General features: G+C 33.2%; 3 protein-coding genes and 1 long non-coding RNA gene across 4 annotated transcripts; 1 reads left to right on the forward strand and 3 right to left on the reverse strand.

Moving 5' to 3' along the window:
- Window positions 1-14,286: 14,286 nt before the first annotated feature.
- LOC128281938 (uncharacterized) lies at window positions 14,287-15,199 on the forward strand. The gene is made up of 2 exons (XR_008272229.1): window positions 14,287-14,867; window positions 14,987-15,199. It is a non-coding gene; the product is annotated as an uncharacterized LOC128281938 (long non-coding RNA).
- A 2,299-nt stretch (window positions 15,200-17,498) lies between these two features.
- On the reverse strand, window positions 17,499-18,518 carry LOC108487916 (uncharacterized). Its single transcript, XM_017792251.1, has 2 exons — window positions 18,390-18,518; window positions 17,499-18,185 (listed from the first exon to the last, which is right to left on the reverse strand). Exons 1-2 carry the CDS (start codon window positions 18,516-18,518, stop codon window positions 17,499-17,501), a joined length of 816 nt encoding a protein of 271 aa, XP_017647740.1.
- Window positions 18,519-30,188: 11,670 nt separating this feature from the next.
- Window positions 30,189-32,338, reverse strand: LOC108488830 (transcription factor SCREAM2-like). Its single transcript, XM_017793113.2, has 4 exons — window positions 31,935-32,338; window positions 31,559-31,684; window positions 31,206-31,379; window positions 30,189-30,426 (listed from the first exon to the last, which is right to left on the reverse strand). The coding sequence occupies exons 1-4, from the start codon at window positions 32,010-32,012 to the stop codon at window positions 30,340-30,342; spliced, it is 465 nt and encodes a 154-aa protein (XP_017648602.1). The 5' UTR covers window positions 32,013-32,338; the 3' UTR covers window positions 30,189-30,339.
- A 672-nt stretch (window positions 32,339-33,010) lies between these two features.
- On the reverse strand, window positions 33,011-37,438 carry LOC108487511 (uncharacterized). Its single transcript, XM_053020480.1, has 5 exons — window positions 37,202-37,438; window positions 36,338-36,533; window positions 35,567-35,675; window positions 33,382-33,459; window positions 33,011-33,271 (listed from the first exon to the last, which is right to left on the reverse strand). Exons 2-5 carry the CDS (start codon window positions 36,495-36,497, stop codon window positions 33,121-33,123), a joined length of 498 nt encoding a protein of 165 aa, XP_052876440.1. The 5' UTR covers window positions 36,498-36,533; window positions 37,202-37,438; the 3' UTR covers window positions 33,011-33,120.
- Between the last annotated feature and the right edge of the window lie 34,651 nt (window positions 37,439-72,089).

Genomic DNA, 72,089 nt, shown 5'->3' on the forward strand with positions numbered 1-72,089 from the left:
TTTTCCAAAAGTAATTCCCCAATTCTATTTTCTGTGATTTCTTAGTTTAGTTAATTAGTTTAGATAAACAAACCTTATTATTCTTAGGCTAGATAATAAAAAGAAAGTTAATACTAGTACTTTTAGTTCCTTTGGGTTCGATAATCCAGTATTGCTAAAGCTATACTATTGTTTGATAGGTACACTTGCCTTCATCGTGATAATAGTTAGTTTCAAGAACGATTCATTATAAATATTTAAAACCTGTCACGTATCAACATGTTGGTAAGTGTGGTGAATAAGAAAATTGGACAGGTTTGCGCTTAAACCCTCGGGTTGAGAACTTGGTATGATGAAATTGTGGCAAGATTGTAAATGCAAATGTAACATGAATGTCTTGGTGATATTTATACAAATGATGTTTTATGTTGGATTGCATTATTATATTACTTGTTATTTACATGTGAACTTACTAAGCATTTATGCTTACTCCCTCCTTTCTATTCTTTGTAGTTTTGACAAGCCAGCTCAGAAATCGGAAACGGTTGAAGGTTCGCTCACACTATCCGTGGACCATTTTGGTATAATGGCTTGTATATTTTGAGTATGGCATGTATAGCATTATAATCATTTTCTGTATATAATCTTATGATATGGCTATTGAGTGGTAAGGAAATGTTTGGTAAGGATTAGCCATTGGAATGGCTAATCAAGTTCATATTTGGTGTTATGTATGCTTAATGTGCTATCTAATCCATGGAAATTCATAAAAGGTGAAATTTGCTATAAAACAAGATTATCACAAAGAAAGAATGATGTGAGTTTGAAAAATCACTAAAAATAGTGGAGACATAATTAGATGGTGAATAAAATATGAAATTTAAGCTTATTGAGTTTATTTTCATATGGAAGAAACAAAACAGGTGAATGAGTTTTATTTTATGAGAAATCTAAGTTTTGGTGGAACAGGGTCATAGTGATTTTTGAATCCCCTATTCTGACTTTAGAAATTCACTAAAAATTTCCAAAACATAATTAGAAGTCATGCTTTATATTTGTAGATTCCTTATTGAGTCTAATTTTAAGAGAAACAAACGGAATAGTTATCTGAATTCTGTACAGAGAGAAAAGTGATTCGTAGTGAACAGAGGTTAGAGCAGTCGAACATTGAAACAGGGGAAATTTTAACTAATAAACTGTACTAATTGGCCCAACCAAAAATTCTAGAAGAAAATTAGTAAATAGGTATATGAATTTGAATTTATGGATCTGAATTTCAAGTTTTGTAACTCGAGATATGAATTTTTTAGCAACTGTGATGCAGATGGGCAGTTTATTACGAAAGGTGAAATAAATTGTTTGAAATTGTTTAAGTGATAAATTAAGTCTGTTAATACCTCGTGCTCGACTCCAGCGACGGTCTCGGGTAAAAGGGTGTTACAGTGATCTAGTATATATTGTGGACACAAACGCAACTCTTCGTGAGCGTCTTGATATAGGCTTTTATGAGCTTTCTGACATGGCTCGCTTAAACTTCCTGTTAAATGGCTATCTGGTGCTCCCTGATTATAACTCTTTAGAGTTACCTATTAAGCTCTATGAGCTCCCTGATTAAAACTCTTATGAGTTTCCTATTTAGCCTAGACAAGCTTCCTGATACATGACTTGCATGAGCATCCTATTACATGGCTCGAGAGAGTCTTCCTGATTATGTACTCCAGTAGGTACCTCTGAACATGAATTGACGAATTATTGTTTTGTACACCTTAAGTGTACTACCTGAGTATCCATCAAATTTTCAATGATTCAATGGATAAGACTCCCAAAATGAGAAACTATGAGTTAAGTGAATTATATCTCGAACGTTTCTGAAATACCTAGAAATTTTTAACGTGATGAGCTCATCTCTGTTTGCTTGAAATTTTATTTTATTTACATGACTAATATGTTGGATGAGTGCATGTGATTAGGAAATTGACCAAAATGATTTGGATGCATGATTTGTATGTTTACTTTAAATGAATAAATATGGTAAGTTAAATTCCTATTATACGAACTTACTAAGCATTAAATGCTTACTAGGTTTACTTTTCGTCTGTTTTATAGTGCTCGGAAGCTCGTAAAGGTTGGAGATTAGTCGGAACATCACCACACCATCCTCCAGCTCATTTTGGTATAAATAGAAAACTTACTTTAGTATAATGACATGTATAGGCTATTGGTGACAAAAGAGGGCATGTACATGGTTGTTTGTAATCTAGCCATTGGAATGGCTAGAGTGATATATTTTGGTACGTATTTATAAGGCCATAACATGTTTAATGTGTTTTGAATTGGTTAAATAGTAAGTGATATATGAACCAAATGGTGAATGAATTTGAGATAGTATAATTGATAAAACTTGTAAATTAAACATAAATGAAATTGTGGCAAGTTAAACATTTGAAAATATATTTTAATATGTTATACATAATACTTGCATTTGACTTGGTTTATATGTATCAAATTGGTTTGGAAATGTGTTGAGATATTGTTGTAGGTGCAAAGCAAAATAGGTGGGAAATAAGGCTTGGAAAATGGCCTTTTTTTGTCCACACGGGTAGATACACGGGTGTGTGTCTTGACCATGTGTGACACACGGCCATGTGGACGAGTATGTGGTTTAGTCGTATGTCCCTTACATCTTAAAATTTAGAAATAGAATGCTTAGCATTGATCACATGGGCAGAGACATGGGCGTGTGGCTTAGTCGTGTGTGACACAAGGCTTAGCACATGAGCGTGTGTCTTGGCCGTATGAAACCTACACCTAAATTTCAAAAATTAAAATTAACCACACGGCCTAACACACGGGCATGTGGCTGGCTGTGTGACCTAAGTCAGAGAGTTACACAGGTATGGATATGGGCTGGGACACGACCGTGTGTCTCACATTGAATGCCCACACGGCCTGAGACACAAGTGTGTCGCTTGGTCGTGTGATCCACACGGCCTATTCACAAGGGCGTGTGACCCCTGTATTAAAGAAAAAATTTGGAATTTCACGAAAATTTTTTTGAGTTTTCGATTTAGTCCTGACTTATTTCGAATACTAAAATTGGGCCTCGAGGGTCCATTTAAGGGACAATATGATTGGTTTATTTAAGGGACAATAATTGGTTTTAGACTTGAATAGTAACTAATATGATTATACTTGTAACACCCTGAATTTTGGGCCTAGAAGTAATGGGCCTTGAGTTTGGGATCAGTTAGAAGGCGGCTTAAATAACTTAAATATGTTTAAATATTTTATAATTGCATGTTTAGTGTAATTTTTAAGTGATTTAGGAAGGGTTGGTAGTGTGGAAAAAGTCCTGGAAGGCTTATTAATAAGGCCTGGTAAAATTTGACACAAGGAAACACTTGGCTTAGTGGCAAAAGGTGTTGGTAGCAAGCAGGAAGTCCAAGGGTCAAGTCCTGGCCTTGGTGAAAATTTTTATTGTGCATATGATTAGTAGGGAAGCTAGCGTTTAGGCCTTATAAATATGTTTAATGGAAATATGGCACAAAAGCGCCTGGGGGACAGTGGCGAGAAGCATGCTATGGATCTGAGAGGTTGCAGGTTCGAATCCTAGGCCTGGCAAAGTTTTAAATTTTTATTCTTTAAGGAAACTAAGACTTAGGCATATAAGCCTTATAGTTAATTATGATCGAATGGTAGCACAAGATAGGTGGCAGTGCAGTGGCCAGCAGCGTGCTGGGAAGTTGGAGGGTTGGAGTTCGAGTGGTTTCATGCACAAAAGGGAATTCAATTTTGCTGTGCAATGTAAGGAAGGATTGCCATTCGGTGGAAGCAATTTGAATGCAATTGTTGGCTAAAATCAAGGTTACGGTGGAGATAAGGATAAGGATTAAGTGTGGATATGATGGTGATAAAATTGGAGAAATTGAAGAGAATTTATCTTAACGAGTTTAAGTCGATTGGGGAGTATAGGTTTGTATTTTTTTTTTAGTATATATACATGTGTCGTATGGGCAAGGAAGGGCATTTGTTGTTTTTGTATGCTTCAGTCGCATATTCTTGGGGGAAATTTCTTCCAACCTCTTGACTTTTTTGTTTTGTTTTGTTTTTTTTTGTTTTTTTTTTTTGCAAATACTTGAGTAATCTCAAACCCTTCATCTCCTCTTTCCTTTAAGACAAACTCTTGATCTTTTCTTCCCTATTTTAATCAAATCAATCTCTTCCCTCTTTAACTTAGCCGGTTGCTTCTTTTTCATTTAAGAGCCGATTCATACACTTCGGGGGTTGATTTCTTGTTGGCAAGTGATCTCGCGATTGGTAAGTGAATTAGATCTTCTTCGGCTTTTGTTAAATATTTCTAAGTTCTTTCGTTTCTACACTCTTAAAAGCTGATTTTTCTTTATCCTTTCCAATACCATTACTTATTTTAAGCTATGGTTTCTCTATTTATTTCTCTTTCTCCCTCTCATTTAAGAGTGTGATCGCTGGCTAAGTATTAGTTGATAGAAAAAGGGGGTTCTAGTAGAGAGGTTGGGGTAGAGGCTCCCCAGTTTAAGCGACGTAAGGTGTCAGCTGTTAGGACCTTTTCGCCTGGATGCGGAAGTGAGACTACGTCAAATTTCGAGTTACATAAGCAGATCGCAGCCGATCAATCTAGTCAAGGCAAGTATAGGTTGTTATTCGGTAAGTAGTGGATTTATTTTGAATTAATGGGATGTGACTAAAGGAGTATAATGTTGAATATAGGTTCGGGCGATTATGAATACTTAGTACTCCAGGTGATAAGGTGTGTACTTCTACCCTATGATAGCTTGATATAAAGCTGAAGGTGTGTACATACACTGCACACACGTTAGATCGACAAATTTCAAAATGCCGAAAAGCCGAAAGTCTGGCTACGATAGTCTTACGAGTGCGCGAACACTCGTAAGAGGAAATCGTTACGTTAACAAAGGCCCCATAAGTGATCTCATGGGTCGGGGCCGTACTTAGACCATTTGGGCCGAAATGGGTTAAATGGGCCCGACGGGCCGTAGGCCCAAAATAAGCGAATTTGTTGATTTGATAATAAGTGATGAACTAGTCATGTTGGTTACATAGCTTGGAATTGATTCGGGCCAGATGGGCCATATGAATGTGATTTGAGCCTAATGGGCCATATGAATGAGATTAGGCCTAGTGGGCCATATGCATGTATGTAGACTTGTTTGGGCTTTGTAAGTGGTTTTGGGCCTAGTATCTAATAACTGCTTAAACAGACATAAAATTCAATTAATTAATTAATCGTGAACGTGGACAAGCCATAAGGTTAAAATGTGGCAATGAGTATATATATATATATATGCATGTCTAAGATTAGATCTAGGAAGAGAGCTTGGTACTTAAGCGATCTTAATGACTCACCTCCTCTTCGCTGGAATCCTACCTGGCGCATAGTATCTGTTCACTTTAGCCAACGGGGACTTGTTAACGGGCTGAGATAGGTAATAAACCCATAATAAAAAGAAATTATCGAAATGCCCCTAAAGGTAAAAAATGACTAAAATACCCCTATGTGTTGAATGTAAGATTTATGGATGTTACATGTATACCTACTGCATTCATATGATATTTTGTTTAGGTTACATATGGGTTGGGAATTATGGAACAAAAGAAGTATATGAGGATTGCATGGTTGCTTGGCGACCGTGGATCCACCGATGGCTATTAAGCCTAATATTTGATTAGCAGCTTGCTGCAATAACGGTAGTACCGCAACCGGGCTACCATTGATGTGTATCGGATGGGTGGGTCGATATTTGTATCCCCACATGATGTGTACCAGGGGACAGAGTTGGTGTGTAGCAGTTGGATTATTGGGGTGGGTTGCACAGCATTGCATGTATGATATTATTGTGATATTATTGCGATGTGGGCTTCGGCCCAACTGAGGCTACTATGGGCTAAGGCCCAAAAGCCACCGTTATTGAATTGGGTTCAGGCCTAGAATGACTGATGATTGTTTTATACTCATTGAGGGTTGTACACACTAAGTTTTCGAAACTCACCCCCCTCCTTTTAAATTTTTCAAGTGATCCTTAATAGGCGGTTCGACGGATGGAGGGACTCGGAGGTGGCCAACTAGCAAAAAGTTTAGACTTAGTCTTTTATGTAATTTTTAATATTTTGATTTTAAATTATTTTTTTTATTTGGGGTGTAATAAGGCCTTTCCTCTGGTTATTATTTCAAATTAGGATTATTACTATTTTTATGCTTTATATTTGTTAGAAGTAGAACATGGTTTTTCCTAAACCATAACTTTTTTTTAAATACTACGCTTCAAGAACTTAATTTTAAAATGACAAATTTTCATAGATCATCTGTTTTAAATAAAGCTTCCAAGAATCGAAAAGAGATTTTACAAAGTAATTATTATCATACAAGAAGGAATAGTATTTTTTAAAATACACCTCGCTTTGAAAGCAACAAATACAAGCTAGGATTTTACTCAAGGTTTTTATTTTAAAGAAGGGTTTTCGATGAAAACAAGGTTTTTGAAAAACACTTCAATGTGACACGCCAGGTTTGGCCATAACGTCTAGGCTGTTTGGGGTGTTACAATACTGTATTCATTTTGTAAACCCTAGTAATGCTCTATAACCCTGTTCTGGCAACGAAAATGGATTAAGGGTGTTACTTTGTTGATCATACAATAAGAACCTGGAATGGACAACCATCTATTTTTCAACTAGGTATAGAGATGTCTTTTCAGCATGTACATGAATCTCCTTTTAATTCGATGTCATATTTGTCTATTTTTTCATCAATCTTTTTAGTTCATCAATTTCCAAAGCATAAGATTGTAAAGTTAAATGAGATTGTAAAGTTAAATGAGAACAATTATATCTTATTGAAACATAAATTTACATTGATAGTTGAAGGGTATGGCTTAACTGGTTTTGTTTTAGGCATAATAGAAATTCCTTCTCATTATATTACAAAGGAAGATGGTTAATTGGTTGAGAATCCTCAGTTTGTTGCATATAGGCAACAAGATAAGTTACTTCATTCTTGGTTGTTATCCACTATTAATGATGATATACAACCTCATCTAATTGGTACCAATATTGATTTTGGTTTATTGAATGCTAAAATTAGAATGTTTGTTGCTTGTTCTTACACAAATAATTCAAGTTTAAGGCATTATCTTCATTCTCAGGAAGGGTAGTTAATCTTTTAAAGAATACTTGACTAAGATCACGTTGATTGTTGACACTTTAAATTCACCAAGGAGTATATTGTCTGAGCAAGAACATGTGAGTGTAGTGCTTGCAAGCTTGTCAAATTGAGTTTGAATATATTTTTGTGGCTACTTCATTTCATAGTAAAAGTTTGAGTTTAGATTTACTTACTAGGATGCTTATTGATTGTGAGAAAAAAAAAAAGAATTTGATTTTAGTAGTTCTATGCAAGCTAATATGGTTCAACATCAATCTAGTGTTAAGAATTCAAAAGGTGTGTAGTCTGATTCATTCCCTCAACAAAATTCTTGTAACAACCTCATTTCCAATAGTGTCAGAAAATGCAGTTCCAGAACCTCGTTTTTGTAAACTGATGGTGTTAGAAAATGCAGTTCCAGAACCTCATTTTCGTGAACTGAGTCTGTAAATACAAAATAGGAATATTTACAGAGTTAAAATAAAAATATAATAAAATTCAATTAAGAAATTTAGCCAAAAAGATAATTAATTAAAACTGAGGAACTAAATTGTAAAAGTTTAAACGCTATAGAGTTTTAATTAGGAAAAGGATTAGGGACTTAAAGAGAAATTATCCAAAGGATTAATGTCACACCCTAAAATTGGACCTAGAAGTTTTAAGGGTAATTTAGGGATTTTGGCTCGGAATGAGCTCATAAATTTTGAAATATGGTAAACCGAAAATATATTCGACTATAGCTTTTTGAAAGTTAAAACAATTTTTGAAAATAATGTAGAAAAGACTTTCAAATTTAAAAAGAGAATTGCTTTGTACCTTCAAGTAACAATGTCAATTTTAGTAAATTTGGGTTTTAAAGTTAATTTAATTAAAATTTATAATTATCTATTAATATTAAACAATTAATTTTTATCAAATCAATCCTAAACCCCAAAAAATCATAGCTAGATTGTATTTAACAAATTAAATAAAAAATTAAACAAATTTACAATTAAATCTAAATTTATTCTATTAACAAAGTCATGAAAATTCAAACATAATAACATTAACAATTAACTTTCATAAAAACAATTCTAAAACACGAATTAAACACTAAAGAGTTACATTATTACTTTTGGGTACCAAAATCTATAAAAAAAATTTCAAATATAAGTACCATGTTGGAAAAGATAAAAACATAGCTACCGCATTAGAAAAAAAAAAGCATTGAATTCGGTACCAAATGATGTGTTAAGCCTAGTTGTGAATTTGTTTAATTTTGTATTTAATTTTCGAAGGCTATGATTTTTTAGGTTTTAAGGTTGATTTTGTTGGTGCGTGGGGATAAAAATAATGTTATTAATTAATAACAATTTTTCATCAAATAAAGCTTAAAACCCAAATCAAATACTAAATAATTAACAATGTTATCTTTAGGTACCAATAACTTTTAGAAAATACAAATACAACATTGGACAACAAACATAGATACCATATTAAAAAAAAATGTCAAATTCAAGTACCAAATAGAAGTGATCATGGGCCGGGTTGAGCTGTAACAAAATTTTAGGCATGTTTGATAGGCCCAGGCCTGGCCTAAAAAATGGGCCTAAAATTTGACCCAAGCTCGACCTGGATAAAGAAGCTAAAACCCGAGCTCAAATTTCTACTTTGTATTAATTTTTTTATATTATCTTGTTATATAAAAATAAATTTTAAAAATATAAAACATCAAATACACTAAAAATATTAAAAATAAATATTTCCCAATAAATTGAAAATAAATTATAAAAAGACTTTATTCTTAAATAACACTAATGTAACAACGCACTTCTAGTGGTACAGGAGGAAATGGTGGTTTTGGAACCCCATTTATCAATGATTGAGTCAGTAAGTTTTAATATTTAATATCTATTAGTCTATTATAGTGTTATATGAAATCCTGGTTTGTTAATTTGATTGTTCGGATTATTTATTTTAGTATAAGGATGAAATAGTGAAGGTGATAAAAGTTGACATTATGGATTTCTTTTCCTAGTGCTAATATGATAATCATTAGGGACTAAATTGATAATGTAACCACTTTTACATATAGTGGTCGAACAGGTGTTGACATTACTTATAATGATGTTAATTTTTTATTAATAATTAGATTAGACATATATATATACCGTATCATAGTGGATGGAAAGAGGTAGTTTATTTTCTTTCATTCATCCTCTCCATCATTGTTTTTCTTCTTTATTGAGTTGGAAAAGTCGGTTAAGCTTTATACTCTTGCATGATCAAGACTTGAATCCACCAAAAGAAGATTATGGGAAAGGAAAAGTTGTTGAGCAGACTCTATTATGGTGTGTTACTATACCACCAGATTTTGGAACATTCAAAACGCCTAGATTGGATTAGTGGGAAGTTCACTCTATCTGCCAGAAGTTGTGGTAGAATCCTGATCAAATTGAGTATGTCTAAGTGGCATGTATATAGTCGCATGATTATTTGTAAAAAAACTTGATAAACTTTGAAGGTGATTATTTTGAGTTTTATGATGTATGATAATAAATGTGAACTGCAGTTCTGCTATGTTCCGCATTTTAAGTTTCGTGGGGCCTATCGCATTGTGGGTTGTGTACAGAACAGTTTGCCATTTTTTAGTATCTGCAGGAGATGTCCCAAATTAGATGTCCGCTTTATTTTTTGAAATAGTTCTGTCTACGGAATAATCCATAGTTCAACCATCTGATTTTTACTGTGTAGTTGATTAATCCGCTAGAGTGATCCGCCATCTATTAGTCTGCAGCATGATCATCCATGTATGCTAAAGTATGTGATTGTTACGTGATTTTATTGTGGTAACCTCTTGTAGCTTAAGTTCAGCGATTGGATCGGGTAAGGGGTGTTACAACTGAGATAGGTGCAACTTAACTAGCAAATGCCTCTAAAATAGTAGCAAAATTAACAATAAAATAAGAGTTATACAATATCCAACCAATAACAACAAAATAGTAGCAATATAATAGTGAAATGGTAGTAAAACAATGACAAAACAATGAAAAACCATCAAAAAAATAGTGGAAAAATAGCAACAAAACAACAACTTTTTTTATTTTTGCAAATTCAGGTTCCGACTTGGGGCAAAAAAAAAAAGCTTACCCTAGGTTCAACTCGTTTTCTAAACAAGTCTTACTTTTTTCTCAAACCCATTTTCCAAACCTATATTTTTTCCCAAACTCTCCCACTTTCAGGCGGACTCAGCTTGACCCATGATCAAATCTAGTACCAAATAATGTATCAAGTCTATTAATGGTCCTTAATCATAAATAAATTATTTAACTAAATATAACACCCCTAACCCAGCCTAGACGTTATGGCCGAATCCGAAAATGTCACAAAGAATGGGCTTTGAAAACTGAGTTGTTCTGTAAAACCATTCTACTTTTATAACTTATATTCGTTCATGATTATTACTGAAAACATCATTTATTTAGTTCATTTTTCAATACACATATTACAATGGTAGTTTAATAAAACCGATACATTTTGGAAATTCGGCTTGCATTTTTAGAAAAATCTTTATTTGTGTAAAACCGTCATTTTCATAAAACATTTTATAAAAGCATGCAAATTATCAAACAAACTAAAAATTAACAGTTAAAAACCATGCAGTCCATAGAGTCCTAGAAGTCACAAACTCTCAAATGAACCTAGAATTTTAAAGAAACTATAAATTGCTAAGTTTAAACAATTTATGGTCGAGTGGTCACCGGTGCACTGATCCGCCTAAGCCTGTGGATTACCTAAATAGAATAGACAAACAGATGTGAGCTTACGTAAACTCAATGTGTAACCTAACAGAAATAGACATGCTACGCATACAGAAATCATATACACAGTCAGATTCAATTTAGATCCGGACTTAGGTCCTTTACAGATTCAGATAACAGAAATAGATATGCAAATAAACAAAATAGATACAGTGAATCCTAGCCCCATCCTCTACACACCATCTCCGTCCATCCCATCACACCATGTGGGGTTAAAAACACCCACCCAGCACTACACACCATATAGTGTTGATACGACACATATCAAATAATGTGCAGCCAAGCTGTTAGATTATAGGCGATGATCGCCCTACAGAACACTTCCTTCTCATACGTAAATCCCACCCCAAAAACAGATACAGAAAACAGATACATAAATAACAGATTTGACATGCTCAACATGCTTATATACAGATAACAGGCATACATTTAGTATCCTACTCAGATTAGTCTATCAGAATATCATAACATACGAAATAGAGTTTGGTTAGCCCTTACTGACCCTACAGTAGGCCCACAGTCGATCAGAACAATCAGTGCGACCCTAGGAAAAAATTTAAAAATACGAGCCCACACGCTCATGTGGCCAACACGCCTAGATTGACCTTGCCCGTGTAGCCCACACGGCCTGATCCAAAACCCACACACTCGTGTGGGCCCACAAGCCCAACTTGGCCTAGCCCGTGTGGGTCTATACGGCTACACTCACACCACCACATGGTCGTGTCATGTGTACGGCCATGCCCTCGTCAAACACACGGTCGTGTCTTGCACACGGCCAATCACACGGCCAGGTAGACGCCCGTGTGGTATCGACAGTAAGGTTTTTCAACTTTCGTCGAAACTCGTTTTTCTACGATTTGGGTACACACCTGGTACGATTTTGATGCTAAAACAACCCTGAGCCTTTCGAAACCTAAAAATAGAGTACTCAACATCAAAATTAGCAATCAAATCACAAATTCCTCAAAACTAAATCGAGTATAAACGCACTCACTTACCGCCAACATACCCGTTCACTCACACAAATTAGACCGTTGGAGTGGAACTACTGCTTCACTGGTGTCTCCTACGCAACAAATTTACAAAACTTCAACCTTGAGAAAACAAAAGCTAAACAAATACAACCAACCCCACTTACCGGTTTCTCGAAAACCAAAGATTTGAAACGCCCAAGAGAAGGGTTTAATGATAAAGTCAGAAAGCAGAGAAAGGAGGGTTTACTACTATTTCGTCATAGAACAGAAGAGGAAAAAGAGAAGAAAATCAAAAGGGGATTTCTATTTGGGAAAAAAAATTCAGAAACAACAGATTTGGGAAAAGAATAAAAATAAAAATAAAATAATTTTAATTTAATTTGAAACATCAAATCCTACTAAATCTCACCCACTAACCAGATCCAACTACCTCAGAATTTTGGCTCTACCAAAACTCTTCCAGACAACCGAGCAAAAATTAACACCCTTGATATAAATTAAAAGACAATTTTATTTAAGCCCACTCAACAAGGGCAAAGCTTGGACCAAAATGACAAAATTATCAAAAGTTGGACTTGAACCCAAGACCTCACACACACCTTCAAAACATTTAACCATTGAAGTAGACACACAATTATATTAAATACTTACAGAAAAAAAATAAATTATTCAGTATGCTTACATTATAAGAGGAAAAGATAACTTTAAAAAAAACAATACAATAATAATATACATAATCTTAAATTTTCAATTAATAAATATTAAAATGAAAAACTAAGTTATAATTATTAATAATTAATTAATTAAAACTAAGATAATGTGATCTAAAAATGTAATATAATAAGCAAATGATAAGTTTCCTAGGTAAAATCGTCACAAACCTCAAATCAGTAAGGAATCTAAAACATGTGTATTACCATTACCCTTATATTAGGAAATATAAAGTTCTCTTATATAATCTTACATTTCTTAATATATGACACTCCTCAAAATTTGCTTTAAAAACAATTTGTTTTCCTTTTTTCATAAGTATTTTCATTTGTTTTATTCTTATTTATTTGGATTAGAATGAAATTTAAGTAAAGTACTATCAATAATAATGACTACAAAATTCAAACTTAATCCAAATGCATAAAAAAAATCTATTTCAACTTTTTCCAACAAGTTTTTGCCAAACTTCAAACTTTATTTCCTTCCTTACATGTATCTAAATCAAGGAGGACATAATTACATCAACATTGTTGAACCATTTTGTTTTCCATCACTTCCCTCACTTCATTTTACTCCCTCATTCATCTCCCCACCCAAGCTGTAGTTACGAGGCTTGTTTCAGGGTGTTGACTTGTTATTTTGCTCAATTAGGGCTTGGCAATGGAAACAGTGATGCTAGGATTAGAGCATCAATAATATTTATGCATTTTTTACCCCAACAATATCCAAGGCTTTTTTGTTTTGAAACAAGAAAAATTGAAATCTATCTTAACAGTAAAAACTGTTATGTATTATCTTTTGTACTCAAAATTATCAAAGAAATGAATAAAAATCCCTTAAATTAAGAAACAAAGCATTAACGAGATTTGTGTTCTTAAATTACAAAAATATTTCTTTATATTTTTGAAAAAGTTAATATTATCTGGTGTTTAAATAAATCTATATAAAATATTTTTTGTATTTGACAGATTTTCTAAAATATACATTTGAGATATTCTTATTTTTCATTCTTTAATTGAGTTTATTTTATATTTATAAATTTGTATTTACATTATTCTTTGTAAAACAAACACAACATAAATATAATTGTTATAAAATATTATAGTGTAATTTCCTTTTAACAATCAAAATTTATTTTATAATAAGAAAATATTTTGTAATAATTAATGTGATATATAAACTTAATAATAAATAATACTTAATTAAAATTTAATTTAAATTACATATATTATATATATGAAAGTACATATTAACACATTAGAGTTGTAAAAGATAAATGAAATTAAGCGTTATTTAAACAAAATACTCATATTTATATAATTAAAATATTCATATTTTTATACTAGGTTAAAGTATGTCATAAATCCTTGTACTTTTCAGAAATTTGAAATTTAGTCCATGTACTTTTATTTTTGGTTAGCCCTATCTTTTAGATATCAAAATTGGTTTAACTGTTAGCATTATTAAAAATATTTTGTTAAATTTATTATATTAAAGATATAGATAATTAAATATGTATATGTTTAATAATATTGAAAATTATAATATTTTATATTAAAATTTTTTGAAAGCAACCAGGGATATTTATTAACTAATAAAAAGATTTCTGACAAATGAATAAAAAATGGCCTAAAAACAAAAAGAACACTCTAGAACTAAAAATGGAAACGCCTAAAGACTTTAATATCCCCGTCAGTTGTAAATGACCTGTCCCCCACCTTCCCTTTTTTCTGAATGCCGATTCAGTTTCAATAGGGGTAGGGCCTGAGAGAGAATGAGCAAGGTTCTGCTGAAGAGGCTCTCTACACCCTCCATCTCTGCACCCTGGCGCGCATTTCAGTCTGGCTTTCTTGGTCTTTCTAGTTCCGATTGGTGTGAAGCATACTCAAGAACCGCACCAATCAGGTAAATCTCTTCCTTCTTCCTAAAACTTATGGTGGCTATGATATGGGCTAGCTGGTTAGCCGATCTCGGAGTAAAGAGGAACGAAATATTCTGAAAACTGTCTTTTTTGCTTTGTATGTTACTGATATAAGCATTAACCTGTGATCTATCTCTGGATTGTGTCATGCATTTGTTTATAATTGTTTTGGAATCTCCTTCGATGAGAATATCTGAAAATCCCATATCTTTCCCCAAGAGGACCGCTTCATAACAAGCGATAGCTTCCGCTCCGAAGGCCATAGCCACCCTGAAGTAGAGGTAGGACTTAGTGGCTTTGATTTCTCCTTTATAGATTCTCACTACAATCGATGATGCCGACGGATAATTCTGATTATCAAAAGCGGCATCAAAATTGATTTTCATAGTGAATTGTGCAGGGGCCTTCCATTTTTCATTTTGCTGGGCGTCACTAATCTATCTCTCGTTTATGCTATCAAGTTCGCCCAGGTAATGCCTGACATACCTAGCAGCCTCTTTTCCTAAAAAATCCTTACCTTCATGTAAGTTCTTGTTCCTGTCCATCCAAAGAACCCACATACCACAGATCACTAGTCGGTGTTGTGCTTCCGTACAATTATTGAAAATCCAGGTAAGCCATGCAATACATTCATGAGACTCACTTTGCCTAATTCAACTAAGGTTTAATTCCCTCCATAATTCTTCTGACACAGGACACTCCACAAAGACACGCCGAAGGGTTTCAGTTCCAGCTCTACATCTTGGATATATGGCATTTGGAGCCACTCTTCTCTGGTGCAGATTGACCATCGTGGGAATGAAATTCCATGATACCTTCCATGCCAGTAGCTTTATTTTATTAGGAAGTTGTAATGCCCACAATTGTTTGTAAAATGGTTGGGCCGTAGTCTGTGAATCAGTAGGATAAGTAGTAGGAATTTGGTTTTGTAACATTCTGTAAGCACTACGCACTATGAATTCTCCCGAGTGCTCTCTGCGTCAGAAGATCATATCCGGATGTGCTTTGCTAGCCAGTGGGATACGCAGGGTTCTATCCACATCATCAGGTTCGAAGGTAGTTCGTATTAAATCTTCCCTCCACATCCTATTTTTTCCATCAATTAATGCTACAACCGTAGTAATGTTAACATTAGAGATGCTACATCGAACTCTAAAATTATCTACCCTGGGCAGCTACACATCATTGTTAATCTAATATTGTCACCTGTACCCACTCTCCACCCCGGCCCCTCATTCAATAGACCCTTCGCAGCCCAGATACTTTTCCACGTATAAGATGGCTGACTTCCCAGTTCAGATTGTAGGAAAGTACTTGCCGGGTAGTATCTTGCTTTTAATACTTATGCTAGTAGTGAGTCTGGTTGTTCCATTAATCACCATCCTTGTTTAGCAAGAAGAGCCACATCAAACTTTGCCATAGTTCGAAAACCTAACCCACCAACATTTTTTAGTTCACATAGTTTCTTCCAACTACACCAATGTATTCCTTTTCAACCATGGCCTTTTTACCACCAATATCTTACAATAATTGATTCCATTTCATCACACAAAGACTTCGGTAACAAAAAGCACATCATAGAATAAGTCGGAATTGCCTGTAACACAGACTTGATAAAGACTTATTTCCCTCCCTGGGACAACGTTCTAAATCTCTAGCCATCAATTTGTTTTTAATTCGGTCCTTTAAATTCTGAAAGGAAGATCTTTTATTCTTTCCCACCAAATTAGGAAGACCCAGATACTTCTTAATGTCATTGGATCTACGTACTCCTAACAAGCTAGCAACCATAAGACGATCAGCTTCTGAAGTGTTTGTACTAAAAAATACCATGGATTTTTCAAAATTCACACACTGCCCATAACACTCCTCGCACTCTTTCAAGATTTCTTTGATTTTACCAACTCCTAAATTCGTTGCCTCTCCAAAAATGATACAATCATCAGCAAAAAGGTGTGAAATCTATGGTCCACGTCGACATACCTTCAAACCCTTAATATCCCCTCTCGTGGTAGGTGATCGCATAAGTGATGAAAGACCTTCACTATATATAAGAAAAAGATATGGACTAAGAGGGTCTCCCTGCCGTAATCCTCTCATTGGTCTAAAACATTCACCTTTTGTTCCATTTAACAGAATAGAGTAGGAAACCGTAGAAATGCATTTCAAGATAAAAGAAACCCAAGAAGGTGCAAAACCCATTTGCTCCATCATAGCTTCCAAAAACTCCTACTCGACCCTATCAAAGGCTTCACTCATGTCAATTTGAGAGCCATATATCCTCTTCTACCGGTTCACTTCTTTTTGAGTGTGTGCATGATCTCATAAGCCACTAGCACATTATTAGTAATAAAATGGCCTAGGACAAAGGCACTCTGCGCTTTATCAATACATACTTCTAGGGCATTTGGAAATCTGTTGGCTACTACCTTAGCTATGATTTTATAAATGACATTGCACAGGCTAATAGGCCTAAAATTTTTCATATCTGTGGGCTGTGCAGTTTTGGGAATTAAAACAATATTGGTGGCTTTAACACTATCAATTTCCCTCTCTTGATTTAAGACTTCCAAGCAAAAAGACATTACCTCAGTTCCTACTATGTGCCAGTAGTTTTGAAAAGACATTACCTCAGTTCCTACTATGTGCCAGTATTTTTGAAAAAAGATTGTTGGGAATCTATCATCACCGAGAGCCTTTATAGGGCCCATTGACTTCAAGGCTACCCTTACTTCATTTGCAGTATATTCTAACGTGAGCTTAGCAATAATTTCATCATTGATACATCGTGCCACTCCCTTTAAAATCAGTTCTGGGTTTTGATCTCCTCTTGACCTAAACAAATCCTGAAAGTAATTCATTGCAATCATGGCCATCTATTCTTCATCATTCACTTGTTCCCCATGGTTGTTCTACAAGCTGTTAATAACATTCCCCTTATGTCGTTGAGTGGCCCAGCTGTGAAAGAAAGCGGCATTTTTATCTCTCACTTTTAGCCAGTTTGCACGAGCTCTCTGTTCCCAATAGATTTCGTCCTTGTCAATTTCCTGGTTAAGATGTATTTTTCTATTAATAATTTCAGCCAGATTATCATCGGTCCTATCCTTATCCAATAATCTGTCCAACTGCCTATGTAATTGTTGTTTGACCCTCTGTCTCCCTTGTTTTACATGTTGTGCCCATTGACTAATTTCCTGCTTTAGCTCTTTCAGCTTAGCTAGTAATGGCCTTTGTGTGCTATCCCAGGCATCCTTTACCATCTTCTTAAATGAACTCTCAAGCAACCACCATACTTCAAAATGAAATAGAGCCTTTCGAATATTTTTATTCGCCATCTCAGTACTCAAAAGAATGGGGCAATGATCAGAGTGTGAATAAGACAGATGCTGAATTTGGGCATGTAGAAAAGCCGAAAACCATGCTTCAGTCACTACCCCTCGATCAAGCCTTTCCCGTATATTTGTTGCAACTAAATTACCCCTTTCCCATGTGAACCATGAACCTAAAAACCCTACATCTATTAAATGACACTCATCAAGAGCATTACGAAAATCCTCCATTCTTCTTTCCTCTCTTGGGACCCCTCCTCTCTTCTCAAACTTATAAAGAATTTAATTGAAGTCTCCACAGACTAACCAAGGGTGAGATCTAATTCGGCCTAGCTGTCTCAATAAAGTCCAAGTATGGCACCACTCATTTGGGACGGGGTTACCATAGAAACCCGTAAAACGCCATTCTACACTATCTTGCTTTTCCTTTATTAGGCCATCTATGTGATTTCTCGAGCTACTAAGAATTGTAACCTGAATATCATGTTTCCATGCTAATGACAACCCTCCTCTCGAACCATCAGCTTGCACATCAAAACCATTCACATAACCGTAAATTCTTCGAATTCTCTCTATTTGCAAAACGTTCACCTTAGTCTCCATGATGAAAACCAGTTGGGGGTTATTTTGCTTCAGTAAAAACCGAAGCCGTTTAATTGCTCAATGACTCCCCAATCCTCGAACATTCCAGCTTAGTGCTTTCATTGACTCCGATCGGCATGCTTTTTGGCAGCCGCAGATCTAAAATAAAGAGGGACCTTCAAACAATCTTCTATGTCCTCCAAAATAGAAGATTTAGCCTCATTAGACTCTAACCTACCCTTTTTGTTGGCGGAGATATCATTGTTCAAATTCCCATTCAATTCCTTCTCAAAAGTAGAAAGTTTCCTTTTACATGGAGTAGTCACCATTTGAACGTCATTAATTGGCCTTGTTCTACCTTTGCGCGTCCATCGTGATTGTTTGGGAGTCCCCCGATTGCCTACTTCAGGTGTATTAAAAATTGTCCCAACCTCAGTTTCTTCCCTACCATCACTTTCTACAAAGCAAGAGCCCATATCAGTTTCCCGGACAGCCACATCGTGCTGGATCTTTGTCATCTTTACCTCATCAGAGAACTTTACCGTCAACAATTCTGCCTTTAATGTATTCCCCAGCTCTTCCTTCGCTCTTGTACCCTCGTCTATCATTAATGAAAAAGGAAGAGGAATTCGTCCATCATCTTCCCCCGTATATAAACATTGTTCCATGAATTTCTTATCTACCATCCCTAGTTGCAGCCTCTCTCTACCCACTAACTTAGATTCAGTCTTTAGTGCTACAAAATAGGGTAGTTCACCTTCCCCTATTTCTGTACCCTGTTTAATCACCGCAACACAATCTTTTGCTAAATGACCCATTATTCCACAACCAAAATAGAAATTCGGCAGATAGTCATACTTAAACGGTAACCAAACTTTCCTGGTGACCCAAACAACAATAAAAATACCCCTTCGTAAAGGTTTTCTAGCATCTAGTAAAATTTGTATTCTACAGGATTCTTCGTTGATATCCGATCGCAAAACCCCTCCAAACGTGGAACCTATGGCGTGCATCAAATCTTTCTTGTCACATTCCGGAGGGCACCAATTAAGTCTTAGCCAAAACGGAGAATAGATCAGTTTAACCTTGTTTCGTTCTATCGCTTCTGTCAGCCTTTCAAAGATAATTAGTTGTTTTTTGAATAACCAAGGTCTACCATTCATGATCGCCTCCAAATCATCCTCATCCTCAAAAAAAAAAATTGAAACAAATTCTGCCCCGGCATATGAATGTCGAATTTTCTTTTGGTTTTCCAGATACTCCTGACTTGTGCACGAAAGCCATCTGGATTGTACTGCTTGTTTGTCCATGCCGAACATAGTAAAGAAAAACTACTCCTTGGTTTAACAAGAGAGCTCTTGACCGTCAATTGAATTAACTCTTCTGCTAAAAGAGATACTTCCTCCCCTGCCATAAAGGCCGAAAGGTCACCGCCCCACTCTACCCCAACCACAGCCGCCTCTGTTTATTTGGAGAACTAAGAGAGAGCACTCTTGACCTAATTTATTTTATATTAAAATTAAATAGCTTTAAAAATAAAAATAGACTTTTTATTAATATAATAATATTAAACTTAACTTAAATTAATTTTTATATAAAATATTCAATAATTTTTTCTTAGAAAATGACTTATGTTTTTCGAGAGAGTAAATTTTTCGTTACTTATAAGTTATTTTTCGTTGACTAACTATTTTTCATAAAATACACACACAAAAATATAAAAAAATATTTTTCAAAAATTATTTTCAATAAAAAAAATAGCCTAACTGTAATATCTTTCACGTCTTGAATAACTACAAGAAAAAAGGAAAGGAATTGCAGGTGCTACAGACCTGTTGGATGTTTGCATTGCATGGAGCTAAGCTTATCTAATTCGTTTTTCCCGTACTATCTTTAATTTATTAGTATGAAAACTTCCACACTAGAATTAATATATATATACACATATATATTCTTGCTGCCCCTGGATTTCACAAAACTGAGGGCGACTTAGTTGCTACCTAGAGAAAATATATATACACCAACATGGACAAATTATTCGAGCCTTTTTCTGTTTTGCTTCTATCAGTCTTTTTAAATTAAAAGCAGTCAGTCATTTTAAAGTAAAATTAACTCAACTTCATAATTAATTTCGAATTGGGAGAGGAGTTTAGGGGCATGAAAAACTAACATTAGAGGAGGCTGGCAATGTCAAAAGGACGACTGAAATAGCAACCCAACATCTTTAAACAGCTTCTTCATTTTCTCTTAATTTATAAATTCACTGACCATGATTAACAATTCAAAACAACAAACAACTTAACATTACCTTTCCTTTTAAATTATAATCTAAGCTTTAATTGTACCAAAAAATATTCACTAACAATTCAAAAAAAAAAATTTATTTAACAAAGGCTTGAATGTTAACCTTTCTTGCTTTTTCAAAAAATAAAAAATAAAAATTGGCGCATATATAGTGAGCTCATCCTTGCCTACAAATCATCACATGAAAAATTTTATTCTCTCTTGTTTACATTTTTACAATGTTACATTTTGTATTTTGATAAATTTTATTTTTAATTCTTGTATTTTAAAAGTTAAAAATTTTCAATTCTCATACATTCTTATTTAAAATCTCTGTCCTATCATAAAATTATAAGTATTTTCATCAAAATTTATCAATTTGAAAATTTGATAACGTTGTTATATAATTAACAAGAATTAAATATATTAAGTTGACAAATTTTGATAGAAACTACCAATGACGATAATGATTTGATTAAGAATTTTAATTTAAAAAAGTAGTAGGATTGGATTTTAACTTTTAAAGTACAAAAACTAAATCTAAATTTTGTCAAAGTATAGAGAATAACAACATATCTTAATCTATTATATCTATTGAAAATATCTTTTAAGTTTTAAAGAGCGATAATTAATTGAGCAAAAAATATAATTTTAGTAGAGCTTTTATTTTCCTAATTTATGTAAGTTATCAAGGTTAGTTTATGAAAATATGTCGTTTTTATAAAATTTAAGAAATTAGGCCGTTTGTAGGAAACGCGTTGTACAAAATAAGTTTTCACCAAAAATTAATAAATCAACTTCTTTGGTTGTTATGGAATAAGAAAAGAAGCTGTTAACATTGTTAGCTGCAGTTAACTATCAAGATAGCTATTAAAGTTGTTAGCTGTTATCATTCACTGTGTTAAATATGGATTTAACATTTTGTATCAACATGAGAGTTAATTCAATAAAGAAGGTTTACCTAGATCTTTCTGTCTTTCAATATGGTATCGAGAGCTAGGTTTTCTTGGTAAAGGAAGTTAGTTTTGAGAAGGATTTTCATGGCTCCAGAGGTGGTTCTAAGGTCTGACAGTCCGTATCGTTCTTCAAACACCAGTGGTCAGACACATCCTCTGCATACTGAGTTAGAATCGACTTCTTGTGTTTTCTCCAAGAAGATTAAACATTTTCCCAAACATGACACTGTCAAACTAGGTGAGAATAATTTTCTCCTGTGGAAGCATCAGATTCTTTTGATACTTGAAGTATATGATCCATAAGGATATGTCCTAGGCACCGTTAATACTCCCTCCCAATTCTTGGTTAATGAAGAAGGTAAATTAGTTGAGAATTCTGAGTTCCTAGTCCATTAGCAGCAGGATAAGCTTTTGGCTTCCTAGCCTTTATCCACCGTCACTAATGAGATTTTGGTTTATCTTACTAGAGATCATACTAGTTTTGAATTCAAAGGAGGTTTGCTGCGAAGTTTAGTATCAAAATATCCAGCTTACACCATGCCTTGTATTTTCAAAAAAAGGGTCAACTTACTATAAAAGAATATCTTTTGAAGATAAAGAATATTTGTGACAATTTGATTGTTGCAGGTTGCATGGTATCTGATAAAGAATAAATCAGCATAATCTTGGCAGGTCTCTTGATTGAGTACGAATTTGTTCAGGTTGTTGCATCAGTAACTCAGGTGTCTCTTGACATGCTAAAGGAGATGCTTCTCAACTGCGAAACAAGACAATTGGAAATAGTTATCGATATGCCCATATAGGCTAACTTGATAAATAGACAGAAAGATGATGATAATCATTCAAAACAAGATTCTTCCAGTGGTCATTCAAGAAACTACAATCAAGGTTTTAAACACAAAGTAGGAAGCAGAGGTACTTATCGTGGTAGGGGGCATGAAGGCAGGTTTACTCGCTCTCGGCCTCAGTGTTAGTTGTGTGGTAAGGTTGGCCATGTGGGGCAAACTTGTTACTACAGGTTTGATGAAAAATTTTCTAGATTACTTGGTGATCAGGGTCAATCAATGTCAATCAACTATCATAGTTTCGATAATCAAAGTGGTTCTGAAAGTCAAAACTGTTCTGGTGAATTGCCTCGGTGTTTTAATATGCAATCCTGTTGTGGTGCTCCTCTATTCCACAATAAACAACCTTCTTCAACGACGTATGTTGAGAACAACAGTCGAGTTTATCTTTACACTCTTCCTGATCAAGCTTGGTATCCAGATTCAGAAGCAACAAAGCATGTAACAAATGATATGTCTATGCTCACAAGTGTTGTACCAGATACAAGTATGAGTAAGGTGATGATGGGAAATGGTCAATCTATCCCCATGCCAATATAGATTCTTCTGTTGTGTTTATTGGTTCTAGGGTTTTACAACTTAAAATGTTTTGCATGTTCCAACTATTTGCAAGAATTTGATGTCAGTTGGCCAATTTGCTAAAAACAATAGGGTCTACTTTGAGTTTCACCCTTTCAATTGTTTTGTGAAGGACATTCAGGCAAGAATCACATTACTAGTGGGCCACATGCATAATGGGCTTTACAAGTTTGATACTTCAACTGTTGGTGAACATTCAGGTGTTTTTGTGCTACTTTTGGTTCGAGTTTTTCCACTTGTGGGTCTAATGTTGAGGTCCAAAATGTTGAACTATGGCATAAGAGGCTTGGTGTAACGCCCTAATTTATTTAACTTTGTTTTTATGAATTTTGTCATAATTAAGTATTTGCTTCAATGGTTAAATGTTTTGATTGTGTGTTTGAGGTTTTGGTTTCAAGTCTCACTTTTGGAAAATTTTGCTATTTTTTATCCTAGCTTTATCCCTATTAGTTGGGATTATGTTGCGATAGCCCACCACAAATGCTGGACTTCAGTATATTAGGTGTAATATCACAGGTCAGGAATCATCATCTCATCTCAAATCAATTCCCGTATCGCGCTCACTATAACCTATTGACATGCCAATTGTACTCTATCCTACGTTCATCGACTCAAGAGATATTACCATTAAACCAATGTCTAACAATTTACTATCTCTTTTCATACTAATTCAACATCGAAATATTTAATTTAACAACCAACAACTAAATTCCCATTCAAGTCATATTGTAATATATATAAATCAAAATAAACCGAATGAACTTACCAGGGCCAAAATGTAGAATTAGCAAAATTTAGGAACTATTTAGCAGCTTTCCCTTTTCCTCAGTTATCTACTTGTTCTTAATCTATAAAATAATTTATTTCAATTTATTAGCTTTGATCTCATATACCATTCAATTTAGTAGAATTTATTTCCTATTTATAAATTTTCATATTTACCCCAAACTTTTACATTTAATTCAATTTAATCTTTAATATTAAAACAAGCCAATTTTCCTAATTACCTCATATACATGTTTTTGCTTGAACATTCAACCCTATATAAACAGCCCTAAATTCTGAAATTTTTTTCAATAAAATTCTTCCAATTTCACATTTTATCTATTAAATTCCTAAACTCAAAACTATACAAATTTACTTTACAAAATAATTTTATTTAACAACCAAACTTAATAATTTACCATTAAACTTCAAAAACATAATAAACTTATCAATGGTATCTTTCAAAACTTTTAACAGTTTTACAAATTACTCCCGGATTAGTTAAATTAAGCTAAAACAATTTCGAAAATATAAAATTCATGAAAACAAGTGAGAAATGGACTTACATACAAAGAGATGAGCAAAGCCAAAACTTTTTCCTCTCTAAACAATGGTGTTTGGGTTTCATTCCAAAATGAAGAAGATGATACAAATTTCTTGCATTTTCATTTGTTTCATCTTTTAATATAATTATAAAATTTCCATTAACTAACACATTTTCAATCAAATTTTTATCTACTTACCATCAACTAAATAAGAAATGGCTTAATTCCATATTAAACCATCTTGTTTTACTTAAACACTCAATTCGCACTAAAACACTAATAATGTAACGCCCCAATTTTCGGGAATCCTGTGAATGTTGGCATAGGTTTAATTATGTTAGTGGGCCTCTAGAAAGCCCAAACTTAAGATAGAACCCGACAATTTTAGTTAATTTTTGTTCCATAAGAAAAAGGGGGTGAAATTATGAAATAGAACCTATGTGAAAATGTTTGAAAATGCTATAGGCTAAATTGAAGTGGCCAAATAAATAGGAGTGCAAAATAGGAGGATTTGCACGACAAACCTCCCATTTTACATGAAGTGGCCAGCCATCATGTTGTTGTAGACAAAATCTGCACTTGATATCCATAATTTATGGTACAAATTGATACAAATTGATAATAGGTTAGGTAAATGTTCCATGATAATGGGTTAGGTAAATGTTTCATGATAATGGGTTAGGTAAATGTTTCATGATAAGAATTTCATGTCTTTTGTATTAAAGAATTAAATGGATGAAATATGAAGTTTTATTAAAAGAAAAAGGGGTGAAAAGAACAAAGTTTTGTCCATCTTTGTTCATCATAGCTGAAAGTTAGAGAAGAGAAAGGAGAGGAGAAAGCTCTTGAGTATTCAGTCATTAGGAGGAGGAAAATTGAAGGTAAGTTCTTGGTACCTTGCTTCTATTTTGAGGTTCATGAGTTCTTCTTGATTCTACCTTAACTCTTGAAGTATATTTTGATTTTTAGTTGTGTTGTGAGCATTTAGTCATGAATTAAAATGAAGGAAATGATTGTTGTTTCATGTTCTTTTGATGAAAAATGGAAGATAAGTGAAGTTGAGCCAAAAAAATGAGCATGCATGTGCCTTAGATGTTAAAGGGAAAAAATCAGCTAACATGTTGTGCTTTAAAATGATGAAATGGAGATTATTCTTAAGTAAAATCATAGATATGTGATGATTGATTGGTGATATACATGTTTAAATAACATGCATGCAAGGTATGTGTGAAAGAGTGATTTGGTAATAAATCTGCTTGGGACAGCAGCAGTAACGTGATTTTGGAAAATCACCATAAATTGTGGGAGAAGAATTAGAAGCTGAATAAATTATGTAATTAAAGCTTAATGAGTCTAGTTTCAAATGAAATAAACAAGAACATATTTTGAATTCTGTGCAATGAGAAATTTGATTCGTAATGAAGAGTGGTCAGATTAGTCAAACAGTGAAACATGGGAAACTTTGAGAAAAATCTGGTATTGATTGGCCAGACCAAAAATTCTGAAAATTTTATGGATATAAGATATATGAATCTATTTTCAAGGAAAATTAACGGAACTTTATTTGGAGTTTCGTAGCTCTAGTTATAAATGATTTAGTGACTGTTGCTCAGGAAGACAGCTTGCAGTGAAATTATGATTATGTGGTAAACATTGACAAAAATTTGTTAATGAGTTACTTATTGTTTTCTTATAAGCTTACTATGATCTGTAGGTGTGGTTGGCCGAATATTGTAAGGGGTTAATACGTAGTTTGTATTTGAATAGTTAGATTAACGTGTTAGTAATCCAATTGTAGGCGGTTTGTGTGTGGATCTCAAATCGATATCGTCGCAAAACAATGTGCAACTAACACCCTCTTTCTTAGTGCGGATCGGCAAAAGTAGAAAAGTCGAAATGCCAAAACCGGTATTTTGTAGATTTGCGAGTGTCGAATGCTCGTGAGGTAAATCAATTAATGTTTTTGGTAAGTTGCAAAATTTGGACTGCAAAGTGCATGATTTACGTGCCTTCGATATTTTTGGGCTTAATGGGCCAAAATTGGAATGATGGGCCAATCGGCCCAATTCGTAAGAACCCTCGATGCGTGATTCTGTAGTACGTGAAAGGTAGGAATATGCATGAAAAACCCTAAAATAGATAAATTCTGAAATACCTTTAAAAGTGAAAATTTACGTTTTACCCCTAGGAGATAAATTAACGAAATACCCCTAGGGTTAAATTGACTTAAATGCATGTTTGACTGTTGTTATTTACTGCATGCCATGTTGTTATTATCTGATGCATGGGATTGGGATATTGACGGAGGAAGCTACTGAAAGTGGCTTGTCCACGTACTGGAGGCTTTGCCTCAATTTACTGTTAACTGAGCAGGCAAAGTGCAACCTGTGGAGTGTTGGGCTGGGTGGGTTGAGCTATTCCCCACATGGAGTGTATGGCTGGTACGGTGGAGTGTAGTGGTTGGTGGGTTGAGTAGTCTCCCAAATGGGCTTGCATATGTTCTTGATGTTGCATGTATTTTGAAATAGGCCTATGGGCCATACTGTTATCTGAATAAGGGCTAAGGCCCGTTTATTATGTCTGAAAAGGGCTCTGGCCCAGTACCACTATTACCCAAATGGGCTTGCATATGTTTACTGATGTTGCATGTATTTTGAAATGGGCCTATGGGCCATACTGTTATCTGAATAAGGGGCTAAGGCCCAGTTTATTGTAATCTGAAAAGGGCTCGGCCCAGTACCACTTTATTACTGAATAGGCTTAGGCCCAATGGGCTTGAGTGACTTGGGCTTTGAATGGGTTTTCCTTACACACTGAGTTTCCCCAAACTCACCCTTTTATTTTCATCCACGCAGAAATCCCCAACCATAGTGGGCTTGGGTCGTGAGGGAATTCGGAGTGGCCACTCGTTCTGAAAGTTTGATTTTCTTCTGGTGAACTGGACATCCTTTTATTTACGTTTGAAGTTTTGGGTTTTTAAATGTAATAAGGCCGCTTAATTATTTTTAATGGTTTTAATATGTATTACTAAGATAGGTATTACTTATTTTAACTGTTGAAATTGGATAGCTTTAGAGCCCGTTTTCAAAAACAACAGTTGATTTCAAAATAACACGACAACAAGCAAAGCTTCCGCAATGAAAGTATTTTCCAAAATTAATCACTTTTCCTAAAAATGACTTAATCAAATCGGTTTCCTAGAAATATCCATGACGTTAAGGTGTGGCAATCGCGATATGCATGTCTAGGATTGGATCCGAAGGAGCTTGGTACTTAAGCGATCAGATGGACTCACCACCTCTTTTCCGGTTTCCTACCGGTGCCTGACTTCCATTCACTTTAACCTATAATGAAATTATCTTTTAAAACACTAAGTAGGTTTTTCTGGATCAACAATATAAAATGTTTTTAACGCTTCGATGTGGGATGTCGGATCCAGCCATAACGTCTGGGCCGGGTTTGGGGTGCTACAAATAAAAATAGAGTTTTGTATTTTTTTTATAATATAGTCCTTTATCTTTAATTAATCAATTAAATATTAAAATTTTTAAACCAAATTTTAATACGACACTAATGATCTCGTAAATATTAAATAATTAATATTTACGGACTGACATGTCAGAATTGTGATCTCGAAACTACTATTTCTGATACTACTAGAAAACGAGCTGTTACAGATTAAGTATGTACACTTCGTAAGTCTTTCTCATCCCTATACTGCCTTAACTGTTGCTCAGGAATACTTGAATCACGTGTTTAAGTTGCATGATGTGCCTGATGCTATTATCTTAGATACGGACAAAGTGTTTGTTAGTACTATTTGGTAGTTGTTTAGGAAACTAGGATCCAAGGTTAAGTTTTCAACAACTTATCATCTCTAAATAGATGTCCAAACTAAAGTTCTTAACAAATGTTTAGAAGGGTACTTGATATGCATTACAGGAGAGAGGCCTGGTGATTGGTTTTGTTGGCTTCCCATTGTTAAGTGGTGGTACAATAATACTTTTCACTCATCCATTCGTACTACCTCTTATGAGGCCTTGTATGGCCAACCTCCACTATTGCACTCTCATTACTTAGTAGGGCTTTCCATGGTGGCAACAATTGACAGAAGTTTTACAAGAAAGGGAGGCAGCCTTGAAGATGCTCAAATTTTACCTACATAGAGCCAAGGATAGAATGAAAACATATGGTTAACAAGAAGATGAGCGAGAGGGAGTTTTTAATAGGAGATATATTGTTTTTTAAAATTACACCATATTGACAACATATAGTTAAGAGAAGAGGAAATCAAAAGCTTGCTACCAAGGCTTTTGGTCCCTATCTAGTGGTGGCTAAAGTGGGTAAGATGGCTTATAGGTTGCAGTTGCTTGAGGGTTCAAGGGTGTATCCTACTTTTCACGTGTCCTAGTTGAAGAAGCATGTAGGGAGAGGGTCATGCCAAGCTAATTTGTCTGTTGTGGTTCTGATAATGGTTAAAGAACATTTAGCAATTTTGGACAAACATCTAGGAAAATGTGGTCATCGAGCTATCACTAAAGTGACGGTGTAGTGAACCAATTCCTTTTCTGAAGATGCAACTTAGGAGAGTCTTCATGATCTGAAACAACAATTCCCTTCTTTTAATCTTGGAGATCAAGGATTTTGTTAACAAGGGAAGACTTGTTATGGTTTGAATAATTTGTTGTGGTAAATGGTGTCGTATATGTTCTTGTGCAGTTGTTTAGTAATACGGTGTGTTTTACTTTTGTTATTTGTAATGATCTATAACAACTTTTAATTATTTGATTGTTATAAATAGGTGGGAACAATTATTTGATTTCTCAAGAAAACTGCAACCAAAACTCTCTTCTCTCTTTCTTTTCTTTTCTCTCTCGTTCTCCTTATTTTTCTTTTTTTGTAACCTATGTTGAGATTTAAGTTTTGATGAATTTGTACAAAATGGTGCAGTTTCCTATATCTAGCGGAATGAGACTAGATAAATCATTGGAAAGTAGCAGTAACTTGGTGAGATTTCTCAAGCTAAAAATCCCTTTCGAGATTGAACCAAATAGCTATTGCAAAATAGATCAATTGCCTCAAGATCTTGGCATTGACAAAGAGAGAAAGAGAAGATGAAAAAGGAAAGAAAAAAATAGAAAAAGAAAGGAAAAAAATAAATATGAAAGAATAAAAATAGATTAAAAATAAAAAATGACTTGGCGTGTTTTAATTGGGTAACATGTGTTAATTTTTATTTGAATAACGAAACATAGTTTAAGTATCACTCCTCACAAAAAATAGTGTAAGTATCAACTTGAGAAAATATGCATAGTTTAGGTATCAATTTGTGAGTTAAATTTATTTAATATATTGAAGATAGAATTTTGAACTATATAAACGAATATCTTATTATTTATTAAATATAAATTACTTTTGTTGTGCTAACCTACTTCATCAATGATTAAATATTAAGTTTAAAATTCACTCACTTTTTCTACTAAATCTATTATATATAGATAAAGCAGTCAATTTATTTATACCAAATTTGTGTGATTTTCCTTTGAAAACCTTGAAAAGAGTCTTAAGGATACAAAGTGTCCACTTGACTTCATCATTCCGTAGGTATGAAGCTTTTATTTGATTGGATTTTAAGATAAGATTTCGCATAAATAATCTAATTTTTTGCAGTAATTTCCTTCTCGAGAAGAATAAAAATTCAAATTAACGTGGACGATATTTTTAGATCAGTTACTTTTTGAAAGATTTAAAAAGTTACAAGACTTCCATTGATAATGATAAAGACTTTATATTGCAACTGCTCAAAATAATCGACTAAGAGAATAGCTAATCTAAAAAAAAACCACCTTAGGAATCCTAATCATGGTGGCTATATATTTTCACTCCATTTACTGATAGCCTGCATAACTGCTTGTTTCACCATCTGAGCATCTATGCCTTCAGCATTACTTTGGTTCTGAGAATCAAACAATTCAGCATTACGAAGAAACTCAAAATCAAAATTGCATTTGCATTCAATCAATGGAAATTCCATTAGCTTTATAGAATATCCAAGTAAGACAGATACAAAACTAGTTAGTATCATTCATTATAGTGACAGTACAATAAAGGGGAAAAAATTCCAAAAATGTGTGGTTAAAACTTAAAACCCATTTACCATTCAAGAAGTTCCTTCTTTCATGGTCGTCGATAGTTGATTTTTAAAAAAACCTTTTTAATTAAAGAACATAAAATCAGAAAGCCGACGGGAAGGGAATGAAAATGTATAGGCCTATAAACAAGACAACACATCTATGAAATAACTGTGGGTGTGAAAATAAAACAGTGAGTTACATTCCAAAAAATAATATACAAGTACTCATGCGAATCCTATCAAAACTGCATTATAATTTTTAACAATTAAAATATAATTTTATCATATATTAATTTATGATTTCATTATTTTTGAAAAAATTAAATTAAAATCTTTTCTTTTTAAGAGAGTAAAAATACAATTTATGTATATAAATTTTTATTTTATCATTTATAAAAGGTTAAAACTAAATTTTCATTTGGGGTTGGCCCCTGCTGCAAGTATGATCTATGTTGATTGAATCACAAGTGGTGTAATAAATAATTAGTGTTTAGTTTCTAATTGACATCAATATCCTTAGTTTTTAATAAACACCGATCTCAAAGATCAATCACTAGAAAAGTTTTATATTTATATGTATGTATGCAAGTATGTATTCTTACTTCTCCTCCAATGGCTTCAAGCTGGAAATTCTCTTGGCAAGAAACCCTAGCGTCGAGCACGTCAAGGCCAAGCTCTTCAAAGGTTTCCAATATGGAAACAAGCAAACCAGGGCAATTCTTTTCCAAAAACACATTAATAAGGAAACCTTTCTCTAGGGCTTCCACAGCAACTTGCTGAAAACCAAATAAAAAACTTAAAATCAATTTAAATTTTTTATTTATTTTTTGAAAGAAAATCAATATAAAAATTAGAGGCTGCCCTTTTGGGTTTTTTACTTGCTTCCTAATTAGAAAACAAATGTAGCAGTTAAAATGTATATGTCAAAAAGGAAATAATAGATGAATAGATTCACCATAGGCAGAGGATTCTGGGAATTTGAAATTCCTGAAGTTCCAGTTTCTTGGTTCAGCACTTCCACCTTTTCTTTCAACTCTTCTATGTATCTCGATGCGTCCACAATGATTGAGGTTTTATTTACCTGCAAGAAAACAAATACAAAATGAAACTAAATCACTCATGCCATCCACTCTATTAACCTCATGGACTATAATATGATGGAATTTTTTCGATTCAGCATACACTTTTAACTAATATAACATCACAAGAAACTCAATCACTCAATAGTGTGATCGTTAAGATAGAATAGAAATGAAAAAGAAAACAAAGCAGGAAGTGAAAAGGTAGGATTATCATCCATAAAAGTTAAAAAGAGTTGTAGGCCAAATTACAGCAGTAGAATTGACAACAGAGCGAAGGCGTTGCAGTTTCTGATAGACAGATGCTTTCTTTCGATCTCTGGAAGACATGATTTCTGGCTTTAATATTTAGAATATCAACTTTATCTGTCAAAAACCCTTGACCCTTTCTTTTTCACTGCAAGGATTAATTTGCAAGGGTATTTAAAGAAGTAACATAATATAGTTGTTTGTTTCCTCCATGAGGAGGATCTCCATTCCCCCCACTTCAACCCAATTTACTGATTTGACCTCCTTCATTTACAAGGATAGAAGTACTGTTAGATATCATCCATGGTGTTCAAGCACAGAGGTTAGCTGCTTAGGGATTTCATAAAATGTATACGTTATTTATAATCTTCAAATCCTTGAAATAAAAGTTATCACGGGCTTAAACATACGAACTCATATTAATATCATTCAAGCACAGAGTCTAATTAGTCTTCATAGTGCTTTGTGACTTTATAAAATGAATAGACTATTCATCACCTCTCAATCCTTAAAATAGAAGATACCACTTAAGTACATTTGAATTCATTTCCTTCAAACTATTGCAATCACAGGGATACTAACTAAATTAGAACTCTGCTAGTGAAACCAAAACTTCTTTGATTCTCAATAAAAATGAAAATATAAAAGTCAAATCATTTTGATAATTACTTAGTTTTATGCTAAAGTAGTAAATTTAATTGATTTACTCATAATCATAGTCATAATCATAGTAATGTTGAAAGTAATTTTCATTTTAGTTACAAACTTAGTTAAGTTATTTGTTTTCTGTTAATTAATGAGACTTTGATTTAATGATAAAGTTGAGTTTACCATGACTTTAAAATTTCAAATTCAGGTCTTACATTACAGCAAAACTGACTTTTAACGGCGTTTTTTAGGCTTTTAGCGGCGCTTAAAACTATTTGCGGCGTTTTTACAAGCGCCGCAAAAAACATCTCTATAGATGGCGCTGTTAAATTTTGTGGCATTTATTTGAAAAAAATAAAAATATAAAAATTTTCTATTAAAATTCATTATCAAATTAAAATAAAAATAAAAATATAGAATCAAAACTAAAATAAATAATAAAAATTAGATTAAATATAAATATAGAATCAAAATAATAAAGCACCAAACTTGTATACTGCCCACCATTATAAGTCACTAAAAGCAAGAAAAACAAAATGACTTAATTTATGGAATTCACGAATGTTAACATCAGACATGAGTTTAAAACTTTGCCTTCGGAAGGATGTTCAAAACCAGAATCCACAATAGATCGAAGCAGCTCGGTTTTAGCGAAAGTTTCGAATCCCGAACTGTGAATTCCAACATACCCCCTACACCACATAAAAAAGAACATTGCTTTACACTAAAACTAGCAGATTATATTAGAACATTGTTTACCTTAAAAATATGTATAAATTAAAATCAACTAAGGCTAAAATACCTGAGAAAGTGCTTTGACACAGCTGCGATAAGTATAAAGCACTGATGCCATCTCCTTCCCATCCTGGATAAGTGTGTTCTGCTATGCCATCAAATACAAGATCAGAGACTAAAACAAAACACTAAAAAGTTAATCAAAATTTTGCAATTAACTTTAGACTCTAACTAGCTTTGGCAAAAATAAGTTTTCTAAACTTATTATTTTAATAGTAAATATAATTTAACTGATTCTAAATGAGTTAAAAATTTTAATATATATATATATATAATTACATTAATTTATTAATTTATTAATTATTTTTGAAAAATTATTAAAATATTTAAACAAATAATATTATTATAAATTTAACACGCAAAAGAACGAGAATACAAATTAATTATATATATATATATATATATATATTTGACAATTATTCATACTGGTTGTATTTTTACATGCCAATAAAAAGCAATAAAAAGCAACGCTTTACCCTAAAAGACTAGCGTTGAATCATGGAATCTGAAAAAACTTAAAGAAATAGAAATGATTGTAAAGAAGCAGTGAATAAGAACATTACATACTATGAATTTATATTCAATGCACTCCCTATAAATGGTTATCAACATGGAAATGAAAGGATCCTTATATGAAACAAATGGTAAATTTTGAATTTGGCAATTGAATCTTCATATCCTTATATGAAGTTTGGTCGGCAAATGAAAATGAAAGAAAACTAAAGCAACATGGTTCCAAAGGTAGAAAGCTATCTAAGTTAATGTCTTCGTGCACACATTTGTCTAAACCAATAGCTCTACCATGCTTTTATACCTAGGAAGACTCAATTAAGGACTACCACAAATGATGAATGCTAAGTAGAGAACCACCAAATAAAAAAACAAGGTAATTAAAAAATGTAGTAGTTAAACTCAAGTATGTTATTCAAGTAATAAAAAAAGATTCAGGTTTAATTATGAGCCCAGGAAGTGAGCTGAAGTACTTTTCCACTACAATCAATGAAATCTCTTCAGCCTGGTGTGAACTCAGTAAGCCTACAGTAGCAACAAAAAGGTACCTACTTCTATGGTCTTAAAGTTAAAAGAAAAAATAGAAACCAATTCCATAATTTCATTTTATGGCATGAAAATAATCAGAAGCAAGTTCAATTTTACATCAGGCATCCTTGGTCTGCCTAACAATATAGTCAGATTCACATCTAGATTATTAAATGATTATTCAGTTTCATACCAAGAAATTTAAAGAGTTTAAAAGTAAATCTAAGTTTCATGGTGTAAAAAACTTAGTATATCACAGTTAGCAATCGAAAGAAACACAAAATTGGAATTTGGAATGATACCCTTCAAGGTCAATACTCAAAGCTTCTCAGCTGACATAAGAAACAGAAAGCATAAATACTAGGGTCCAAAATTGATCTGAGCTTAAAAACTAATCAACATCCAATAAATTGAAACCAGAACACCCAAAGTAGCAAAAACAGCTGCAGGATTCTTTTAAATATTAGCACTAGAAAAAAATTTGCACCAACATTCAAAGAGGTAATAATCCACAACTTCAATTTACAGCATTCAAACACTTCAATTTGCAGCACTTTAACACTTCAATTTACAGCATTAAAACACTTCAATTTGCAGCACTTAAACATTTCAATTAACAATATTTATAGTACTTCAATTTGCAACATTTAAGCACTTCAATTTACAGCATTCAAACACTTCAATTTGTGGCACTTTAACATTTCAATTAACAACATTTAAACACTTCAATTTGCAGCACTTTAACACTTCAATTTACAGCATTAAAACACTTCAATTTGCAGCACTTTAACATTTCAATTAACAACATTTAAACATCTCAATTTCCAGCAACTAAACACTTCAATTTGCAGTACTTAAACACTCCAATTTATAGCACTCTAACACTTCAATTTGCAGCACTTTAACAGTTCAATTTACAGCATTTAAACACTTCAATTTGCAGCACTTTAACATCTCAATTAACAACATTTATACACCTCAAGTACAGCAAAATGGAATAGCTTTGTTCTTTTTCCCCTTTTTTTTATTACTATTAGTAACCACTAGAGGACTGGTGGTAGCATAGCAATATTAGTTTTTTTATAAATAAACAAATAAATAAGATCATAATGTTTTGTATAACTTAATATCAGAGAAATGTTTATGGCGTATACCTGAACTTTGCATCATTCTTAGGAATTGAAGGTAGCCTAGTCAGCCTTCTGGTAGAAACACTTTCTCCAAGATTTAAGTGATAATGATATATCTTATTATCACTAATGCCTACAGCCAGACACAAAATTAACTTTATTAAATACATAACGAAGAATTTAACAGAAGGGACACACACACACACACACACACACACACACACACACACACATATTAACATATCAATTAACAACATTTATACACCTCAATTAACATCTCAATTTCCAGCAACTAAACACTTCATTAGTGATGCACTAGCAGGTTAATTAGAGCCTGAAATTGCTTCATTAAAAAATTATAAAATATACTTCAAACATTTTACTTTAGAAATTGAGGTAGTAAGCAAACTATTAAAAATTTTAAAAAAGTTATATAAGATTTTTATTATAAAATATTTAATAAAAAGATAAAATTACAAATAATTATAATTAAAATTAAATGAATATAATGAAACTTAACCAAACCAAGAGATATTGATTCATTGAAGTTATCAAAACCTAAATTGATATCCACAAATTTATCATTCTCTTCTCATTTCAGCTAAACTTCGTACATAAACCACATGTCATTATGGAGGTGAAGTTAATAGTTAAACAATGAAGGTAATCATTTTAACTAAAATGTTGGTTCACCTCTCTGACTTTTGCAATCAATAAACATTTCTAATGAATTTGAAATTAATGAAAAAAGAATATATATATCAAATGCTATTCAAACAGTGAAATTTGAAGTACCTTTTTTACTCCTTTCAGCAAACATATTTCTCCCAGTAAAAACTGCTATAGGGAACGAAAGAATTATTTGGCTAATGATGCCTTTATTCCATATGGTGATAGAAGTCACATAGATCAACACCTCAAGCAAGCCGTATGCAAAACGTAAACTCTCATACATCAAGATTTCAACACCATCTTGTTCAGTAGCCTTTTCCTGATGATGGAGAAAACACTTATATTAGTTAACTGCTGAAATCCCATATTCAGTTCTACTACTGGAAACTTACAAAGAGCCTATTCAATCACCTCTAAAATGTCAAAGCTAAATAAATATATCATTAGTTCCTACTGTTTGTGGAGGAAAAGAATTTCAAACCATGAACTAATGAAAGCAGCTAATTTCAACAGCTTAACAACAAATGTACCCTTTTCCTATACCGATATGAATAGTTCTCTCATAGGCAATTCATCAAACATAAGGAGAGTAAACTTTAGATTCTTTACCATACGCAATCCAACACAAAAAAATTCCTATAATTCTATAATCTCAATTGAATCCATAGAGAAACCCAAGAAACGGCTGGAACAACACATTGCGGCAGATTTTAAAGAGCACCTCAAAGAAAGAAAGAAAAAAGTCGATGGCATAGAAAATAAAATAAAGAAAACCCATTAACAGGAAAACGTGAATGCGACTGATACCTTGAATTAGAAGAAAACCAGTAGGAAGAAAACCAATAGGTTACCTTCAATCTAAGCAGGGAGAATAAACTACTAAAAATAGTAATGATTTAAAGCTATCCAGTAAAATTGAAAGGAAAAAAAAAAGAAAAAAGTACAGGACATGATGGAAAGAAAGTTAAAAGAGATAAGTCGACTCACTTGACGACCATCGATTTCATGTGCTAAGACTCGAACATGTTCGATAGCTCTGGCTTCACACAGTTCTTCGCTCTGCTTTGCTTCCAAAAACCCTTTGTGCCTTTTTCAGTTTCTTTTTTTCTTTTATTCCAGATCGAGAAAAGAAAAGTAGCTAAATTTTATTTGGGAGATTTAGGGCAAGCGACATAGATGAGAAAAAGATGGAGTAACGAGCGGGTAAGAGTGAGCGGGATTTTGATTTCCTTTTTTTTTTTTTTTTTTTGGGTAAAATAATGGTTTTTTGCGGCGTTTTTAAAAAAAACGCCAGTATAGCTTAATTTTTTGCGGCATTTTTAGTATAAATGCCACAATAGCTTAGTTGGTTAAGTTTGCTTGCTCTTTACCTTAGTACTTGAGTTCAAATCTTGTTAGCAATTTTGAATCTTTTTTGTACCCCTCCGTACCTTGCTCTTTTTTGTACTTGCATTTATTATTTTTAATCAATTAACTCTTCAATATTATATTAATATATATTATTAGTACAATAATATAGACGGATTGACAATTTGAGCTACATATTACGTAATACATTAACATTAATATACAAGCACATAATACATTAATATATATTATTAGTACAATAGTATAGAAGGATTCACAATTGATATACGGGCACATACATAATTTGAGCTACAATATTATGAATATTAAATCGCTAAAGCTAAAATTTTAGAATTGTTGTATAAATTTTAAAATTTAATAAGTGTAAAGGATAGGTGCAATAAATTATACATAATACAAGATTTGTGTTTTTAAGATATTATTAGAATAAAAAATATATCTTATACAAAATAACGGTACTAAAATATACAAAATATTGCACATAATTCATTCCTTGTTTCACTGTAATAATCTTACAATGGTATTTCTATATATTCATTTTTTTTGCACTTCAATTTTGTTTTCCTCTATTGTTTCATGTTCACTTGAATGTGTACATTTATCCACTTCTCAATTGTTTTGTACATTGAAAGTTTATCTATTATCTCTTAAATAATTTAAACTATAATCATAAGTTTAATATATTCAAATTAAGATTATCTCTTTTACAATTATATAAGAAATCATTTAATATATAAATTAAAAAATACTAATTAATCTAAACCCTAAACCTCTTAACCCATATCCCATAAACACTAAACTCTAAACCCTTAACCCCAAACCCTTACACCTTAAACTCCAACCCTAACCCCTAAACCCTAAATTATAATCCCTAAACCCATAATTCATCATAAACCTTCAAATACTAGTTAACTCCTAAACCTTAAACCCTAAACCCTAAACAATATATCTTAAACTATAGTTAACTCATAACCTTAAACCCTAAACCATATATCTTAAACCATAAACCATAAACTATAATGATAATTAATTCTATATTTTAAATTTAATACTATCTTTTTTACGATTATATAAGAAAATATTTAATATATTGTATAACCATAAATTTTAATAATTATTGTTTTAGGGTTATAGATTAGTGTTTATGATTTTTTTAGGTTTAGGGGTTATATGACTTTTAGCGGCGTTTTACCAAAAGCGCCGCTAGTGTTCTGGTTTTTAGCGGCGTTTTTCCAAAAGGGCCGCTAATGCTCTGGTTTTTAGCGGCGTTTTGCAAAAAGCGCCTCTAATGCTCTGTTTTTTGCGGCGTTTTTTACTAAAACGCCGCTATTGCTCTGTTTTTAGTGGCGTTTTTGGTAAAATGCCGCTATTGCTATGTGTTTTACAATTTTTGCGGCGTTTTTTGATAAAACGCTTCTAAAGCCCTATTTTCCTATAGTGTTACTATGTTAATCATACTTAAGTAAGTCAATTATTGAATTATTTGAGAGTAGGTTAATTTATTAAATTATTTATTCAATTCAATACTTATAATAATTGATTTTTATGCTAACTATTGCTATGATTGTAAGTTAGAGCTTAAAAAACTGTTACCAGTGAGGCTTAATACATTTATTATTATTACTATATTTTCAATCAAAATAAAATTATATAAATTTTAAGTTAGGACATACACTCAACACTTTTTAGTAGTTTTACTTAATAATTTTTAGCCATTTAAATAACTTGCTTTCAACAAAGGAAAGTGTTATACCCTTTCCACTATTCAGACACGTGTCAATATTAGACACATTGTTGACCCAAGCGTTGCCTCCTTCTGAAGCAGTGTTTTGGCAAGTCACTTGTTCTCAACCGCCTCCTCAACTTGGAAGAAGGCATCCACCCACAACTATATGTGAACGCACTTCCAAGATAATAAATGATCTATTTAGGTATAACAACTTCCTATTGATAGAAATCCACGATATACGGTTGTGATTATTTTTTATGCATTTAACAGGAATGAATATATATCCCACCACGTCATCCTAATGGACAAAAAGACGTCCCTTATAAATTCCCTTAAGATAGATGAAGAAGGGATTATCTTTTACCTTAAAATCACTCAGAACAATTATCTTCTTGATCAACATGCCCTCTTTTATTTACTCTAGCCCTTGACTTCTTTAGATGAACCGACTTCCTTCGCATCACCATGATCTTCTCTTTGCTTCTCCTTATCCTAAGCACTAGTTGAACCTTATATCAATAGGAAGGATATAATGTAATTTTAACCAAAATAGCATTTTTAATTATTTTGAAGATGTCTTAATTTTTTATTAGAGTTTTACTCATTATTCTAATTTTAAATTTAAATTTTTAGTAATTATTTTTTATAGACTTAATGACAAATTTGGTCACTAATGTTTACATGTTATCAAAATGGCCCTAATTGTATTTTTGAGCCTCTTTTGGCCATCAACCTTTGTTCTTTTTTTTTTAATAGATTTGATAAAAGTACTATTAAAAAAGCTAACAAGGTGATATGGAATTTCATACATGGAATATTTTTGTTGAGTATGCCTCATATTTCAGTCAATTTTGAGTGATAATCTCTCAACTAAATTTTGTTTATTTATTTTAGTCAAACTCTAATTAGTCTAGATTATTTTATTATTATTTGACCTACAAATTTAGCCTATAAATAGACTCTTTTACAACATTAGAAAATACACTCATTAAAGATTAGAACTCATACACTTTTAGAGAATTTTGTTTTTACGTTTTGAGAGTTCTATGTTTTCGGGTTTTGTGATTTAATTTTTTATCTTCATCTTTTGTACTCTTTGTTCTTTTACCACTATAGTAAAATTATCTTTGCCTGTTTTTTTATCCTCTTTGGAGGGGTTTTTCCACGTTACATTTTTGTATTAAATTTCTCAAATTCTTCCGCTAATTTTTACTTGTTCATTGCTTAATCAATCGATCCCCAACAATTTTTAATAATATATAATTTATTATTTAGATAAGCTAAGAAAATAATTACATGTGAAAATAATAAAATAAATAAATAATTCATGAAGTTAAAAAAACAACTCTAAATTTAAAGAAAATAAATGTAATTATCTAAAAAAAGTTTCAAAATGAATGCACACATCCCGTATTTTCAGTTTGATTTATTAATTATATTTTGAAACCTCTCAATAAATAAACGTATGCATCCATTTTGAAATATTTTTAGATAATTACGTCTATTTTATTTAAATTAAGAGTTTTTTTAATTTCATGCATGATTTATTTATTTTATTATTTTCACAATTAATTATATTATTGGGTTACGTAAGTAATAAATTACATCTCATTACAAATATTCCACATCATCCACGTTAAATTTTTAATAGTACTTTCATTAAATCATTAGAAAAGTAGTTTAAAAAGTTAATGGCCAAAAAAGGTTCAAAATTACAATTAGGACCATTTTGACAAAACATGTAAAGATTAGTGGCTAAATTTGTCATTAAACCTTTTTATATTATAACAAACTATTTTATTACTTATGTAATAATTAAGTTTTAAATTATATTAAGACGCTAAAAACTAAACAGGATAATAGTATATCTAAATTTCAACGTGTAACATTTCCAACATCTTCCTCTTTTTCTAAATTGTGGACTCTTTTACATTATTAGCTTCATCTCAGCTTAAAGCAGGAGAAATGCTAACAAGCGATTTTAATGTAATGAAAAACTGTTTAGAACTACTATGGCTCAAAATAGAAAGATCATAAATACATTAGGTGAGCAATATAATGTAGTTTACTTGTATATTATCGCATCCATTCGTGTAAAAGAAAAATAATTGAAAAGGTTAGGAGATTTGGAAGACAAATAAAATAAATGAGTTTTTGTTATATAATTTGAATAAACTGATTGAAAATATCAATTTTGAAACTTTGTAGCCAAGTCCCAATTAAATTTTGAACAAATAAGTGAAATTAATTATATTAATACTACAAATTTCTTTTAAAAAACATTAAAATATAAATGATACACATCAGGTCATATGTGCATTAAATCATGTGATTAAATGGAGTTTTTTTTGTTACTTTTATTTAATTCGATTAAAAGTTGGTTGAATGATACATATATTAATTAAAAGTCATATATCAATTTAGTCACATGAAAATTTTATCATTCATCATCCATCTTTTAAAAAGATTATGGATGATACATACATGTCCAGTTAGCATTAGACGAACTAACTTTTCGTCGGACGAACTTCGTAATAGTTTTTACTGGAAGCTTGGGAATGTAAAGTTGTTGTTCCAATAGGGTCGGAAGCGTGTAAATTATTATACTAAAAAATCACACAAAGTTCAATTCCCAGGGAAGAGAGGTGGATCACAAGGATCTCTTAAATACCAAGTCTTTCCTTAGTCAGAATATTCCTTCTATAGTAATTTAATAGCACAATTAAATACTACTATTATACCCTCAAATATTGAAAGAAAAATAGGACAAGAAAAAAACACAAGAGTTTTAACGAGGTTCGGTAAATTATACCTACGTCTTCAGGCACTAACACTAGATGATAACTTTATTATCTCCAAAATAATACAAACAAATAGAATTCCTTAAGAATTCTCGAATGAGAGAAGAGAGAAAACTAAGAGAGAAAGATTGGTTGGGATGGTTGAAATGAGAAATGGTTAGGCCTATTTATAGTTGAGGTTCAGGGACTATCTTGCAAATGGCCTAAAAAATTAGGGACCAAAATTGCAATTATCCTATTCAATTTTAAACAACTTGCCTACCATTTTTCCTTTCGGTGCCACTTGCACCTCTCATTTTTGACTTTTCAACTCACCCTTTAATTGACTTTTCAACAATCTCCACTTTGAAGATTTGATTAGGATAATCACATCTTCACATACTTCATTCAACTCCCCAAATTCGATAAAGCTATCTTTTGTAGTGCCTCCAAATGCGCTCTCAAGCGCCATACACCTGAAGGTGCTCAAATTTTCAGGATGTTAATCAAGTTCAAACAATGATTAAACTTGATTGTTGTTACCACCTTGGTCATTATATCTGCGGGATTATCTCCGCCGAATCTTCAAGTAGAATTTTCCTTTTCAAAGACTTCCCGCACAAAGTGATATCTTACGTTGATATGTTTGGTTCTTGAATGATAGACTTGATTTTTCGCTAAATGAATAGCGCTCGACCGTCACAATATAGACTAATGTGACTTTGAACAACTCCCAAGTCTTTCAACAATCCATTAAGCCAAATAGCCTCCTTAATGACTTACAGAATCGCCATATATTACGCCTTTGTAGTAGACACGCTCATCAGAGATGTAAGGTAGACTTCCAACTCACTGGGCTTTCGCAAGAGTAAACAGATACCACAGTAGTTGAACGACGTTTATCTAAATCACCAAAGAAAGTCGAAATCAACATATCCAACTACAAACCGACCAAGTGCTTCATCCTGCTCAAAAATTAAACCAACGTCTACGGTTTTTCGAAGATACCGTAAAATCCATTTCACAGCTTGCCAATGTCCTTTTCCAGGATCATGCATATACCTGCTCACAACTCCAACAGCTTGTGAAATGTCAGGCCTCGTACACACCATCGCATACATCAAACTCCCAACTGCATTAGCATATGGGACTTTCGCCATATATTCTCTTTCATCTTCAGTTTTCGGAGATAATTGAGCACCGAGTTTCAAATGAGAAGCAAGTGGGGTACTTACATGTTTTGTGTTTTCATTTACACCAAAACATTGTAATACCTTTTTCAGATATTGCTTCTGATTTAAACAAAGCTTGCCTCTCTGTCTATCTCTACTTATCTCCATGCCGAGAATCTTCTTGGCCTCACCTAGATCTTTCATCTCGAACTCTTGATTCAACTGAGCCTTCAGCTTATCTATCTCTTTTTGGCTCTTCGAAGCAATTAACATATCATCAACATACAATAGTAGATAAATGAAAGATTCGCCATGCAGCTTCTGCAAATACACACAATTGTCATATTTGCTTCTTGTGTACTTCTGCCTTCTCATAAAGTTATCAAATCACTTGTAGCACTGCCTCGGGGATTGCTTCAATCCATATAGCGATTTGTTCAGCTTACAAACCCAATTTCTACCACCAAGATCATGTATCCTTCGGTGAGTCATATAGATCTCTCTTCTAACTCACCATGCAAGAAAGCCGTCTTAACATCAAGTTGAGCTAGCTCCAAATTCAACTGTGCTACCAAGGCCAACAAAATTCTAATGGAGGAATGCTTCACAACAGGGGAAAATACATCATTGTAGTCAATTCCCTCCTTCTGAGCGTAGCCTTTAGCTACCAATCTTGCCTTGTAGCGAACATCTTTCTTGCTAGGAGATCCATCTTTCTTTGCGAATGCCCACTTGCATCCGATTGCCCTTTTACCTTTCGGTAATTGCACCAACTCCCAAGTATTGTTCTTCTAGAGAGACTGCATTTCTTCATCCATGGCGCATTTCCATTTATCACTTTCTAAGCTTTGCATTGCTTCTTAATAAGTGATAGGAATATCATCATCAACAACGGAAATGGCGTAGGCCACCATATCAGTAAATCGAGCAGGTTTACGAATTTCTCTCCGTGGCCTTGTAACTGCAACTGGTTCTGGTGTACTTAACGGTTCTTAGGTCAGAACCTCTTCAACCTCTAATTCCTCCATTGTGGCTGGAGAATTAGACTTATTAACTAGGCAAATCCCCATCTGCTCAAACTCCACCTGTTTTGGAGTACACTCCACCTGCTGTGGAGTATCGCTCGTCTGAATATCTTTATCTGCTACCTTTTTCAATGTGGCAGATTCATCAAAGGTAACATCTCTGCTACAGATCATTTTCTTTGTGTCTAAGCACCAAAAATGAAATCCCTTCACTTCAGAAGTGATTCCCATAAAGAGAGCTTTCTTTTCCTTCAGATCTAACTTTGATTCCTTCACATGGTAATCTACAGTGGATCCAAACACATGTAAGGAATCATAATCTGTAGCCGGTTTTCCAGACCATACCTCCATAGGAGTTTTTCTTTCTAATGCAGATGATGGCAAACGATTAACAAGATGGTCAACGATGTCACACCTCATTAAAATTGCTTGCCCAACCCAAAGATTGGACAACATACATCGAACTTTCTCCAGCAATGTTCGATTCATACGCTCTGCCACTCCATTTTGCTGTGGTGTATCCCTAACTGTGAAGTGTCAAACAATACCATACTCTTGGCACACATCGAAGAACGGATCACTTCTATATTCCCCTCCATTGTCCGTCCTAAGCCGCTTGATTTTCTTGCCAGTCTGGTTTTCGATCATAGTTTTCCATTTAAGAAAAACTCCAAGCACTTCATCCTTAGTTTTCATGGTATACACCCAAACTCTTCTGGAAAAGTCATCAACAAAAGTAACAAAGTAGTGTTTTCCTCCTAAACGAAGGTGTTTTAGAAGGCCCCCACACATCTGAGTGAACATATTCCAAAATACCTTTTGTATTATGGATAGCAGTGCCGAATTTCACTCTCTTTTGCTTTCTCAGAACACAATGCTCGCAAAATTTTAATTTGCAAGCCTTTGCACCTTTCAACAATCCTTGCTTTGCCGAATTTGCAAGGATTTTTCATTGCATGTCCCAACTTCATATGCCACAACGCATTGAGTCCAATTCTTTGTTCTGGAAGTCTGCAATGATCGCTCCAATAACTGTACTACCTTGGTAGTAATACAAGTTATTTTTCCTGATGCCCTTCAATATCACAAGTGCGCCAGATGTCACTTTCAAAATCCCATCTCTCATAGTAACAACTAAACCATTGGATTCCAAGGCTCCTAATGAGATGAGATTTTTCTTCAAACTGGGCACGTACCGAACATCAGTCAGAACTCTGGTTGATCCATCTTGATTCTTTAATTGGATTGAACCTATCCCAACAGTTTTACAGGCATTGTCATTACCCATATAAACAACTTCTCCATTTAGTTCTACTAAATCAGTGAACCACTCCCGGTTAGGGGACATATGATAGGTACAACCCGAATCCAATATCCACTCATCTGAATGGAACGACGATAATGATACAACTAGTGATAGTTCAGAGTCACTGGTATCATGCTTTGCAACACAAGCATCTCAGCAGACTTTTCCCTTATTCTTGACTTTGGACAATTTTTCTTCCAAAGGCCTTTCTCATGACAAAAGGCACATTCATCTTTCTGAGTCCGGACTTTGACTTTGATCTCCTTTCGAGTTTTCTTCCGAGTGTATGAACGACCTCGGACTACTAAAGCTTCAGTATCTCGATTGAGTTTTTCTGTTTGTCCTTCTTTCTTTGTTCATAAGCGTATAAGGCCGCATGCACTTCGCTCGAGATATATCACTCCTGCCATGAAGTAGAGTAGTTTCTAGGAACTCAAACTCCTCGGAAGTGACCCCAACAAACATCAAAGCCAAATCTTCATCTTTGAATGTCTCATCCATATTTAGCAAATCGGTGACTAACGATTAAATTTGGTGATGTGATCATTCATTGTGGTACTGGAACGTAAGTGAAGCGAAAGCGATCTTTTCTTCAAGTGGAGCTTATTTTGACTGTTTTCTTCAAAATTTCTCTTCAAGTGCCACCCACAACTTATTTGCGAAGTCTCCTTTGAAAAAGCATACCTCTGCTCTCGAGAAAGGCATGATCGAATTGTGCCACATGCCAACTGATTGATCGCCTTCCAATATTTCTCCTGTACATCATCTGGTTTCTCTTCATCAATGGCAATGTCTAGACCTTGCTGAAAAAGGGCATTTAGAACCTCACTTTGCCACATACTAAAATGGCTCGTGCCATCAAAGATCTCCACGGTCAATCTTGCATTTGCAACTGTAGGTTTTGTCCACATGGACGATGTTGAAGCTCCTAAACCGACCGTTTTCTCCATAATCTTTCAATATACCTAAGGAAATCTTTTCTGATGTGGAAGATCAGTTTAAACTGCAACCACAGAGCATACTACGATTAACTTTTGGCTCTGATACCACTTGTTGTTCCAATAGGGTCGGAAGCGTGTAAATTATTGTACTAAAAAATCACACAAAGTTCAATTCCCAGGGAAGAGAGGTGGATCACAAGGATCTCTTAAATACCAAGTCTTTCCTTAGTCAAAATATTCCTTCTATAGTAATTTAATAGCACAATTAAATACTACTATTATACCCTCAAATATTGAAAGAAAAATAGGACAAGAAAAAAACACAAGAGTTTTAACGAGGTTCGGTAAATTATACCTACATCCTCGGGCACTAACACCAGATGATAACTTTATTATCTCCAAAATAATACAAACAAATAGAATTCTTTAAGAATTCTCGAATGGGAGAAGAGAGAAAACTAAGAGAGAAAGATTGGTTGGGATGGTTGAAATGAGAAATGGTTAGGCTTATTTATAGTTGAGGTTCAGGGACTATCTTGCAAATGGCCTAAAAAATTAGGGACCAAAATTGCAATTATCCCATTCAATTTTAAACAACTTGCCTACCATTTTTCCTTTCGGTGCCACTTGCACCTCCCATTTTTTACTTTTCAACTCACCCTTTAATTGACTTTTCAACAAAAGTCGTTGCTTACTAATTCTGAATGGCATATAAGAGGCTTGACTGGATCTGACATCTATTTAGTGTGCAGATGAGAGGTCGAGAGTCGCCTACACGTTATGAGAAATTGTGTGGAAACCTCGGGGTTGTTTAGAAAAAGATTTTACCCACTTCGGCACTTACTATGTTCTTCTCTCACTTAATCTCTATTTGGTTTACTAATAATTTGACTAATATGTAGGGCAATGATATGAAGAATGTTGAGTGGGAATCTCTGATTGGGGTCTTGAGCTGGTTACTTGGAAGCGAAGGAATCCGTTTATTTTCAATAATGTCAATTTTGATTCTAATGATATCCTGAGGATTGCTTTGGGTTCGACTAAAAACATCTTGGAGGCTAACAATTCTAAGCCAAGTCATAGTAATCTAATGGCCAAGCGAATTGTATGGAGCTCCCCTCCGAATAGTTGAATTAAAATCAACACCGATGGGTCCGTGAATACCATAACCCTCGTTGGATTGATAGGAGGTAGGGTGTGGAAGCAATGACAGCTGGATACTAGCCTTTAATCGTCAGATTGGCATTAAGCTCAATGGTCCAAGCGAAATTATGGGCGGTTTATGACGGCCTCAGAGTTGCATGGGACGCGGGGTTTCGCATGGTAGAGCTAAAAACTGGCTGTTCTACAGCTTTTGAGCCGTTGCGCGACGAAAACAACTGAGTTAAACCTCTACAACTGTGGATGGAAATCAAGGATTTCTGCAAGAGAAACTGTCATGTTACTTTTAAACATATTTATACAGAATGAAACAAGGTTCCTGGCCATATGGTAAGGAACTAAGGATCACTGCTAATCATGAGTTCCAGCTTCAGTGTTTTGAGCAACCTCTTCCAAGCATACATGGTATTTTAATGGATGATTACAATAATGTCTTTAAATTACTTATTTTTATTCATTTGATTGGAATATAAAAAAATACTAAAGCTCATTTGTTAGGGTGTTAGAAGGTAAAATTAGGTTGATAATTTTTGAACCCAAGGTAGAGAAAAGGGAAGGGTGAGAAGTATGTAGTGTCAGTGAGAGAGGGACAAAATGATGAAGAAAGAGGAGATGTAAATCGGTCCCCGTGAGAAGGATTTGGAGGGATTGACAGCTAAATCAAACAAAAACTACGTTTGACGCTTCTTCCTTTGCTGCTTTCGATGCCTATTATATTATATATATTTGTTTGGCTTCGCCAGTTGGCCTTCCTCCGATCGATCACGAGACCCAGATTCCTTTCTCTCACTGCATATATACAAACCAAACGATCCCCACAAACACCCTCATTGCACGTGCTACGTGACATTCTCCTCTATCTTCTTTTTATTCACTTTTTTGCTATAGTAATTATTTCCTTTTGTCAATGGGATCTTGTGCCTTCGTTGATTCCTTGGAAGAAAGAGATACTGTGTAGGAGGTTTTGGAGCTGCGACTGAAAGTGGGATAATTCAAAGAGACTGGTTTTCGAGGTGCTCTCTATGCTTAATTTTAGTAATGTATAAGAGCAAAGTGGAAGGAGATTTCGTCGTACTAAATGTTATAAATTAATTAAGGTTCATCTTCAATACACAAACAGTAGAATTGATATAAAATGAGGACTCCATCAAGTCTATTGCGGTGAACAAACAATAATAATAATAATAATAATAATAATAATAATAATAATAATAAAGCATCACAAAGTTGATTTCAATTCAAATCAAGCAATTGGTTTTGATCCTAAAGACTTAAAGAGTCAAAGAAAAAAACTATATTTTTGGTTAATTAATTTTTGCTTTGGAATTAATATTTCTAGCATTCCAAGGTAACTTATTAAGCATGCTTTAGCTCCTCTTGTTCTAAAACAACTACGCATGCTATATATATATATATATATATATATATATATATATATCCTATGAAGTTTTGGGGCAATTTTTTTCTTCGAATCATTGACCTTTTCCACTTTCTTTTTTCGACTAAAGTTTTGATTAGTAATAGATGGTGTTACATTCTAGAAGATAACATACTTACGAATAAATATTAAAAGTAAGATTTTTTTAATAAAATTATATCTATCTTTATTTGTTTTACTATTTAAGTCTAATACTATTTAAATCGAAGATGACATTTTCAACAATAATGACTTCAAAATTTAAATTTAATCCAATTTGAGAGATTTGTTTTAAAAAATTATCTAATTACTAATTTTATTAATTTGCATTGTCTGTAGCTCTTCTTGTCCTCATATATATAGATTTTATTTGAGTGGCACAAAGTTTAATTAATTTAATATTTTTATGTTAGAAAATAGAATATTTGCGACGAAATTTTATTGTTATAGATACTCCAACATTCTTTTACATCTATGATTTTTATGAATTACTATTACGATTTGAGATCATTATCGATTCCCGTAGCAACTAAATTAAGCAGAAGGTTGAGCAAAAAAAATAAGAGGAAATTTTAAGAAAATAATGGTCACATTGTGATATAGAATTTCTACTGATATAAATTGAAATTAACTCATATCAAAATACGCGCGTTTGCATGCATTTGCGTACGGCTTTGAAGGCAGACAACGCATAAATATGCGATCAGATTTTCAATAGAAAATAAAATTTCTTATATATCGACTGCAATGTCTGCATTTAACCCAACATATAAAATAAAAACCAAATCGTACCCTCCGATTCACATTTGTGCTAGTCATTCCTACAAAACAATCCTTTTATCCATATCCCACCATATCATTAAAGATTGCAGTTTGAAAACTAAAAATATATATAAACACTAAAATTAAAATAGTGGTTTAAACAAATAATTAAATTCAACTTTAGGGTTAATTATAATCATACTTTGATTAGTGTTATTACACTTGTTTTCGCTGGCTCAAAACCTGAATAGGTTCGAGTCTGATGGTGATGGACCAGCTTCCATCGAGCTCACACATCGATCTTGCAGACTAAGCTCGCAGACTGAGCTCATAAGATGGGTACCTATGTTCTCCTGCGAAGTCACATATGAGACTACATACACATGTTTTTAGTCTAGGTAGGATACGTGCTGATGTGCATGGAACCTACCTAGTTCGCTATATCAATGAAGAATACTCATATCATATAAATAGGCAAACACCTACACCCAAGAGAGACAAAGAAAAATACTCAACAATTTGGCGCGATGAGTGTGGACAGATTTCCGACCAAAAAAGATTTTCAGTTTGAAAAGCAAAATCAAAATGGCTCACCGAAATGAGAATTTCCCCATTAATTTTTTGTCAGGAAAGGTTGAAGCTTCTGGCACCGGTAATCAACCTAGCAAGATAGATTTATTTCATGGTTGGTTTTCCAATCGACCGAAAAATTTGGGTAATTCGGCTTATACAGGAGCCTCGAATTCTTGGGACTTGAATATCCCATATGGTTAGGGATTATCACTTCACTCTAACCAGGAGGCAACCCCACAGCAGTTTTTTGCTCTTCAAAAGCAAATGAGGTTGATGAGGGAGAATATGACTTTGCAAAATGTTCGGTTCGAGCAACAACAAACATTTTAGCAAAAGTTATTGAAGCAGAATGAAGAGGTAAGGAGAAATGTACAATTTGACAATTCTGATCTTTGCAATAATACCATCATGCATGAAGAAGGCCTTGGAGTACATGCAAAACCGTGGCAAAATTAAATGGATGTTTTACGTAGAGATGTACGAGCGTTACATTCTGACTCAAAGGATATAGATTGGTTGTTTTGTTCCAACAATCCATTAGCTCCTAAGATAGCAACTGTAGTTTACTGGCCGACTTTAAAGTCCTAAAAGAAATGTTTGAAGGTAGGAAGGACCCATGAGCATATCTTATTCAATACAATAATTATATGAATATGTTGGGAGCTCCTGATGTTGCGAAGCGTAAGGCCTTTTTAATGACCCTTAAGGGGAGCGCAAAAGATTGATATTTATCTCTACTGCAGGGTCTTATTCAAAGTTTTTCACAATTAGGACAAATGTTCTTGGGGAGGTTTCAAGCGCATAAAACAATAATGAGTACTCTTATGGGTTTAATGTCTATCATGCAGAGAGAATGAGAGAGTTTGCAGGATTAAATCAAGCGTTTTCATGTAGTGAAATTAAATACAAAAAAATTGGAAGACCAATGAGCAATTGATGCTTTTATTATGGGAGTTTTGAATGAGCACATGCAGTACTCATTCAATAATAACAAGCCACGAAGTTTGGTAGATTTATAGGAGAGGGATACCAATTTTTTTGAACTAGAAAAGATTAAGAGAGCAGTTTGCGGTACATTCAAAAGGGATGATAGACATTCAAGGAATAGAAAGGGAGTTCACAATCGTCAAGGTCCATCTTATCAGGCTTTGTGTGTACAAGATGGGGGATAGTAGAAGGGATAGTCACAAAACGAGTCATCCAATATGTCCCAAAGGTCTTAACCTAAGCACACAATAAGATATCTTTTTTACAATAAATTTGATACATATACTCCGATTGCTACATGTGCATATAACCTTAGTCAAGTAAAGAGTCTAGACACTCTACCAAGTCCTCTACCCATGTGACATAATGCAAGAAGGTCAAACTCAAGGGACATGTGTGCTTTTCATAAAGGTGGGGGCAATAAAATTGAGGATTGTTCTTCTTTGAATGATGCCATTAAAGAAGAAGTCAGAAATGGCGAGCTAAAGGATTTGTAGTTCGGTATGATAGTCAGCTAAGTAAAAGTTCGAGGACCGAAGCTAAGGTAAGTAGAAGGTGAGAGGAAATATTTATGTGATAATTGGGACAAATTAGGATTGGGCTACCTTTAATGCCAAGAGGAAGACTCATATTAGAAGTGTTTTGTCAATTAGCTTACCAAAAAGGTTACACCAACAGAAGGAGTGAAAAGTGGATTTTGGTAACAAATATAAAGAGCTAGTTTGCGATGATGAGGGAAACAATCTCATGGTTGTGTCAGTAGCTATTGCAGGTTTTGAAGTAAAAAGAATATTAATAGATAGTGGCAGTGCTATGAAAGTGTGAACATAGGAGGCTTACTAGAAAATGGGATTGAATGAACAAACATTAAAGAGGGCAAGCCCATTTTATGGTTTTGCAAAATATTCTTTAAAGGTAAAGGGTTGTATCACTTTACCCGTGACCTTAGGGGATGGCGAGGACATCATGATAGAGTATGTTTATTTTTTGTGGTTAATCATTCAATGGCGTACAATGCCATTTGGGTGTCCTATAATGAGGATGACTAAGATGATGATTGCAACTTCTTGCATGAAGATTAAATTTCCCATAAGAACAGGGGTAGAGTTCATGCAATCTGATCAACGAACAGCCAGTCAATGCCATATGCGAGCATATGCAGCAAGGACAGAGCTCGCAACAAATGAGACTGGATATTCAAGTGCTAGATTTGGATAATCTTGATACGAGAATTGAGAAGAAAATTAAAAAGCCAATGGCAGTAAAAGCTATGGAAAGTTTATAGTTATTTTATGATAATGTCGATAAGGTGGTAAGAATTTCATCAGCGTTGGCAATTAAGGAAAAAGAGGATCTGGTTCAGTGTCTAAGGGAAAATTCTGATGTTTTTGCATGGTCGGTTGAAGATATATCTAGAGTGGATCTTCAAATAATTGTTCACAGGTTAAATATACTACTTGGTGTGAAACCAATTAAACAAAAGAAAAGAAAATTTGCTTCACAGGCTGTAGAAACAGTAAAGTAAGAGGTGGAGAAACTGCTATAAGCAGGATTTATCAGAAAGGTAGCATACCCAGATTGGATTTCGAATGTTGTAATGGTGAAGGAACCTAATGGCAAGTGGAGAATGTTTATTGACTTCGCCAACCTTAATAAAGCTTGCCCACAAAATAATTTTCCCTTACCCTCAATTGATAGACTGGTTAATGCATCCTCGAGGCATAGATTTATGAGCTTTATGGATGTGTTCTTAGGTTATAATCAGAAATTTATGACCCTAGAGAACCAGGACAAGACAACATTTGTTATTGAGGAAGGCTTATTTTGCTATCAGGTCATGCCCTTTGGTTTGAATAACGCAGGTACAACTTACTAGAGGTTGGTAAACAAAATTTTTAAAAACAGATTACTTGAAGTGTTGAAGTTTATGTTGATGATATGTTGGTGAAAAGTTCTACTCTGAGGGGACAAGTTCAAGATTTGTCGAAGGCATTCTCTATTTTTTGAGCATACAATATGAAACTTAATTCAAAAAAGTGTGCTTTTTGTGTTAGAGTTGGGAAATTTCTAGGCGTTATGATTTCAAAAAGTTGAATAGATGTTAATCCAGAAAAGATTCATGTCATTTTGGATATGCCTCCCCTAAAGACAATTAAAGATATTTAATGTTTAACAGGAATGGTGGTTGCACTTAATAAGTTCATTTCTAGAATGGTAAATAAATGATTGTCCTTCTTTAAAGCCTTGAAAGCTTCTTTCTCTTAGACTGAAGAGTGTTATATAGCTTTTGAAAAACTTAAGTTACATCACCACCGCTACTGATATCACCTCACACGGGGGAGACTTGGTATGTTTACTTGGCGACCTAGGACGAGATAGTTGCAGCTGTTTTAATTAAGGCAGAAGAAGCTCACCAGTTCCCAATTTATTACGTTAGCAAAGTGTTACAACGCGTGGATCAAAGGTATTCAAAAATAGAAAAAAACTTATTTTTGCTCTAATTGTTGCAGCTCGCAAGTTGCGTTCCTACTTTCAGGCTCATCCCATTATTTTCATGACGAATCAACCTGTTAAAGATATATTGTCCAAAGCTGACACATCAGGAAGAATAACAAAATAGGGAATCGAGTTGGCTGAGTTTGATGTTGAGTACGCTCTAAGGACGACGATAAAGGGTTAGATTCTAGCCGACTTCATGATGGAAGTTTTTTGAGAAGTCAAATAATCTCTCAGGTAACCTATAATTTGAAATATTAATTCATGAACAACTATTAGAATCACATTTGATAGATGTTTATTATCTCCTGTGATGACATATTATGTATGCATGTTTAGTTTATTGTCTCCTACGATTACTTGTGACAAATATATGTTTCGTTCTAAGATTTTCTTTTTTCATTTACCATGTGAAATATAGTAGTTAGTTCGCCACAGGGAGGTATAAGTTCAGCCGATAGGTTAAATAGTTGGATAGTTTATGTTGATGGCTCTACAGAAAAAATTGGGTTAGGTGCAGGAGTTCTCTTAATTGATCATGATAAAAACAAGTGGCAGTATGGACTTTCTTTTGGTTTCAAACATCTAATAATGCTATGGAGTATGAGGTCATAATATCAGGATTACAATTAGCCCAACAACTTTGGGAAAATGAGCTAATCGTACATACAGATTCATAGCTGGTAGCAAAATAGATGAATTACGAGTATGAAGTAAAGGAACCAATCTTAAAAAATACCATTCTATAGTAGCTCAGCTACTTACAAGGTACAGTAAAGTGAAAATCAAGCAGATATCTAGAAATGATAATACTTGGGTATATATTTTATCAAAGTTGGCATCATCTGTTGTTGTTGAGCAGAAAGTAAAAATCTTGCTAGAATATAGAGACGTCCCAAGCTATGACATGCCACAAATATTTAATTTGGGCCAAAAAGAAACATCTATGACCCCTATTATCCAAACATTGCAAAAGCGAAGAAAACTACCTTGACAAGAAAGAGCTCGCCAAGTTACAACACAAGGCTATGAGGTATGGCACTATTACTTATATCTCAAATGCCTATTAATTAGTAAATTATTCCATCATTGGTTAATTAAAGCAATTTGTTTTATTTACAACTATTAGGTATACCCTTTTAGAGGTGTACTCTATAGAAATAGGTATTCTTAACTACTGATGCGATGTATAACACCCTAAGAAGTTGAACATGAGATGAGAGAGATTAATGAAGGAATTTGTGAAGACCACTTGGGTAATAGACTCCTTACACAAAAAGTTTTTAAACAATGATACTATTGGCCAACTATGCAACAGAATGCATACCACATAGTTTACACTTATGATTCTTGTTAGAGATATGCCCAAGTGCATCAATCACTAACCTGTCGTAAATTAGTGTAGCAAATTAAACTAGTTTTCACATTTGAGGAGCTTCAATATAAACATTTTTATTACGTTTAGTTAAGTTTTTAGTATTTCATTTACATTTAATAAAAAGTGTAATTTGAGTCTTTTATTGAACTTAGGGTCGAATGAGGCCTAAGGATGAGCTAGTATACTTTGTGAGTATGCAAGAGACCATTAGAGTGCATACCAACTCAATACCGCTCGTTGTGTTGCAACACAGGAAGTTTTATGTCGCAACACAGGGAGTAGATAACAAGAATCCCAAGACTGCCTTCAGTGCCATAAATCAACCAAGGGATGTCATGACACACCCCTAAAACTACCCTGAGTACGAGTATAATGCCTTCGATGTCACGACATAGGCACAGGGTGTCGCAAGATCGATCTAGTACGAGAAATACTTACGAGCTAGGAGTGTTTTGGTTTGCACAATCAAATGTGTAATACGAGAGCGTCAGCTGACCTAGGGTTGAGGACGACGACAACCTTAAATATACAAGCAAGCTCATTTAACACTTGTTATGGACAACTTTTCATAGTTTATAATTTTCTTTATAATTTTAGTTTTCAGTTTTTCCTTTTTCTTGGGCTTTAGGTTATTTCTAGTTTTTCTATTAACATTTGTCTGAAGATCTGATTTGTGGAATGTGATAAACTCTTTGTGGATTTCGTACTTCAATCAATACAATTTAGGATTCTCTTAAACCTTCATCTTTTGACTTGTTATTAATGTTTATCTTTCGTATCAAGATTACTATATTTTTTAGATCTATGAGGAACTAATCCTCCTAAGAGGAGTAGCGAGTGGAGGTATTATTAATTGATTGTTGTGTAGGGTTTTCTTAACAGATCGATTGTTCGAGAAAAGAAAAACTTAAACCCTAGGCTTGATGACCCTAAGAAATCATCAAGGTGGGAATTAACCAAAAATTGGTATGGCCTATCCGTGAACACCTTAGCCCCAAACTAGTCTGGACTATGAGATCGAAAGATATGCAATTCTTACTGACTCGTTAATCTAGTGGAAGATTGAGAGGTCCTGCTTGGGTAATGACTAGTTGGTTGAGTAGGGAACTTGAAGAGAGATAATTACCCATGCTCAGATCTGATTCAGTTTTTATATCAAATTTTCCAAAATCTTTTTCCTTTATATTATTTTATTCTCTATTCATAAAAATACCAAAAATCTTTTTTTATGTTTATTTGTAATATAATTTAGGGTTAAATATAAAATTTGTACTCGAACTTGTCCACTTCTCCCAGATTGGTACCCGAATTTTTTTCTGTCTATTAGTTTGGTACCTGAGACTAACTACATTAATTTTTTGTTGACGTAGCAGTGTTGACCAATCGCACTCCACCACGTGGCATCCTATTTGGCCTTATTTTTTATTTTCACTTCTTATTTTCTCTTTTTCTTTTCTTTCCTTGTTTTTTTCTTTTTTTGGGGGCGTGCCTCTTCGTCTCCCATTTCTTATCTTCTTCAAATTTTTATGGTCTTATTTATCTTCCATTTTCTTTCATTGTTTTTCAAGCATATTATTATTATTTAAAAAAAGCAAAAAAATAAGCACAGATTCATAAAGACCTTCATAAGCGAGAGGAGTCATTCTTGTTCATCAACTTGTTCGAAGTGCTTTTCCCATCGATCCCAATCCCAATATCCCTCTTCATCTTGTCGTCATCGTCGATTCTCAGAAATGCCATCATTTTTCATGAGATGTATATGGAAAGGGTTCAAGTTTGAATCGAAACATTTGGTGACACTCTTGATAACATATACAATGGCAGAGTCCCACCTCCAGCTAACAGAATTATTGTCAAAAGAGTTATTAAGTAGTGACATAGAGTGGAACTAAGAACCTCATCGATGGGTAATAAAATGATCTTTTAAAAGACGAAAACTAGTGGTTCAGGCATGTGAAATTACTAGGCGAATGAGTTGGGATTGAAGCCATATCTTTATCTTTGCTTTCGTACTAAAATTTCTTCTTTGTTTTTTTCAAGGAAGAAGGGGAAGAAAATTCATTTATAATTTTCCCAGAAAAGTATGGATTTGAATAGAGTGGGAAAGGAAGAAATATAGGGTTTGGGTATTTGATTTGTGAGAAAAAGAAAAAAATGAGTGGTGGCAGCGTAGGGGCAGTGGCGGTGGTGAGGGTGGTGACTAGTGGTGTTGAGCGTAGAGAGAGTATAAAATGGTAGATGAAGAGGCATGCGCGGAAAAAATAAATATAAAAAAAGAAAAATAGAAAATAATTAGGGGAAAAAAGACTAAATAGGATGCCATGTGGCAGTGTGTGATTGATCAGTGTTGCCACTTTAGTAAAAAAATAGCGTTAGTCTTAGGTACCAAATTAGTGGACAAAAAAAAGTTCAGGTACCAATTTAGGATGAAAAACCTATAAGTACCAATATGGGAGAAGTGAAGAAGTTCAGGTATGAATTTTATATTTAACCTATAATTATTTAAAGTACTAATTAGCTTTATTTGTGCTTAGGTTAGGATTAATTTAGTGCTCGCCTTCTTTGGGTACGATCTTCGGAGTACTTACCTATTCTATTGTAACTATATTATAACCTGACCTGTATACTTGCAGACACCATCTATTAATATATTTTATGCATAATTCTTACTCTGTATGTTGGTAAGATCGAAGGTGGTCAATCACCAGCAAAACCTTTGCAAATTATGTTAAGGCAATGGCCATTTGCAACTTGGGGAATTGATATTATGGGCCCATTTCCAATAGCTACAACACAGAAGAAGCTTAAACTAGTTACAACCTGCGGAATTGATATTGTTAGCCTTTAAATAAGGCAAATATTCTTAGAGACTTTATATAGTATCTCTCTTATATTTCTCTAAGGCTTCTTCATGGCTCTTCGCTCAATTAGCTATTGTAACATTATATTCTTTATCCACTTTCTTTAAACTAGCTTCTAACACCATCTTATCACTTTGCTCACCCGTGATCTCCCCATGCAATCTTTCAATATCTTTCTCAGCGATGGTAAGACGTTCTCCCAGCCTTCTATTTTGCTCTAGTAGTCTCTTATTTTCATTAGCTAAGTTGGCATAATGTTTGGTGTTTGTGCTAGTTCTCTCATAGTGGATTGATACATATTTTCATGTTCCTTTCTTTTAATTTCTGCCTTGTTCACACCTTTAATGAGCCCCGACTAGCTAGACATACTTCATTCAACATCACTTGTAAGGAGACTGCTAACTCTTACAGTAAAGCTTTCACTGTTTCACTAGATAACACACCTGATTCACTTGGGCAAATAAGCCATTTTGTTTATTTAGGCAAGAGATTATTCCATTGCTTCATCACTTCATCAGGGCTGAAGGGAAACTTCTTCACGCTAAGTTTCTCGCGCCAAGGAAACAAGGTCCCTATTTCACCACTAGCAGTATGGAACTTTATAGAGCCACCAAAAGGACCATGAGCTACAATAACCCCAAAAGCATCATCATTAATTGGCTTTGGTGGTGGTGGAGAGTTAACAGGAGAAATAAGAAGATAAGGAGTTATAGAAACAGCTACAATAATAGGAACAACACTAACATATGTTTCAGAATGATCCCTTCTTTTCTTTCGACGAAGCTCTTCTTCTGGTCTACCTTCATCTTCGCTGCTTAAAACTATATTGGTGTCCTCTACAACAGTTTTTCATTTCTTCCTACTATTTGTAATACCTTCACCAGCATTGGTATCAGAAGGACCACCTCACATACCTTACATAAAGCCCCGTACGTCATGTATTTGTTGATCTCCCTTGATAAGCTGGTGGATTTTTTAGAACTATCTTCGGTACCTTAAGTTGTGGCTACACCACCAATAATTCTTAAATCAACACCACTAGTTAACAAAAAGGGGTTCGCATCACTCTTTACATTCGCTGAAGGTTGCGAAGACCAAGCGCGAGGCTTTAGTTTACAAGAATTATAAAAATAATTTCTAGGCTCATCTTTATTTCCCAGCCGCATAAGAGCCAGTTAATTAGTTGCCCCGTGAGGCCACACAATTGTGTAGGAAGAAGCCCAATGGTGTTTGCCCCATTATTCGCTTCAACTTGTCCCCATCCATTAGGGCTTAAACTGCAAAGACAATACTAAAAACCATTTCTCACGGTCAATATTTCTTCTAAATCCAGCATACAGCCTTGGCGAAGCTTGTAAACTTGTCCCTACCCTGCTTTTGATATTATGTCTCGCCTTTTCGGGCTTATGTATTTGTTAGGCGATGACCACTCAGTAGGGAAACTAGAGCCACTATTAAGCTTGTATGGGACTCAAATATATGTGAAGTGATTGAGGCGAAGATTAGAACATCTGTTGCTGATAATAGACTTAACTTCTTCACAGGGGTAAAATAAAAAAAACCATTCGAACCTCTTTGCTTATGGGCCTTCAATTAGTATACCTTTGAAATACGACGATCAATGGCACTTCATCTCGTCAACCAAACTTAATGAAATACGCTATAGCTAGCCACCATAGATAGTTAATCGGGAGCTATCCTATAGTCATCAAGGAGATGACAACAGAAAACATGAAGGGGTAAATGAAACCCTGCTTCTAACACATGTACTGGAAGTAAAAAACTACCATTATTTGTGTCGCTCAAACAGTGCGATCCTTCAGGAATAGAAAAATCATAAGTAAAATTTGGAATTTTAATCCCTCGTGCAGCCAGAACTTGATGCATTTCTTCTTCCTTTTTTGTACAAACATACGCTTTTGCTTCTATGACATTTCTTGCCTCCTGATATCGCGAAGTGTCACTCGAAATAACATGTCTACTACCTTTGGTTCTGGCCATACTTTACTAGTAAAAATAGAAAGAAAAGAAGAGAATACAAGCGAATTCTAAAGAGATTACCTCTGAAACTATCCTTTTCAGTTACAATTCTTCTTCGAAATTTTTGAATTTGAGTAATGTGATTTCTATGGCCTGATTAACTCCCTTTTAAAAGAAATTCTCCTTCATTCTTTAACACTTCAAATGCCCAACAATGGGAGAGAAATCAGCTATAAACAACTGTACTTTTTCTATATACATGGATAAATGTGAGTTGTATAACAAAATGTAAAACGTACTCAGCAAGTTTTATTAAATTTACTTTTATACCCACAAAAATAGGTTCCAAGAAAAATCACTTTATAACTCATCTTCGAATTAGATAGGGGACAAATTGTTATGATACTTGTTATCATTGGCCCAAGACCTGAATGGGTTTGGGTCGAATGGGCCAATTTCCATCAAGCTCGCACTGACCTCGTAGACTAAGTTCGCAGACCGGGCTCGCAGGATAGATACCTATGTTCTCCTGCAAAGTAACGTATGAAATTACATAAACACATGTTAAGTTTAAGATAAATATGTATTGATATGCATAAAACCTACTTAATATGTTACATCAATAATCAATACCCTATATCATATAAATAAACAAACCCCACCATTCAAACGATACAGAAAAAATTACTTATAGTTAACTCATGTCAAGGTCCTAGCTAACATATATAGAAGTAATTACTAAATTATAATTGATTTAATATACTACCACTTAATCATTATTTTATAGGAAATTTACTTCCGGATTCCCATTTAACAAGACAGGGAAGTTGGGGTCCCATCAAATTGCATTATGCAAAGAAATCACGTTAAAATAAATTGACGAATAACAATGAATAAACAACACGAGTTTTCTTTCTTGTCTGATTGTAATGATTATATGCTTACATGGTTTCGATTTAACTTGCTGTCTTCCTTGAACAAATACCAAATCAATGAGATGAAGTGGTTGATAATTGGACAGCGTTGGTGTTGGAAATTTGGACAAGCGTCTTGTAAGATTTTGTCAGCTGAAAGGTGACTTGGTACTTATCAATTTATATTATCATAAAATTTCTTTTTAACAATGGCCGTCTGCCTCAGGCTGACTACTATACTCGGAATCGGCAATCAATCGTATCGTTTCCAATATTGCCCTAAGACTTTTCAGGGAAATCTAACCGCGTTTAAGTTTTCAATTTCATACCCTCACCCCTCCCCCTCCAAAAAAAAAACTCCAATCATTTGTTCTTTACAAATATCAATTTCATTTTCAAAGCCAATAATACTATATAATTAATATGAAAATTGAAAATTTTTGGATCAGTATACATATTATTAATAAAGGTGATAGAAACATTGAGGGAACTGAATATAACGCTACAATTTTCAATTAGATAAAAGCATGAAGAAAAAAGACCTGCATATTAAAACATGGAGAAGATTGCTGATCTGTAAAGCATTTGTAAATAATTGAAAAAGACTGCAAAAGATGCAATAGTTTAGAGAATTAAGAGCATGGGATATGATTTGACATGCAACCAGACAATTCGGATATTTTTGCAAATAGTGCTAAATTTGGAAAATTGTCTCGTGACGGAACTATTGTTTTTGCTACACAGTTTTCTGGCAATTCAGATTCCAATCCAAAGTAGAAACGAAGACCAAACCATTCAATATATATGTATGTTTAATGTCAAAGTCTAAGACCCAAAGAAAATAGTTTAAGATGCTAAAATAAGAAGTTTACTTATATACAAAGATTAATTATTTAAAATTGGTTTGATTGTTGGAATATTTTAATAAAACATAAAAAGTTTCATTATTTGAGATATATGATTTGAAAGGTTAAATTTATTGAAAATTACGGACATCATAGGTATAATAAAAGTAATTATATGTTATTATTTATTATTATAATATGTTAGTCCAAATTAAAATGATTTAATTTGGTTAAGGTTTATTGGGCTTTAATTATTTAATAAAGTATGAGTCAAATATGTGTAGATACTTTACTAACTAATTTTTAATTATAATAGGTTGATTAGAAATTAGGATTAATATGTAAAATTATATATTAGGGTTATAGTCTCCAAATTACACATAAAATAACTTTTCTAATATCTCATCTTTAGAAAATAGAAAGTCACTTCTCTACATTACTTATGTGTTAATTTGGAAGATTAAAACCACAAGATCCGTAGATTTCAAGAAATCGATGATTTCAGATATGCTTCCGCATCTAATTTTGTTCTTGATTTATTCTTAATGATTTGACATGACAGATCTTGGTTTATGATTTCTTAAGTTTTATATCAGATATTATTTTACGGTTCTAACAAGTGGCATCCGAGTCTCGTCATGTTAAATCATTGAGAACGAATTGATTCTATATTATTTTTAAATTGATTCTTTTTTGAAAATTTAGTTTGATATTTTGATTATTGATTATATATATTAATGTTTGAAATTCATATAAATTTTTTTTTAGGTTTTGATTATTATATTAAAACTTTAAGGTTCACGAATATCGATTGAAATCTTTGACTGTTATTGGTTTGGTATGAATTGCTATAGTGAAATCCACAATTATTATTTTGGCTAAATTGAAGTTTATCTATGGGAATAATTGTGCGATTGAAAACCATTAATTCTTAGGCTTAAATCAATATATACTTTGGATGTATTAATTGGTTTGGTGATTAAGATTTTTATCCCTCATACAATACTCTGGTAGAGTTGAGTAGAATAATTTGGTGCATGGAAAATTATGGGTTAAGTTATGAGTTTTTAAAATTTATTATGCTTTTATATTTGGTTTTGAACTCAGCAGCAGAATGCGATTAGTAATTCTGATTTTCTTTTCAGCAATACTTTTTTGGTTCATTAAGTATTATTTATTTATTTATTGTTTCTTACGTTTGCATAATGATATGTTTAGGGTAGAATTTCGAAATATGCATGCTTCTTTTTCTTTTCTTTTTTTTTTGATTTTAGTTTAGTGATTTTAATTTTTGGTAAAAGGACATCAAATTTTATTTTTATGATATATATATTTAAAAATTTGGTTTTAAGTTTAGTTCTATAATATTAGGTTTTGACATCTTATGATTCTAAATATTTGGTTAAATTATGATGATATGGTTTATTGTATCAATTGTGAGATATGCAAACTATTATGATTTTATTTTTGAGATTTATTTACTTGAAAATATTTTTCAAGTATTCATGCAAATCTCTGTTTAATTGTAAATATAATTTTGGATTTACATGATATATGCAAGGAAATTTTTCTATTTGATTTTGAATACACGTATATGCGTGATTTGCTTTGGTGCTAAAATTATGAATACATGTGATTATTAGTTATTTGATTTTGAGTCACTACATAATTTTTTGTTTGGTTTTGGAACAAAAAAATCAATTAAAGATTAAAATTTTCAATTTTTATTGCATTATTTAGACAACATTATTCTCAATTATTTCGAAATTATAAAGCGATAAAAAGTTTTGACCTTTTAACTTTTATGGAAATTTTAGATTTGAATACGGATATAGTTATACATATTTTAAATAACTTCATTGAAATAATAAGTTGCCAAAGTGACATCTAATATTGAAATTATTTTATTTTAAAATATATAAAGAAGGTTAATAATATTATATGTACAACTGTGGTAATAAACATGTGACAATTATTCGGTTTTACATGTGAGTAATAAATCGCCCAAAACAAATATTTATTTTTCGACATGTTCCTATTGTCAGTGTTTGATTACTACACCAAGATATCACTGACAAGTTAATATTTGTCCAAAGATGAAATATTAATGGAGTGTCTGATATCTTAAAAAGTAGTTTACCTTTATTCAAAAAAATATATTTTATTAAGAATGTCTAATATTTTAAATAGATTAGTTGAAACAAAATGCCACCAAAGTGACTCTTTTGCGTCGATTGGTTTATTTAAAATATCAAGATGATTATATATTTTTGTGATTCATACATTTATTAATTGACCCAAAGGTAATTTAATATTTGAAAGAACTTAAACGGCATCTATGGTGATAAATGTGTGACAATTATAAAGTACTTTATGTGAGCAATATGTTCAACCAAAGATTTATTCATTATTTGACATAATTTATTGACAATATTTGATTGCTACAACAAGAGTACCACTTACCGTTAATATTACTGTCCAAAGACTTGATATTAATGTTGTGTTTGGTATCTTGAGATGAGATTACCCATTATCCTGAATTTATTGTTTACTTGTTTTTATTTATTTTTTGTTCTATATTCAGCTAGCTTATCTTCTGCTGCCACAATATCTACTAATATAAATTCTTTACCCATGCTTAATACTTAGACATGAAGTCGTAAATTAAGAAAACATCAAACATGGTTTCGAATTATATTCATACCGACAAGAAATTAACACACTTAACATTCAAGTTTATATATATAGTTGCATTGGTTCGCAAGCTTCAGATAAAAAGAAAACATAAAAGAAAACCTAAGTCTAAGAACAATCAGTGAAGTAAATAGAAAGAAGGATATTTCTATGCCCAAGCGGAGTGCCACATTGCCTTTAAGTCTAGAGTTAATTTATACCACATGTTTAGTGTTTATGCCTCGCCTGGATCACTTGCTTCACTGCTACGCATCGTGTAATCTAGCTTTCTGCAATGTTTAGAAAAGAATGTGTGAACTCTTGTGAGCTCAGTGAATATACAATTAAACCACATAGCATGCACAAAAACATAAGTTAAACAAGAGCTTTATTAGGGTTACTGTTCTACGAACATAAGTTAAACAAGAGCTTTATCAGGGTTACTATTCAGCGAACTAGGTTTGCCATATCTACACGAAGCCTGGTTTGCAGATACCTATTGTCAGTTAACTTAAACCAGTAAAACATAGTATTTTGGAAAACACAATCTTATTCACACGTTCTTTTCTGTCGGATAAACGTGTAACAACCTATTTTTTAGTGGTGTTGTAAATAGTGGTTTCGGGACCATAGTTCTGATGAGAGAGTCCATAGATATATTTAATTAATATTTATTATTTAAATATAGTATAATGTTGAATTTTCATTTAATAGGTTTTATTAATTAGTCAGTTAGTCAAGGTACAGTGGTGCATACCAAAAGTCAAGTGATTTTGAAAAATAAGGTTTCGGGACCTTGTTTCTATAAATCGAGCTCGTGAATATTTTTATTAAATATTTACGGAACTATTATATAAGTGAATTGAAGTTTTGTCCAAAAAAATTTAGTGATTGAATGGTTAATTAAGGAAAAAGGGCTAAATCGTAAAAGCCATAAAAGTTAATCGTTATTGATTGTTATTAGGTCACATGCTTAATTAACAATTGTTCAAAGGACTAAAGGATAATTAAATCATTTTAATTAAGTTTGGATGGTTTACATATGTATTTTAGATTTAATTATATGTTGATTAAGGTTAAAATAGTAAATAACATAAGGTTAAAAAAAATTAAAACATGAAAACATCTCACCATCTTTTTCCACCACTGAATTTGAAACTAAAAACACACACAAAAAAACAAAAAACCCCATTTTTTAATAGCCAAGGTTCAGTCGAGCTTGGTAACCTTGCATGGTAAGCTTTTTCAACTTCATTTTTAATAATTTTTATATTTTTGAGATTATTGCAATTAGGTCTAGTTAACTCATATCTCCATTTTCAAAATTTTTAAAGATTCCTAAAGTTTCCATTGATGTTAATTGAAGTTTTTGTATGTTTGTGGTAGATTTTAAAGCTTAGAAATGAAATAGGATTAATTTGTTAAGTAAATTTTATTAGTTTTGACTTTAGGGATTAAATTATGAATATATTGAAATTAGTATGAAATTTTTGTAATTTGTGATAATAGGAGCTGTATATGAACATAATTTAAGTGGGCTTAAAATTGGAGTTCAAATTCAAAAGATATGATAAGTTCGGTTTAGGGACTAAATTAAATAAAATAAAAAATTTTAAGGGCAGTCAAATAGTGAAATTGAGACGATAAATATTTAAAATTGGATAAAATAAGAGTGTTGGAATTGATAAATTAACTTGAATTAATGAATAGATCAGAAATTGGACCAAATTGAAGATAATCAAGGAAATGGCAAAGTTTGTTGATTAGTGCTTAGAGAGTTGCTTGTTTGCTGTCTTGACCAGGTAAGTTCATACGATATGTTTGTGTTAAATTTTTATGCATTTATAATTATAATTTTAAATATGTTTAATTGAAGATTTAATTGTTTACGATTCGATACAAAAAAGTGATAAATTGAATATGGTGAATTACAAATTGAAATAATTAGGAATTAACCTAAAATTAGATTAAAATAGGATATTTTATGTGATGAAGTGATGATTTAATGAAATAAGCTGACTTGATTTGATTTAGGCTGGTTGATAGAGAGAAAGACTAAATTGAATATATGTGAAAGTATAATATAATGTTATAATGTGAAATTGAGCATATATTGGGATGATTGATTGCTACCATATGTTGGATAAATGTACTCATGATGAAAATAAATGTGAATTGAAGTATTGGTTGATAATGAAATATGAAATGAATACTCTATTAACTATTCGGACAAATTCGAATATAGTTGGCATGTCATAGGATAGGAAGAGTTCAAAGTTACTTCAACTACAATTTGATGAGGCACTAGGTGCCAATTTGCTTTAGTTATAATGATGAGACACTGGGTGTCAAACTTATTGATAGCACTGGATGCAACTATTTGCTTAGATTTATCCAATGAGACAGTAAGTACCAAATTGGTGTGTTAGTTAGATTCGTGTATCCTTCCGAGTTTGAGTCATGTTAATAAGGAAATAAACGGTAAAAAAATGAAATATTTGATATTTGAAATGGGAAATGATGTGAAATGGAAGTGAAATGTGAAATGGAATATGAAATTGTGAAATGAGTTGGGAACATTGATTGATTATGTTCAATGAATCCATGAATTTGGAAATTGAGATGGAATGTGATTCAAAATTTGTATTATGAAACGAAGTAGTAATTGACATTAAATTGACAATTGATATTTATATTTGGTATAAAAATGAATTGATATGAAATAGCTGTAACAGCCCGATTTTGGGCTTAATAGGAATAGTGGTTTCGGGACCACAAATCCAAAGTTAGAGAAATTATTTTATTATTATTCTGGTGTTATAGCATGATTATATTAGTGCATGAAAAATTTGGTGAAGTAATTTTAGCGTTTGTGAGCTTAATTACGAAAAAGAACTAAATCGCATAAAGGGTAAAAGTTCCATTTTACTTGACAGACATACCAAATAGCTAGAGAACCAAAATTTGGGGTCTTTAAAGTGAAATTAGACCCCTTAAATAGGCAAGGCCGGCCATAGGGACAAAATGGTTAGGTGAGTTGATGACCTAATATTGTCTGGAAATAAAATAAAGAGAAAAATTTTGTCATCTTTTTACTCTTATTTCTTCCACCAATTTTTCCTCCAAGAAATAGCCATGGGAGCTTGAAACTTTCATCCATTTATTCCTCTCTCAAGTAAGTGATTTAGATGGTTATTTTTGATGATTTTGATACTTTTTGGAATCCTTGTAGCATGAGCTATCTATTGAAGGGACTATTTTGCAAAATGGTTGAGAGTCTAGGGTTTTGCCATGAAACCATTTATGTTGTTAACTGAAATTTTATGGAAGAATATGAGTTATGGTTGTGAAATAAACAACTTTTGTGAAAGAACTTCTCATGAAAATCCTAATAAGACCATTTTGTAAAGATTATAAAATAGATAGTAATATGGTGAAATAATGGAAATTTTGGGTTGCTATAAGAGTAAAACGGGTTCTCGGCTAGGCTTAAGGTATGAAGAAATTCGATAAAAATTGATTTTCGAGCCTAGGGGCAAAATGGTCATTTTTCCAAAAATGTGAATTTTTTATTGTATAAATTTATCCAGTGATTAAATCGATGAATTTTTATTGTTTCAGATCAAGAAATACAAAATCCAAACCTAGACCGGGGGAAGGCCAAACAAGTAGACTAAAATTAACTAGTCCCCTACATTTTGTAATTCGACGTAAGTTGTATGTTAATAATGCAACTATATTGTTATGGTGTGTGATTGAATTGATATTGCATGAATTATTTTGATTGTGAATATGAGAATGCATGCTAAGAAATTAATGTAATAAAGACTTCCGGTTGAACATTTGGAATAGACTTGGATATTTATACCATGACATTGGGTGGCATGTGTGCCAGTGTAAGACATGTCTGGGACATGCATCAGCCACATTATGAGAGCCAGTGTAAGATATGTTTGGGACATGCATCGGCCACATTATGAGAGCAAGTGTAAGATATGTCTGGGACATACATCGGCCACATTATGAAAGCCAGTGTAAGATATATCTGGGACATGTATTGGCCTCGAGATATACAAGCTAGTGTAAGACTTGTCTGGGACATGGCGTTAGCTTGTTGTGTGTCAGTGTAAGACCTGTTTGGGACATAGCATCGACACCGATGGATGAGAGCTAGTGTAAGACTTATCTGGGACACGGCATCAGCCTCGATATATAAAAGTCAGTGTAAGACCTGTTTGGGACATGACATCGACTTTGATGTGCTAGCTAGTGTAAGACCATGTATGGGACATGGCGTTGGCATCTTATCCCATGTTTGGGGCTAATGAATATCCTGTAGTATTCCAAATAGTTCAACGGAAGATTCCTCAATTATATCAAAATGAGAAAAGTTATGACCATGTGGTGAGTGGTACAGGTACCTACTTGAAATGTATAAGATGTGGGCTCAATATGAATTGTGTTGGATGGTGATGAGTAAGTTGTATGTCTATTTATTGTATTCATGGACAAGCTATGAAATTTTATGAGCATATTGTTGTATGATAAATAGTTGATGTTTATTTACATGCAACTTACTAAACCTTATGCTTACCCCTTTTTCCTTTCCATTTTCTTATAGCGTCGCCAAAGTAGCTCGTGGATCATCGCCTTATGTTGGAGAAACCAGTCATACTATCATTTGAAGCACTTGGTATAGTTAATTATTTTATTCTTGATTATGACATGTATAGGAACTAGTTTTTTTGTAATGGTCACATTGTTTTGGGCAAAACGAGTGGTTTGTCATAGCTCTATTTTGTATAATGCCATGGATGGTGGCTAATATTAGTTATTAATGAATGAAAATGACGATGATTTCATAGATGAGTAAATAGCATGACTAATCAAGTTCTTGTTAGATTGTTAAAGTGTAATGTGGTTGTATTAGATATCTTGTTGTGATTGATTTGGCTTTGTGTTGCCATGTGAATTAGTGGTAGGTGTAAGTAAGGGTGGCAAAAAGGCTTGGTAGATAGCCTAATTTTTTTCCGCACGGGTAGACATACGAGTGTGTGTCTAGGCCATATGTGACACACGATTAGCCCCATAGGTGTGTTGTGTGGCCGTGTGTCCTCTGCACCTCGAATTTACAAGTCAGTATGCATAGTAGTAAACACACGGGCAAAGAAATGACCATGTGTCTTAACCGTGTGGAGGACATGGCCTCTGGCCACGGGCGTGTGCCTTGGCTGTGTGTCTCTATTTGGTTGCTGACGTCAGAAACAAAATGTTAAGGTTTTTAGACACGGGCATGTCATGGCCGTGTGAGGGACACGGGCGTGTGTCAGGCCATGTAAAAACACTTGTAGGTTCAAAATTAGAATTAAATTCACACAGATATGGGTCACGGGCATGTTCCCTTGTGCCTAGGCCGTGTGAACCACACGGGCCTTCAGCATGGCCAGGTCAAAGGGCCACACGGGTGTATTGCCTTTCCACACGAGCGCGTGCCCCTATTTCAAGTAACATTTTCTTAAATTTTTCAAAGGTGTTTGAATTAATTCTAAATAGTTTCAAAAGCTCGTTTGGGCCTCGTAGGCCTATATTAAAGATTTCTAGAGTAAGAGTGACAAGTTTTAAATTCGATCGAGTTTTTATGACCCGAAATGATTGATACATTTGTTTAAGTCAGGTAATGCCTCGTGCCCAGTCCTGGCCTCGGATTCGGGTGAGGGGTGTTACAATAGGAGTGAAGTTTATATGATTTAATATGAATTTGATTGAGAATTCAAACTATGGAATGAAAAATAATGTTTGAAATTAATTTGAAATGGGATGTATTGCAGGTATATAAATTGTATAATATGATTAAGATAGTGAATTGATTAAATGATTTTTTTATGTCTGATAATAAAAATTTGAATTAAGTGAATTGAAATGTCATATGATTGAGTTACTATATAATATGATAAATGTTGAACTCACATTTTTTATATTTGATTTGCCATGATAGGCAAACTTTAACAAGTTAAGTAGCATGTAGTGTATAATTATAACATTAGGTAAGTTACTTGGTTTTAATACTGTGAACTTACTAAGCATTTTGTAATGTTTACTCCCTTGTTTCCTTTTTCCCTTTAGTGTCAACTTGTGGAATGTGTTAGGCGGATCCTTGAGAAGCTCACACTATCTCGGTATTGATTCAGTAGTCTTTCTATCATTTAAAGCTCGGTTATGTGGCATGTATATAGGCAATTCGGTTTTGGTCAATCTTGAATGTTGGGATTTCGGTTCTTGATTGTGGTTTGTGTTTTGAATGGTTATATGTTATGTATATAGGTTGTGTTTTTGAATAATGAGTTTTGAAGTTAAGATTTGAAAATGGTAAAGTTCGGACTTGACTATTATGTAATGTTGCTTCTAAAGATTAATTGACATGTTTGATGGAATGGATGGAATAAGTATGTGTAGTTGAGGTGTGCTTATCCTTGAATCATATTGATGGTAAGATATATGATATAAGGTTAGTTGTTGACTTGAGACTTTTATGACCAATATTGATAAGTGTATGGCATGTACTTAAGAGGGTCAAATGTTTATATAATGTTATGTTTTCGATGAAATTTGCATTTTGAATGTTATGTGTATATGTTTATATATATAAGTGTTGGTAGTGATCTTTGTAGTCGATGACCTTGATCATTGTTTATGTATGAATGTTATAAAGATTATATGGTTATAAGGTAATATCTTTGAAATATTTTTAGTAAATGAATTCTATGTACATGCTAGGTTTGAATGAATTTGGTAAGGCTTTGTGCATGTTTGTATGGTTGATATTGAATCATTATTATAAAGTGTTATAAATCGTTAAATGATGTATGCCATGTTAATTGTTTGGATGTGCCTTGGAAGACATTTTGGAATGGTTTGAATGTGATGTTTTGTTTGAATTTGAATTGTTGAATTGAGTTGCCAATTGTGGCATATTGGTTAGGCATATTGATAAGTGTATGGCATGTAACTAAGAGGGTCAAATTTTTATATAATGTTATGTTTTTGATGAAATTTGCATTTTGAATGTTATGTTATGTGTATATGTATATGTATATGTATATGTATATGTATATGTATATGTATATGTATATGTATATGTATATGTATATGTATATGTATATGTATATGTATATGTATATGTATATGTATATGTACATGTACATGTATATATATATGTATATGTATATGTATATGTATATAAGTGTTGGTAGTGATCTATGTAGTTGATGACCTTGATGAATTGTTTATGTATGTATGTTATAATGCGTATATGGTTATAAGGTAATATGCTTGAAATATGCTTAGTAAATGAATTCTATGTACATGCTAGGTTTGAATGAATTTGGTAAGGCTTTGTGCATGTTTGTATGGTTGATATTAAATCATTATCATAAAGTGTTATAAATGGTTAAATGATGTATGCCATGTTAATTGTTTTGAGGTGCCTTGGAAGACATATTAGAATGGT

The sequence above is a fragment of the Gossypium arboreum genome, chromosome 10 (genome assembly GCF_025698485.1).
Source record: "Gossypium arboreum isolate Shixiya-1 chromosome 10, ASM2569848v2, whole genome shotgun sequence".
In the NCBI taxonomy this organism is placed as follows: domain Eukaryota; kingdom Viridiplantae; phylum Streptophyta; class Magnoliopsida; order Malvales; family Malvaceae; genus Gossypium; species Gossypium arboreum.

Excerpts from the sequence above, each read along its gene's own strand:
- LOC108487916 (XM_017792251.1), bottom strand. The coding sequence starts at position 18,518 with ATGGAGACTAAGGTGAACGTTTTGCAAATAGAGAGAATTCGAAGAATT. Across the intron at positions 18,186-18,389 it reads CATGGAAACATGATATTCAG|TTTGAGAAGAGAGGAGGGGT; the intron begins GTTACAATTCTT and ends ATTCTTTATAAG.
- LOC108488830 (XM_017793113.2), bottom strand. The coding sequence starts at position 32,012 with ATGTCTTCCAGAGATCGAAAGAAAGCATCTGTCTATCAGAAACTGCAA. Across the intron at positions 31,380-31,558 it reads CCCAGAATCCTCTGCCTATG|CAAGTTGCTGTGGAAGCCCT; the intron begins GTGAATCTATTC and ends TTTGGTTTTCAG. Across the intron at positions 30,427-31,205 it reads TTGAAGCCATTGGAGGAGAA|AACCAAAGTAATGCTGAAGG; the intron begins GTAAGAATACAT and ends TTTGATTCTCAG.
- LOC108487511 (XM_053020480.1), bottom strand. The coding sequence starts at position 36,497 with ATGTATGAGAGTTTACGTTTTGCATACGGCTTGCTTGAGGTGTTGATC. Across the intron at positions 33,460-35,566 it reads AAGAATGATGCAAAGTTCAG|AACACACTTATCCAGGATGG; the intron begins GTATACGCCATA and ends ATGGCATAGCAG. Across the intron at positions 33,272-33,381 it reads GTGTCAAAGCACTTTCTCAG|GGGGTATGTTGGAATTCACA; the intron begins GTATTTTAGCCT and ends TATGTGGTGTAG.